Source organism: Oryx dammah, unplaced genomic scaffold (assembly GCF_014754425.2).
Source record: "Oryx dammah isolate SB20612 unplaced genomic scaffold, SCBI_Odam_1.1 HiC_scaffold_1, whole genome shotgun sequence".
NCBI classification, from domain to species: Eukaryota; Metazoa; Chordata; class Mammalia; order Artiodactyla; family Bovidae; genus Oryx; species Oryx dammah.
This window is the reverse complement of record NW_024070185.1, coordinates 30,847,377-30,919,465: the sequence shown is the minus strand read 5'-3', so window position 1 is coordinate 30,919,465 and position 72,089 is coordinate 30,847,377. Positions and strand designations below refer to the sequence as shown.

General features: G+C 38.1%; 1 protein-coding gene across 1 annotated transcript; it reads left to right on the top strand.

Annotated features, from left to right (window-relative positions):
- Window positions 1–17,088: 17,088 nt before the first annotated feature.
- On the top strand, window positions 17,089–64,777 carry LOC120863835 (leucine rich adaptor protein 1-like). Its single transcript, XM_040240413.1, has 2 exons — window positions 17,089–18,091; window positions 64,030–64,777. Exons 1-2 carry the CDS (start codon window positions 17,786–17,788, stop codon window positions 64,402–64,404), a joined length of 681 nt encoding a protein of 226 aa, XP_040096347.1. The 5' UTR covers window positions 17,089–17,785; the 3' UTR covers window positions 64,405–64,777.
- Window positions 64,778–72,089: the final 7,312 nt, after the last annotated feature.

The window sequence follows — 72,089 nt, the reverse complement described above, 5'->3', positions numbered from 1 at the left end:
TCCTAAACCAAATGGTTAAGTAGGAGATGTGTCTTGCATTGCCTGCTGCACTCTATCTCTGCTTGCAGTTCTTTTTGTTCCCTTAGCACTTAGCTCAAGCTAGTTAACTGGCCAAAATTCCCAGGCTTGTCTGCCCTCTTGTATAAGATGGGAAATTATTAGATAAATGAAATCATACTGAACTGCTCAAATCACACTCCTTCAGAGAGTATTTGCATTTTAAATGAGCTTGTTAAGACATGTTACTCACTTAATTCTGGATTTTCTAGCATGCTGACACCTGAAATGGCAGGTTAATGTGAGGCAGAGATGACCCTAATTTTTAAAAATCCTTCTGCTAATACAAAGGGTTAAAAATGAGGTGAGTGTTTTGTTTAGTTTGACTGGAGAGGGGAGGTGTCTGTATAAGTTTATGAGGAGGATAATTTTTTCAATTCATTGTCCATAATATTCTAAATTTCAAAATACTTATAAGATCAGATGTAGAAATGAGTGACAGAAATGTATTAACTTCCCTTAAAATTCATCTCTTGATTCTCCTACTCAAACTGAATGCAAAACAAACAACTTCACAAGCTATATGTGGTGATAATAAAGATCTGCAATAATTTGCAAAAATTCTTCAATCATATTAATAGGCTCATAAGTACAGAGAAAAGATCTAGTTCACTCACAAATAGTTATTTTATTATAGTTGACAACATATGTGTGTTATATATTTCTACTTAGACTGTAGAAATCTAACAATTTTGGCCAAACTTTTCCTAAATTGATTAGACTACCGAACTCTTCTCTTCATGTGACACTCATTAACATTGTGAGCCAGTGTACTGCATAGCACACTATGGGGAACATTCCGGTGGATTCTTGGCATTTCATAGGGATATATTCTGCAGGTTTTATAAATCCCCAAAGTCATACATTCTAAAGGAGATCAGCCCTGGGATTTCTTTGGAAGGAATGACGCTAAAGCTAAAACTCTAGTACTTTGGCCACCTCATGCGAAGAGTTGACTCATTGGAAAAGACTCTGATGCTGGGAGGGATTGGGGGCAGGAGGAGAAGGGGACGACAGAGGGTGAGATGGCTGGATGGCATCACCGACTCGATGGACGTGAGTCTGAGTGAACTCCAGGAGTTGGTGATGGACAGGGAGGCCTGGAGTGCTGCAATTCATGGGGTCGTGAAGAGTCAGACACAACTTAGCGACTGAACTGAACTGAACTGAAAGTCATGAAAAACTCTGTGGTATATAATTTCCACCATAAATTAAATTAAAATTTATTCTTATTTAAACTGTTGAATTGTTTTTCCTGTCCCTGTGAGGGGTACGCAGTTGATTTAATAATGTCTTCAATTCCACTGATTTGGCATTTATCTCTACACTGATATGAAGTTTCTTTGGTTAAAACACCACTTTTTAAAAATTCCAACATAAGGATTAGCACAAGATAACTTGGGGAACAATTTTTGTCTCTTACTCTGCTTCCTGTCTCCATGCACACGTATGCGTGTGTGCTAAGTCACTTCAGTTGTGCCCAACTCTGTGCAACCCCATGGACTGCAGCCCGCCAGGCTCCTCTGTTCATGGGATTCTCCATGCAAGAATACTGGAGTGGGTTGCTATGCCCTTCTCCAGGGGATCTTCCTGACCCAAGGAACAAATTTTCATCTCTTATGTCTCCTGCATTGGCAGGCAGGTTCTTAACCACTAATGCCAAATGTACAGACACAATTTTCATGCTTTTGTTTTTTTTAGGCAATGCCATGTGGCATGTGGGATTGTAGTTGCGTGACCATGGGTCAAATCCATGCCCCCTGCAGTGACAGCACAGATTCTTAGCCACTGGACCAGCAGGGAAGTCCTTCATGCTTTTGTTTTATTTGTACTCTGTGGAGAGGTGGTGATGGCTTGGTCACTAATTTGGGTCCAACTCTGTAAACCTATGGACTCTAGCCCACCAGGCTCCTCCATCCATGGGATTCCCCAGGCAAGAATATTGGAGTGGGTTGCCATGCCTTCCTCCAGGGGATCTTCCCAACCCAGGGATCAAACCCATGTCTGCCGCATTGAGGCAGATGCTTTACCACTGAGCCATTAAGGATTCCCATTCTATGGAGTAGTAAAAAGTAATTGTGACCTAAGCTCACAAGGTACTATGTTAAATAAGCAGAAAAAAATACATAAGCAAGTATATATAATCAACCTTATCCCTTAACCCATAATGACCTACTCATAATACAGGAATTTGGGGGGAATGTTGGTATTACATTTGAGATGGTTTTGGAGTCAAACAGAACAGGGTGGATTCCAGATACCTTGAGTAAGTTACTTTATGGGATGTGCTATCTTCATTTGTTAAGTGAGATTGTAATAGTTATTTGAAGACTAACTAACATAAGATAGAAATACACGGCACCCAGTAAGTCTTCCAAATGCAGTAGTAATTATGTAAGGAATAGTCTCATGGCTGACAAGTCATTAAAATCTAAGTCTTTAAAGGTTACATGTGTGCCCATGTGTACAGCAATCAAAGCTAAGAGAGCCTTGATTTTCTCAACACCTTTTGCAAACTAATTCAGATTTATGCCATGTTAAAATTCAATAAGCATCTATTTCGACACTACACAGAGAAAGCAATATTATTTGACCCAAATTCTGGGAGCAGACAACCTTCCTGTACCACTTTTCTTTCTGAGTAGAGACTAATAGGACATTAATTTTACATACATCACCATATGTTTTATTTCTTCAGGATTTAGTCTTTCTCTTTGAATAGATGCTGGAACAACAACTTTCTTCTTACTTCTATGTAGGTCAACACTCTTATTTTTTTAGTAAAGAAAATGAATATTAGATAAAATTATGAAGAGTGGGTATTTACAGCAATGGCCAACGTGGAAAGAAAAATAAAATCACACCCATATATCCATTTTCCAAAATACAAGTTTTTTTTTTAATTTTCATATCATTTTTTCACCTCTCAAATACTCTTTATATGACCTAAAACAAAAAAATGTATGACTAAAACATAAAGTAGAAAACCTTCACATTTACTCTTCTTTTATTCAACTTCGTAGCAATGAAATGGCACAAAAATCTCTTCTTTTATTCAACTTCTCTTTGTAGCAATGAAATGGAACAAAAATCTCTCATCGCATCAGAAACAGTGGCAGAAACACAATACTCAGTGCATTATCATCTCTCTCTGACACACACAAGCACACACACAGACACACAGACACACAGACACACACACACGGAAACCCATAGCACAGTAGATGGTGTTTTCTGTGAGGAAAATTAAAACACAGTGGCTGGATTACTATGACGACAGAGTACATGTCATGGTTTCTGGGAACATTTGGGACAGCTGTTTTTCATTTTGAGTGTTTGCTCCAGTACTTTCTATCATATTAACAGCTCTGTCGACCTTAGAAATTTCACTCATTCTGTGTGCTTCTGCTGCTGCTGCTGCTAAGTCACTTCAGTCGTGTCCGACTCTGTGCGACCCCATAGACGGCAGCCCACCAGGCTCCCCCATCCCTGGGATTCTCCAGGCAAGAACACTGGAGTGGGTTACCATTTCCTTCTCCAGTGCATGAAAGTGAAAAGTGAAAGTGAAGTCGTTCAGTCGTGTGTGACCCTCAGCGACCCCATGGACTGCAGCCTACCAGGCTCCTCCATCCATGAGATTTTCCAGGCAAGAGTACTGGAGTGGGGTGCCATTGCCTTCTACGTCTGTGTGCTTCTAAGCATACAGAAATAAGGCCACAAGTGAGTCATGCTCAAGTCTGAACCACTTCAGAAGACACACTCCAAGAGAACCCAGAGTTCCCCTCATTCTCCCATAGGCTATGGAGAAACTACAGTAGCTAAGTTTGGACTGGCCAACCTTTTTAAAATTACCACATAATTCTTAATTTCAGCCCATGTGAGTTTTAAGCACTATCATCTTTTCTTCCATGGAGAAAAATATTCTGATATGAAATAAGAAGTCATCTTTTTAAAACAAGACTGTTAGATAAAATTAATTTAACCATCCAAAGAATTCTGTGCTTTAAGTATTATCAGGTTTATTTTATGAACAATAAAAGTTGAATTTAGAGGGGTAAATCAATTTGCACCAAACCCACAGTCTGAAAATAGAAAATCCTAGATTAAAACAGTTACTCTAAAGCCCTGTTTGATTCTTCCTAATTTGGACTTTTCTATGTCTTGTACTGCATTCATGAGCATGGCTCAGGAAATAATGTTTTGGGAACACCTTTGTCTAAGAAATATTTAACGAGGACAAACAGTACAACTAACAATAGTGTTTATTGTCATCAGTCTTCATTAGGTGTGTACATATGAGAAAGTAAAAAAAAAAAAATCAGTGAACACTTTTGAAAGTCAATAGATGCATTTTAAAAGCAAATAATAATCTTCTCTCATAAATAACTCCTAAGAATTTTAGTGGAAAATGGGAAGATGTGACTGTTTTAATCCCAGGTCACATTGAGGGTTTTTCTACTACTGGATAGATTGTTTAATCCTTTTATGTATGGGTTTTACCAGCTATAAAATAAAAATTATACAACCTGGGTGAGTTGTAAAACAATGAATAACTAGATGGTGGTAAACTTAAATTCACAATATTATGGCCTGTATAATTTAATGCTTATACACAATCAACGGATGGTCCTTTATTGCCCACATCAGATCTAGATGCTCTAGGAGACAAAAATAAACATATGAAAACACATGGTCTCCTGGAGAAGCCTAGCAGGTAGTTAGGGAGATAGAATTCCAGACATAAAAGGATCAATATGCACTAGAAGACAATATATTAATAGAATCAAATGGTATGAAACATGTTGCCCATCTAGTGACTATTGTTAGTCATATTTTTCCCCCAAAACAACTAAAGCTCCATTTACTTTGGGAAGTCTTTCCCAAATTTTCTGATTCATAGATTCCTTCCTTGATCACTTTTTATTTGAGCCACATTTTAATCAACTTTTGTCAATTATCACACATATCTGTGAATTTGTTAATATACAACCTGCTTTCTCCACTAGATCTTAAGTCTCTTGATCAAAAGCCACTTATGATCCTTTATTATATCTTCAAAACCAGATATCTTGTTTTGCACACTGGATGTACTCCTGATTCTTTTTCCTGATTACCATGAAAACAATGATAATTGCTAGTGAGAAGTACAAATTCACAGAATGGAGTCACCGCAGGAACAACGCTTACATGAATGAGGTTATGTTACAAACACATTGGATTCACTTGATCTCGATTTTCCTAAGCACAAGGATTAGGTCTTTTTCACACATGTCCTTTATTTTCATCCTACTCTGACATAGTAGAAATGGTAATGTTTGACAAAGGAAGGAAAGTAAGAAGGGGAGAAGAACTGGAAGAAGAGAAGAATAAGTCTGTTTACCGAAGAATGGACTCATGAAGAAAGGTAGGAAATCCTAGACAAAAAGGACATTATCGGGAAAGGCAAAGTGGTTTAAATTGGCAGTGTGTGAGTGTGTACATGTATGTGAAACTATGTGGAAGGCATTCCAGCTGGAACAGGCAATTTTCTTTGTGAGGACATGTGACATTGTGTTGAATAGGTAAGATATTTTTCATGCTGTAGAGGTCATACTGTGAAAGTTAGAATGAATAATTTAGAACCGGGACCAGAGGCAATGGAGCCATCACAGGTTCTTAAGATGATGAAAAGCCTTTTTAGGAAAACTACTTAAAACAGCAGCATGCAAGCAGATGAGAGGAAACATTAAAGGTGGAAAATCCATTTAGATCCAATTGTGATCATGTAATCATGGGGTGATGAACCTGAAACTATAGCAGAGTCACCAAAATAGAAAATCTTTTATTAAAAAATATCAGTAGAGTTTGATGATTAACTGAATATAAGAGTAAAAGAGATAAAGGCATAGTAAATATTCTCAAACTTGTAAATGATGGAAGAGGTTGAGTTCACAAACTGTGGTTCAATGGGCTTCCCTGGTGGCTCAGACAGTAAAGAATCTGCCTGCAGCATGGGAGACCTGGGTTTGATCCCTGGGTCGGGAAGATGCCCTGGAGGAGCATGGCAACCCACTCTAGTGTTCTTGCCTGGAGAATCCCCATGGACAGAGAAGCCTATCGGGCTACAGTCTATAGGATCACAAGGAGTTGGACACAACAGAGCGACAGTACAACACAGCACAAATTAAAATACGGAAGTACAGAACTAGCTAGCTTGAAGAATATGACAAATTTGAGACATGATGATTCTATGTAGCACGAAGTAGTGGAAAAAACATCATAGTTGAGATAAAATAAGCAAAGACTCCGGCTCTGTGCAGAGCATGAAGAAGATACTTGTTGAATCATCATTTTCATTAGGTCATTTAACATCTCTGGGTATTTAAGTTTCCTGAAATATTTTTAAAAGCACATACATTCCTGTTATAATTACAATGCTGTTAGGATAAAATAGATGGTGATAGTTTGATTTCTTGGTTATTGTCAAATCTTATGTAAGTTATAAATTCAAGATCTAAGGCAGAGGTATACATTTTTGCCTGATTCACATAGAAGTGGTTTATCTGCTCTTTCTAGGGTCTTACAGAGGTTGTTACTCACCCGTATCTACTTTCAAAGAGATGGAAGATAAAACTGCAGTGAACATAGGAGTAATTTTCTAAAAAAAAAAAAAAAAAAAACATATCTTAGGATAGACTTAATTTTCCCTTGTCAACCAAGCACCTACCCCTATTTTCCTAACTATAAATTAAGAACAAGACACCCCAACTCATTTAACTGATTTGTTCTACAAGTTTCAGCAAACACAAGGACAGGTACATTGGGAGGGTAGAAGAGGGAAAAAGTAGTTATGAGTGACAGGGGTACACGAGTTATACCAGTCTACAAGGAGATAGCATCAGTTAGAAATAAGGACTTGATCACAGGCCTTTGATGAAAAGGGAAAGCATTCAATAATGATTAAGTTAAGTTCATGGACTCTGGAATCAGAAGAGCATTTATCTTGAGATAAAACACAGCTCCTAGCTGTGTGGCCACAGGAAAACTGCTGAAGTTAACTGAGCCACACCCTGTAACATGGGCACCATAAGAATACCCATCTCCTAGAGTTGTGAAGATAAGATGAAATATAAGCAAGTACTCAATAAACACTAAATAGCATTATTAAAAGGAAACAGTGTTAGATCAGCCCGAATCAGCATGAGACACCACTAATTGTTTTCAGTCTTTAAATCTAAGGATTAAAAACAGAAAAGAAAGGAGAGCAAGAGGGAGAGAGAGAAGGGCTAGCAACCAGGATAGGTTGAGAAATGAGAAATAGGTTGAGAAAGGAAAAATGAGATAAAAATGAGGAAGAATGGGGAAAAAGTGACAGGGAAGAACTGAAAAGAGCTCTGGGGAAAGGGGACAAGGCAAGGAATCTTATTTACATATTTTAACAAATTAATTTTACTGGAGTGTATTTGCTTTATAATGTTGTGTTAGTTTCTACTGTACAGTAAGGTGAATAATCTATACATATACATATATCCTCTCTCTTTTGGATTTCAGAAGGAGTCATAGTTGACATTTCCACATATCATTCCTTTGTCATTGAAATAGAAGTAGAACACAATAAAAGTATGAACGAAACTGGAAAAAAAAATTAATGGCAAAGGAAAGCTTAGTTGGAGAGCAAAAACATAAGGGAGGAAAAAAAAAACCTTAGTGTTGTACAAATGGGAATTGATTAAAAGAAGAATATAATTTCATCTAATTATTTTCTGTTCTTTTTCATATTTCTATAGCTACATAAACATGCTTGTTTAAATAATGTGCACTGCAAGCCTTCTTAGTCGAATATGGTTTGGCCCTATACACTCTTTTAAATGAAGTACACATATAATTAGGAAAGGTACCATAATACAAAGCGAAGATATAACATTACACCAGGAAACTTAACTTCTATAAAAGGGAGTCTACATTCTGGCCAACTAGCAAATTTTTTTTTTATAATCCCTACTCATACACAATTCAGAATGATGTAATGCCAGGTTATATGTCAACTAAGCCATTCTTTCAATGAATCTCTGACCCAAATGCCTAGCAGTCTGTCTGGAGTTGATGGCATGTTGAAGAAATGAATAAACTCCATGGTATAACTATATATTATGGATTACTCCAGTTCTCACACAAGAACCAAAAATAATTCAATTTACAATGCTCATATTATGCTAAGGAAATGAAGATGAATTAGTGATACAAGTTTATTGAGATAAAACATGCAGTTTTCTTGTGAGTTGAGAAATCATTCATATAAACAGAATTACAGATTTGATGGCCAAGAGACTTTAATATGTAAGGCATGTACATTCCTGGATGACCACAGGGAAAACTGTAGCATCAGCACTTGTATCTGATGACCCATCTCCTCTCAACTCTCTTTTCCTCCTGTATATCCAGATACATGTATCCAGACACTCATCTATGTCTCCTCCAAACACAGGACTCCAAACTAAGTCCCTATACTCCATTTATGGCTTTGGACCCTTCCCATAATATTATCCCATCTCTTAAGTACCCCTACCAAGTTATTTGTTACCCAGCATGGCAAAAACTAACCAGGCTAAAGGGTTCCTGAGCATTCATAGGTGAATTCCTTTCTAGTTAACATATTTGAATGGGGATGTGAAAAAGAAAATAGTTCAGTGCTCATACTGTGGGAAGATAACTTTGCTAGATCGTTTACTAAAAATATAGAGCACCCATTATTTTATGTCACACATAGTCTGCTTTTAACTATGGCATTCTAGGTTATATCAGGCAATAATCCTAATCAAAATTTGTCTTTTCAGAATCCTATTATCTCCTTTAATCATTTGCAGCACAAAACCAAAACTGAGAGGATGAGAATGAAATGAAAGGTGCTTCTGCTCCCCGTTTCTCCACAGCTGTCAGATGAAACTGGTTGCTGTTGCAAGAGTGATCTTCACTGTCTGCGTGGAATTGCCCGATGTGCACCTGTCAGAAGCGCTATTCCTCTCCCCCAATTTCCACTACCCATCCTTTTTTCCCCCTTCCTTCTTTCCCTCCTTCTCTCTTTCTGAGACCACATCATGTCCTACAGCACCTTGGCTATTTAGGATCGCATCATTTCCACTGACTCCTAAGGAACAGCACTGATGCAAACTCAATTCAAACATGAAGCATTTCTGGTACAGCATACTGAAATTTACATAGAATTGAGCAATGTTCTTAAATCAAACCAGGGCATATTTGAAGCACCAAAGCATAACCTCAAGCAATAAGCCAAAGGTTATGGAAAGGAGGATCAGCTACTGCAAAATCAGCTACACCACGGGGGTTGGGTATGTAATGGTGCAAGAAGAAGAGACTGAGCCACGCCATCTCAGTTGCCTTTCATCTTCTGGAATGGCTGGGGGCCTTGGGCTTTTTCTAACCCCATGAATTTGCATTGCCCTAGGCAGTTGTCACATCACTCTGGAAAAGAGCAGACTCCCTGGACAAAAGGTCATAAACCCTTCTGCACAGCGCTGACTATTGCACAAGCTTTCAGACAGCACCTTTTTATGACCTCTCTGCTAGCCCATCTCTATCATTTCTTATAGGGCCATCACTTTGTGAACCAAATTATTAACTCCCACATTTATTCAAATCTGGGCTCCATGAAGTGCCAGATTCAGCCTCAAACTCCAGCTCCATGCTAGAGGAGGGAGTAATAATTCATTTGAAATCAAAGGTGGAGAATGGGAACAGCATTCTAGAACACCCTAATGCTCCCTAATGATGCACTGTAAATGAATCTCCCATGAATGCACTTTTATTTTTTCTAATCTATTTTACTTTTTAACTCTACCTCATTTGGAATATGAGTTTCTCTAAGAACACAGGAAGCACTAATTCAATGTTGGTTTCTTAAAAAATACGTGTGTAGAAGTGGAACCCATAACAGTTCTGAAAGAGGGCTAATGCCTATCTTCAAAAAATAAAAGATGGAAGCAATAGGAGTTTGGGAGTCAGTATGAAAGTGAAAGTGAAAGTTGCTCAGTCGTGTCTGGTTCTGTGACCCCATGGAACAGTCCATGGAGTTCTACAGGACAGAATACTGGAGTGGGTAGCTGTTCCCTTTTCCAGGGGATCCTGCCAACCCAGGGATCGAACTCAGGTCTCCCACATTGCAGGTGGATTCCTTACCAGGGAAGCCCTGGGAGTCAGTACAGCTGAGGGCAAATCCCGGCTTTCTCACTTATGCTCTTGAACATTAAGTGAGTGGTTTCACCTCTTGGAGCTTCAAATGAATCTTTTGAGATCAGGGTTAATAACATTTGCTTCTCTGGGTTGTTTTGAGGATTAAACGATACAAAACATGTAAAGAATCTCACAAAATAATGTCTAACATATAACACTTATTCCTTTAGCCAGTTCTTTTTCAGAGTTTCCTCTTTATCTTTAAATTATTTTTGATTACTTTATTGGGATATAATTGCTTTACAATGTTGTGTTAGTTTCTGCTGTAGATGCAGACATATAGAACAGATACATTCTCCACTTTGTCACTGTGATTTGTGCTGCTCTGATTTAAAAGTGCTTTTTAAAACTCCAAGAAGGTTCTTGCCTGATTCATTAAATGGGTGTTATAACCAGTAACTTTCAGCCTTAATATTTAAAGATGTAATTACAGTATTATCTCTTATATAAGATGCATATGCTCAATATGTCTCATTATGGTCACATAAGTATTCTCATTGAATCATCAGACTTCTGAAAGAAAATTATATTCTCTCTCCCTGACTCTCCATGCAACAAGGTTTTCATTTCAACTGTTGAGGAATGCTCTTAAGTCCTAAGACTAAGATCTATAACTCTACTATGAGAAGTTCTTGAGTTTTCACTGGCAAATAATACTAACTCACTTTATGTGTATCTTTATATAGAATTGTTATGATCTTTTTGAAATTAAAAATGCATAAAACTTGTTTTCCTCATTCTCTTCCTCCCATGCTTTTGAAAGGCATTTTTGCTTTTCTGTCGGTACCTGTAACCCTAAGAATAAGGAGAAACTAGAAGCCTAAAATACAGATAGATATTGAGATATTCATAGGACATTGCCAGAAATGGGCATTGATCCTGAAGCTGTGCATCCAGGTTCAAATTCTATGGCATGAGCCACATCAACAGGTCGAAATCTTTGTGTAAAAGCATAGCTCTCTGTAAACTTCCTGGACATTTCCTCTCTGTGAGCATTCACCATTGCTTTTTTCTACTGTGATTGAGGTTCTAGTTCAATATGCTTAGCTTCCGTGTTCTATAAAAGCAATACTTCAAATAAAATTTGTCAAATCATTTTCAAATCAAATTTATAAGTTTGCCTCCAAGCTAGGACATAGAAAGATGATATTTCTTTAGGCCTTTTATGTTTTGCTGGTGCTAAGTTGCTTAGTTGTATCCCACCCTTTGCGACTCCAAGGACTGTAGCCTACCAGACTCCTCTGTCCATGGGATTCTTCAGGCAAGAATACAGGAGTCGGTTGCCAATTCATTCTCCAGGAGATCTTCCTGACCCAGGGATCTAACCCCGTATCTTAAGTCTCCTGCATTGGCAAGTGGGTTCTTTACCACTAGTGCCACCTTTATGTTTTAGTGTTATAAGGCAATGGCAAGCCACTCCAGTCCTCTTGCCTAGAAAATCCCATAGACGGAGGAGCCTGGTAGGCTGCAGTCCATGGGGTCGCCAGCAGTCAGACACAACTAAGCAACTTCACTTTCAATTTTCACTTTTATGCATTGGAGAAGGAAATGGCAACCCACTCCAGTATTTTTTGCCTGGAGAATCCCAGGGATGGGGGAGCCTGGTGGGCTGCCGTCTATGAGGTCACACAGAGTCGGACAGGGCTGAAGCGACTTAGCAGCAGCAGCATACACTATTAGAGCCCACCTCAAATTCAATTTCAGAAATTGTCAAGGTATTGGATGAAAGATATCAAAAGTGGATTATATGAATTATATCAAAGACTATGCCATTTCAAGATCAGGATGTTTCAGTGATCAAAGTTTCCTAGTCTATAAAAGCTAATAGCTGTTATTATCTAACTCATAAGTGATTATTAATAGAAGGGAAAGAGTCCTTTGACTATTTCCTTTCTGTGGCTTTCCGCCTTTAAGGTGACCTCTATACATCACTACCAAAAATAAAAAAGTACCAAATAAAAATAAATTTCCAATTCTTTCATATGATTCACAGCCTCATGCCTGAAGCAAATCTGTAAGACCAGACATTATTTCACAGTGTTATGGGTTGAATTGTGTCGCTGGAAAAGCTATGTTGAAATCCTAGCCCTATCACACTCCTGGCCACGTAGTCATGTTCAACTCTTTGCAACCCCATGGACTGCAGCACACCAGGCTCCCCTGTCCTTCAGTATCTCTGGGAGTTGGAACAATCATCCCTCAGAATGTGACTTTATTTGGGGATACAGTTGTTACTGTTTTATTTTGCTAAGTGAAGATATACTTGAGTATGATGGGTCCTTAACCCAAAATGAATGACCTCCTACAAGCAGAGAGAAATTGAGATACAGACACAGAAGGAAGATAGCCACGTGATGACTGAGGCAGAGATTGGAGTTATGCTATCCAAGGAATGTGCAGGGCTACCAGAAGCTGGAAGAGGCGAGGAAGGATCATTTCCTAAACTCTCCAGAGGCCTTTTGGCTCTGTCAACCTTGATTTTGGACTTCTTATTCTCAGAACTGTAAGACAATTTTGTTTCAAGCCTCTCCATTTGTGTTGTTAAGCAGCTCCAGGAAACCAACACAGTTTTATGAGTCCTCTAAACTTTTGGCTCCAACTTCAGGACTCACTTTCCCATTACCACTTTACCTAGCCCTTAGATTTAAAGCTGCACTGCTTTCTCTGGTTTTAGTTTTTATCTTTTAACTATAATTAATGATCATTCCCCAAGATTTTATGAGACACAGGCACACTGGAGCCAGCCCATACCAGTTTATAGCAACCAATTGGAATTTTTTTAGCCAATTGCTAAACACAGCCATAATTTTTAAAATTACATTGTATAAGCTTTAAATTAGGTGAATTATACTAAGACAAAGGTAATGAATATCAAAACTCATCACTTCCTAATTATTTGACTACATTTTACTACAATCCGTGCTCTTGACACTACTTATATCAATTTATCTGTTCAATGGAAACAGTAGGGAAAAAAATGTACTACTGCCCATTTTTTTCCAACTCACACTGGAAGCTTGAAATCAGCTATGGTGGAAATATTTACACCATGAAAACTGTCAAAAGCTACAAGTCAGCTATTTCTATATTTTCAAACAGCTAATTATAAACATTTACCAGCACTCCACTGAAACAACCTTTAAGCCCATTCAAACTGGGATGGCTACAGAAGAAAAGAGCAAATTAGGTTTATTAAAGATATCTATTTTCTGGGCCCTGCTATGTACCATTCAGTAGAAATTCAGAGTTTAGGACATGAAGTTAAAGGAAATAAAAGACTCTCTTACAAACAATGAAGGCAGAGAGATTTGACAGGGATTATGAAGAGGGGATAAGACAGACTTAAATGCTGGTGACCTACTTTAGCATTGTCTAGTGAACCTCTCAGTAAAGTGTTTAGCTCTGGTTATAAATATTAATTAGATTTCAATCAGAGTACTATTTAAAGGATCTGTGCTTCTTAGGAAGAAATTTCAGAAATATATTAGATGGATATATAGAGCATACACATGCTGTTCAAGTTCGTAACAAACCAGATGATTTTACTTGATAAACAGACCCAACTCAGCTACAAAATTATACACAAATTGAATGACAATAAACAGGCAGGGAAAAATCTTTGCAGCTTTAGCAGATATGTTATGAATAAGATCAACAGTCTTCAGTTTTGCTGACACCTTCCTTGTTAAACACATAATCAGCTGAACAACAACAACAAAAAAGAGGAACAACACCTCTACACATTTAAAACAAAGATTTAAAGAACCCCACACCCATTAAATATAAAAGATACTTCCTAAAATTATTAAAGGTAACCTGAGCCTGTTAACTGCTTGATATTCCTCTGAACTGTGGGGAGTAGAATCTCAGGTTAGAGACTTTGTCCTAATCATTGAACTCTGTGCCAGCAGAGCTGGGAAAGCTGAAAACTTCCAATCAGTGACAGAGAGAAGGTAGAAGGCCTTTTTTTTTTTTTTCCCCCTTTCACCACAAGGCCAGCAGCAGATTAAAGAGTGACATTACTCACAACATACACAGTCTTAGAGAGTGTACTTTTGCTCTAAACACTGTCTCATACCAGGAAGTGTTCTAAGGGTGGAATGTGTGAAGCTTACATCACATCACTCTGTTTTTGTGACTGAGGCATTCTTTTAAAACTTGTCATCTGAGTTCAACAATGTTCCCACGTCATTAGCTACTGGATTTTTTAAAATGATAATAAATAAGAGGCTCTCTTTCTTTCTCTGTGAACATAATCCAACTAGGGAAGAAACCTAGTCTCTTAAAGTTCCCCATAGTTTAATGACCGTTCTTAGACTCCTAGCTAGTTGCTCAGTAGTGTCTGACTCTTTGCAACTCCATGGACAGTAGCCTACCAGACTCCTCTGTCCATGAAATTCTTCAGGCCAGAATACCTAGTGTTTCACTATTCCCTTCTCCAGGGGATCTTCCCTACCCAGAGATCAAACTCAGGTCTCCTGAATTGCAGGTGGATTATTTACCATCTGAACCACCAGGGAAGTCCTAGATTCCTGAGGCATTTAAATGGACAAAGGGCAAATACAGCTCATATATAATGCAGTCAGATAAAGGATGCATATAATAAAGTAGTCTGAGTCTAGAAAATTATATTACAAATTATATTACAGTAATCCTAACTTTTAGGATTTTACTTTTCAATATATTAGGCTTGGGGAAACATCCTGAATTTAGGTTGTTGCTGGAAGATACAATCAATTATAGAAAAAAGAGGAGGTTGGAGATGGATGAGAAAAGCAGGGGTAGGAAGTCAGCACTGCTAAGACTGAGGGCTTAGCGAAATACAGGAAAAAAAATTGCTCTCGAGTTTTTCCCTCCTATTTTTTTTTCTCTTTACTCCCCATGTGCCCTCTTCTTGTTGATGACCTTACTTCCTCCTCAGCCCGCATCCTAGACCCAGTACTGCAGTTCTTGTCAACTAATCTCCCAAATCAATGTGTGATATAGGGCTAACAGCAATTAGTTAAAGCTCTAACACATTTTTTTCATCATAGAAAAAACTTTAAAACAAAATATTCTCAAGACCCCAAAGTAAAAAAGACCCTTATTTTTGAACATTTTGGATAAGGAATGTCCTCAGATCAAACCAAATAAAGCAGTAGTCACAGCGTTCATACAATCTATTAATAGCCTACTAAGACTACTGTGATTCTAACACGTTTTGAAAAAGATCATTTTGTCATTCAAAACATCTCCATTTTAAACTAAAATGTCATAAAGCATTAATGAGAAATTTTAAAGGTGTAACATAATTAAACTTTTCCTAAAAAGTTTATGTTTGTTTTATATTGCCCTGGCACAAAGTATTAATTTACATATAGATCATATTTTTACTTTTGGAGATGCTTTCTCTGCAGAAATCTAAAACAGAAAAAAAACATTTTCTATTTTTTAATTACCTTCAGTATCAAACACACGTTTTACTGTCTTTGACTCACAGCAAAGAGGTGTTCCTCTTTTGTACAATTACATCGAAGATAATTTAAAAATAAACTATTTTTATGGACCAAGTTCAAGTTAGATACTGTGTTTGTATGCTACTTTTCTCAACCAGCCCTATGCTGAACTTTGTAAGGGCTTTATGACAAAAAAAATTAAAAAAGAAAAAAAACCTCTTCATTATAATTACTACCCAATGATCTTGTGGTTTTCCAAATATAGGACAAAGCATGAAGTTTTATCAGTGAGTTGAGATTTAGTTTTTTTCCCCTTTGATTGAGTCACTTAATTTACAGCTTTTTATTTAATTTCTTTCTAAGAGAAGAAATAACCTATAATTTCTGACATGCTGACAAGAGAACTTTAGCAACTTTCTCCCCCATATGAAATATTTTACTGAGAAGGCCTATTTTCTATCCTTAGGCTTCTTGGATATGGCTCTGCTAAAAACATACTCTGAGATGTACCTGCCCATGTTCTCATAAGTGTAAAACCTGAGTGATATCTCTGGGAAAGACCAAGAACACAAGTACTTATTTGTCCCAGAAAGAGAGGGGTCCCTATTTTGAAAAATCCTAATGGAATCCCAAATATTAGTTTAGTAGACTGAAAAACAGTACCCTCTGCTTGAAGATTCTTAACACAAATTCAGTGTTAAATCAAAACTATAATCCACAGAGTTCATAATAACTTATTTGGTAGAAGTGTCTCAGATCCATAGATGGCATGCTTTGAGTTTCTTTTAAATAGCTGGAAAAAAAAAAGGTAAATTACCAATGACAACTTTTTACTAGTTAGATTCAATATTCTTCCTCCATAATTAAGGTAAAAGTATATCAGCAACTTTCCCCTTTTAAAATCTACCACTCAGTAATCATATAGATTATTCTGGCTATTTAATTTTTCACATCTGCTTGTGCTGCCATAGTGTAACGTTTGATAAGACAATTAACTTTGTACACTCAATGAACTTTTGGTGGAATTATTATACCTTACATTAGTACAAAATTATTAGGAAAGGCTTCTCTGAAGCAAAATTTTTGCCATATAGGAAGAGGAGGGATGGGGAATGATACTACAGTTAAAGACATTTTTCTGCCTCTAATATTTGTTACCACTTCTAGATGTTGTAGTTACCTGGCAATTTTGAAAAACGGAACCTTTAAGTCTAATCAAAGTGTAGGTGCTTTCAACTAAGACAGGACGTTGAAACTACAGGGAGCAGCAGGGGTCGGAAATTTTCTGTTGCTCTTCTTGCCTATGCTTTACGGTACAAGGGTTGGCCCTGGTTTGGTCCACCTGCCAGCAGAGTTTAAAGTTTCCGAGGCTTGGAGGAACACAATGACTTGGATCTAACAGCCTAAATGGGGAGATGGGAATTTCTGCAGCATTGAGGAAGCCGTTAAACTGTTAAGCAAACTTTTTTTTTTTTAATGTGTCTGGGCACACGACAGACCTCCTCTCTCATGGACCAGAAATTATTTCTGATTATCCAGAATATACCTAAAGCTTGAAGACATATGGCTGGGAAATGAAACAACCCTGGAGTGTGGCCACATCATTATTTTGTGTCGCATGTTACCAGATGGGCAGTCGGTGAATGGCGCTGGGATGTGAATGGACAGTTTTATAACGTGAATTTTTCCCCCAATAGAGCTGAAACAGACATTTCCCTCTCGTCTTTTGGTCTCTAGCACTCGGAATTTCCCCCTCTGCAATATCAATTAACTCAACTTTGCAGTGGGGTGGCCAAAAAGGAAGAGGATGAAGAGGGCTTTATAATCTTGTAAGTGCTGGGCGAGTCACAGCGCCCCGGGAACTGCGGCTGCGACCCGCCGCGTCCTGTGCGGATTTCAGGACTTAAACCGCGCGCAGGCGGCTATGGAGTGGACAGTGCATTTGAACCACGGAGGATAAACACCCGGGCTCGGGAGCGGTGTGCCGATCTCCAGGCAGCCTTGGAGGCCGCTGCTGACTCTCATCGGTGGTATTTTATTATCATTTTCATCGTTCCTGAAAAGTCATGGAAGACGGCCCGCTGCCCGACCTCAGAGACATCGAGCTGAAGCTGGGACGCAAAGTGCCCGAGAGCCTAGTGCGCTCGCTCCGTGGGGAGGAGCCGGTTCCCCCGGAGAGGGACAGAGACCCCGGAGGGGGGAGCGGGGGCGGCGGCAGCGGTTGCAGCAGCAGCAGCAGCTGCTGCAGTTTCCCTCTCTCCTTGTCGTCCTCCTCTTCATCCTCCCCAACCTCTGGCTCCCCACGACCCAGCCACTCCAGTAGCACCCTGGAGAGGCTGGAAACCAAGCTTCACCTCCTCAGGCAAGAGATGGTGAGTGTGGTGCGCCGGCTGTGGGAGTGGGAACCCCGGCAGCAAGACCCGGGAGGTGGAGCAGGGGAGAGAGGACGACTGGGGCGGCCGAGCAGAGGGCTGGGTGCATGGGAAACACTGGTGAGAGGGACGCGCAGCGGGCGCGCATATGGATGCAGCTGCAGGAAGCTTGTTTACGGGAGACTTTGCTGAGTCGCAGTTCGCTAAGACGGGAAAGCCTGCCCTGCTCTGTGTACTTTCTGAAGCCAACTCGCTGCTACCGGCTCTGACCATTCACGTGCCGGTCCACAGCCTCCCAGGCGTAAACCCGCCCGAGGGTCTGCAGTTACTGCACCCATCTGGGGCCCGCTGTCTGCCGTTTACACTTTCATTTCCAAACGTGGGTCGGTCCGTCGCGCTTATTGCAAAAACACTTCCTGGTTTGCCGAAAGGTGGCGCGGCGGGGTCCCTGCAGCCCTTCTTCCTGGCTCACTCCTCTTAGACCACTACTGCTCCCGCCCTTTGGTGCAACTGTGGAGCTGATTCTCCACTGCTGGTTCTGAAAACAATGGCTCAGTCGTCCTCGATGTCCTTATGAATAGCTTATTTCATGGTTGATCCGAAAGAGCAGGTGATCCCCAGGCCCAGAGATTTGCTAATAACCACTTCCTACCCTTCCCCCTCAATCCTCAATCTGCAATTGTTTTCTGTGCTGTTTGCAAACGTTAGCCTAAGAATAGGACAATGGGGCTAACAAGGGTCCTAGAATACTTGTTATTCCGGATGTACTGAGAGAGAGACACTTTATTTACTTGCCGTGAACTCGGGCAAATTACTTAACCTTTCTGGACCTCGGTTTATTTTTTACAATGAACTGGTTGGAGGAAATGATTCCTTCCCAAATCCTTTTAAGATGACCACACCACAAAACCGCATTCCCCACCAGCTTGGAAATGAAAGCAACAACAGGAGCCTCAGCCACTTCTACAGACATCCTATCTATAGGGGCTTTGCATGAAAAAGAAGTAACTGGTAGTGTTTCCCTAGCTCCTCTCTTTTTGCAGTTGGAACTCTGGGAGGGAATAAATTCCACAGCATAAAGTAATCTTGGCAAACATATTTGTACAAAAAGCCATTCTTCAGAGATCATGTCCTACATTCAGAATTTTTACCACACTATCAACAAAAAGGGCTCCAAAAACCTCTCAAGATCTCTTAAACTGGTCTACTTAAGAACTTTACTTTTTATGCCTCAAGTATCCATTTTCTTCCCAGCTGGAATGCACCAGATGTTGAAAGCAAACATGTAGAGATTCATACACGCATAGTTCTATGTATGCATGTATATATATGTAATGCAAAGATATCATGACTCTATTCACTCTTACTATATTTCACTAAATATATACACACACCACAGGTTATACATATTACTCAATAATTATTCAGTAAGCACATTTACTATATCTGGTAATTAACCAGGTGCTCAAAACACACAACATAAAAGTTCAAGGAGCCTATTTGCTTCTCCTGTTGCTGCTAAGTCACTTCAGTTGTGTCTGACTGTGCAGACCCCATAGATGGCAGCCCACTGGGCTCCCCCATCCCTGGGATTCTCCAGGCAAGAACACTGGAGTGGGTTGCCATTTAGGGCTCTCAAATCTCTTGCACTCACCATTTATTATTTATATTAATTGTATATCAAGCCAAGTGTACTGAAGAATTTTGTAAGATTTTTAGAAAATTATTATTTTTCAATGAAAGGTATTTTCTAGCCTTGTTTATTTTTCTCCATGGAAATGTCATAGAAATCTGTTTTCCCAAGCCAGATCTTGCTATATATGATTATGTTACATAAGTAAATACATTAAAAAATAACAGAAACAGCAACAGCAGGAGCAGATTATTAAATTGACTATATTTTCTATGTGAAGCATAGTTATCTATGCATCTGGGAAGATTTATGCCAGAGCAGATGTTTTTGTCTTCAACTTTGTCCTCTAATAAAGGTCTCCACTGAGCAAATGATGATACTGACACTGGCCATGGGAGTTTAGTGGGAAGGAATCAAAAACAGGTATATTCCCCTGCCAGTGAGATAATTTTCCCCCATTTTATGTAACTCTTGTGGGTGCTAAAACCTCCAGTTTCAGCATAATTGCAAAGCAACATATTTGTTTTTATGTAGACTTGGCACTTTTGTTATAAATGTGGAACAGATGTAGTTGTACAGTTCTTTCTGTCTCCTAGCATCCTCCTGGAGAGAAGTTGGGGTGAGTCCTCTGTGAGTTGTATGTTCTTTTCTGCCCTCTCCTGTGAGCACTGAGTCAGCCTGTTTGGACTTATGCCTGACCCACATTTTATGCTCATTACTTTGTGTTCACAGATTTTTCTTCTGGATGATCTGGAACTATCAGGCTTGGGTCTTGCCCTCAGAACTCCTTCCTATGAAACACCTTAGCCTCGTACAAGACTTTCTGGACACTTGCAGGAATTAAGACTTCCTTCTTTTCCTATTAAAATGTATGTGCTAACCATTGACCAAAGGCACCGTAGACTTTTCTAAGATAGAATCTCAACACACTTTTAAGTTCTTTACACACACCTGGTTTTCTCATTGTCTCTCATCTCCTTTTATGGTTTTGTGAATCATTACCTTAACTCTTATCTGTAAATATTACAATCAAAGCTCTTAGAGGTCTGTGAGACTCAGGTGTAAAGGAAGGAAGATGAAAGAGATTGAAGTGGGGAGGAGGTGTTTCTGTGGCCAAACTTCTTAACCTTGAAACTCTTGTTAGCAACATGAATAGCATATGTTCACGTGGGAAGGAAAATATTGGAAAAGGAAATTTTCAGGCATATATTTGATTGCTGCTGTTTTTGTTTTAGTCGCTAAGTCATATCTGGCTCTTCTGTGACCCCATAGACTGTAGCCCACGAGGTTCTCCTGTCCATGGGATCTCCCAGGCAAGAATACCAGAGCGCGTTGCCATTTCCTTCTCCAGAGGATCTTCCTGACGCAGGGATGGAACCCATGTCTCTTGCATTGGCAGGTGGATTCTTTACCACTGAGCCACCAGGGAAGCCCATATATATTTGATACAGTAGGGCAACTGAAAGTAACCATCAGGATATTTTTGAGAGGGAGCACATTTTCCCAATAGGTAAAATATTTTTCAATTTAGAGATAAGGAAATTTGACAATACAATAAGCAAATGCAGGGATATATATAGGAGATTTATAACAAAGTTGGAAATAGATGTCTGATGTCTTGTGCAAAGTCTGCCCAGTAATATTTGTTCACTGCTCTTCAGTTCACAGAGTGTTTTACTATTTGTCATATTATTTGAGTCTCAGGTCATAACTGAGAAAGAAGTATCTTCACATTTTGCGAATGAGATCATTGTGGCTTAGAGGTGGTTGAGAAAACAGGCTAGGGTCACACAGCTATTTAGTAAACAGAATCACAATTTGAACGCATATCATCTGACTCCATGTACTATGCTTTTCCCCCATTCTAGTCTGCATCCCAATAAATTCTCTTCAAAATATAGAATAATTTTTATAAATCTGTGATAAGTCACAACCCCTACAATACTTAAAGGACCAACAAAAAGAAGTCATCATGATGTCATGTCATGGGTAGTTTCAGATATTGGTTCATTAAATAACCAACAGATATTTATTAACTGCCAACAATGTACCAGGCCTGCCTTGAGACACTGGGGATTTGGCACAAAGTGCTTACTTTAAAAAGTCAGTCTTTGGAGGCTCTGTCCTATATTTGGACTTTTCATTCTACTATCTATGCAGACTCTACTTGCAAAGGTTTCTTAAGAATAAGACTTTAAATATTGCTTATCAAATACTGTCCTAAGTTTTAGAACATCACATAATATCTGAAATATTTTTCTAATAAATGTAGATAATCTCTGTCAAAATCTGTGTTTACCAGTTAGTAGTAAATTTTATACTGCAGTTTTCTTTAACAAGATGCTCCAGGGATTTTAGTGTTATCTCAGTAACATCTGTACCATACCTCTAGTTTAAGACTGAGCATTACGTGTGTTGGTTTACTCTGGAAAAATTTTGAAATGTATAAGGTTATAATGATAATCACTCAACAATCAGAGTCTGGAGTTAGAAGGGATCTAATGGACCCACTCAAGTTTGCTTTCCTAGATAATTACTGTTCAGAACAACAAAGTACGCTGAATGAAGTATATACTACCTATTTATGCCACATTCCAGATTTTTGGAATTTTAGTCAATTCTGTGTCATGCTGGAATGGTTAATGCTGTGCCATTAAGAATGACTAATCTGAAAATATTGTTTCCTCATCCCATATTTTAGCAACTACTTTTGCAGCTGTGTAATAGTGAGGAATAAACAATTTCAAGTTATTTATTTGTCTTACTATTAAAGCATTCAAATACCCCACTTAATTCTTCAACTCTTGCTTTAATAAAGTTTTCTAGATAATACCCAGGGCTAGACACAAACACACATAAATACAAGGCACATAATAATACTAGAACATAAATTGAAAATTTTTGAAAAGGATAGAATTGTATTTGGTTTTTATCAATACTTTCTCTTGTCTATCTTTTCCATGCCCCTTCTCATAACAAATCGTTTGTCTATTTTGTAATAAAAAATAAAGTTACTTTATATTTCCTCAAAAAGTAATAATTTCATTAAATTAATTTCACAATTGCTTTGGACATGTTTCAAATTAGGCTAGGAGATTTCTATCACTTGTTCCATAATACTGTTTCAGTAGTATTGTTACTGTTTTATCATGTAGTTGTTTTTTTTTTTTTTCAATTGGACAAAACTTTATGTAAAACTCTTGGGTATATACTTGAGAAGTCATAACATGGAAGGCATTTTCCTTGATGAGTTCACAAAACAGCTGAAAAGATGAGATGGGGATATAATTTTGCCAGGGAAAGATTACAAACCAATATGTCAGCATGCCATAATAGAAATCGGACATAACTGCTGAGATTAAAAGATAAAGCTCAGGAGATTTCTCCTGACAAATGTGTCTTGTACAAGGAATTAAAAGTGCTGATAACCATGCAAATTAAGGGCTAAATATTAGCGATAAAGACATCAAAGAGATGAGAAAATCTGCTTCTTAAACAGTAGCTTCTTCTGTTATTTTGCACATGGAATGTTGTTATACTTAATCTAATAAATTATGTTGGTATGTGTTTCCTTACACAGTGACTTAAAACTGACAGCAGTGTAGGCAAAGGTAGTAATTATTCTACACATAGAATTTAGAGGATTTATGAAAAACTTTTAAAAAAGTAACATATCAAAGAACCGATGAGCCCTGCCCTGTCCCCAGGAATGTACACCAAATGGAAAGAATTACCTTCCATTCAAGTTGTACAACCATGCTGCTTCAGTCTTGAGAGACCACAAACTTTATGAGGATTTTTTAACTTCTCATAAAAGATTATGTTTACTTCCTTGGTAGCATAAAAACATTGTTTACCTTCCATTTTATGGTAATGAATCATAATTAAAACACTTTCTCACATAAGACTTTAGTTTTTGAAGATACTACTCCTGAAACCGTGATTCATGGCTGGAATCTCTGGGATTCCTGACAAGTTGTTATTTTTGTTTCTTTTGGGGGGGTGGGGCAGGGACAGTTTCTTTGAAGAACATTCCTTTTTGATTATCTTTTAAAGCTGTTCAGTCATTACTCAAGCGGTGAACCTCTGGTTCGGTAGAACCTTCATAAACTTGGGAATCGGACAAGCTGGGATTCCCAGTCAAGCCTAGAGCAAGTCAGAGTGCAGACAAACCACAGGGCCTACCAGCCTGCCAAGGCCCTGAACTCTGTTCTTGCAGAGACTTTTAGTCCATCTTCCCTGGTGGGAGGGCCTGCCCAGTTCTCAGCAACCCTCATTCTAATCTTGGCTCTTTCGCTCACTGCTATGTGGCATCTGCGAGTTATGTAACTACTCTAGGACTCTGCTTTCTGTTAACATAGTGATTAAAGCATCTCTCATAAGGCGTTGTAAGAATCCAATGAAATATAAAAGAAATCAGCTATTATTGATGCATCCAAAAGCAGTAAGAATGATGACAATAATAGGTCTTCTGTCAATTACATGGCTGTTCTGCTGATCGTACAAGGAGAGTCCTTGATGGGACTGATGAAAGTGCGGGCACCTCTTCTATCAGACTGACCATCATAGCACTTCTCATGCATCAGATCTTCCATAGAGACTGCCTTTCCATAAAAAGCAAAAAAGAAACCTGTGAAGCCTTTCCCCAGCTTTAGTGCAAGCAAATTATAGTAGCATAAAGAATTGCAGAACTTAATTTCTTTAGGAAATCTGAGGAATTGAGACTAGTATTTGGTTACTCATCGTGAGACTTTTCTATGTAGAAGGCACTCTGTTAGTTTAACAATTGTATGTACTATCCCATTCTTAATAATAATCACAACTAAATATATTATTCACAAATATTTTTTATAGATAAAGCATTGAAGCTTGCTGTTAATGCTCAAAACTACTGAGAGAGTGGGGATAAGCTAGGTTGGGGTCAGAATCTGAGCTTTAAGCCTGAGTTGCTACATTTCACCCTTTAGAGAACCCTGTTGCCCATATTGACACTCAGGTTTAAGTGTACATGTGTGATTGTCTCCTAGAATTTACAAATAAGTTAAACTGTGTGGTTATTTACCATAAACCCTCCAAGGAGGAAGAAAAACTAAAGACATCTATCTTAGGAACAACCAAGATTTGGACGAACGTGTTTAAAATCAGCTTGTTTCCAGTACTTGTACCCTTTCTTTTTGCCACCATCACCAACATTCCCATAAATACTTTTGTACAAAAGCTGCTGGTGAATTAATGCCCTGCCTTGACTAGCTCAAGGCTCAGAGTTCAATGCTGGAGCTCAATTGTGTTCATGACTTGGAATTTTAAAAACTTACCACTGGTAGCATTTTAGTTCCCTGAGACATTCTCTGAAGTTAAGCTTGGATCTTAGATAACTCACTAGAAAGTAGTAGAAATGAGAAATCCTTACACCTGCCAGGACTTTACAGATATGTGCTCAAAACACCTTGATCCAAACTGTGCTCAGTGTAAACTAGTCATAGAATTTCATAAGGAAAAATTATATTTTCAAACATACATTTCAAAAGTCTCAGTTTTTAAAATAAAACCCAAGTAACTCTCCTTTTAAAAAAGGGAATAAATACTGTGCTCAATATTTATTATGTTAATTTTACAGATAAGGAAACTGTGGCTCACGGGTTAATAATTTGACTAGGTCACCATAAGTGGTTTCCCAGCCATTCATTCAAACAAGAACCACTGGGTATCTTCTGGATCCAAATTATTCCCAAGCAGTGCTATATCTCAGCACCATGAAGTGTGCATTTATTGTGAATGGACATTTTTGGAATAATTTCATCACACAACTACCAGTGGATATTTTGGTATCCCTTTAAAATATTATTGTTTCCTATTGAATTTAAATATATGCTCTCTTATTATAAAACTTTTAGTAATATTATATAAAGGAAAACAAAAGTCCCTTTTCACCTATCCTTAACACATCTTCCCTGTTACTCCTTACCCAAAGGAAACCACTGCTGGCAATTTGGTGTGAATCCTCTTGGGTGTTTCTCTATGTCTTTGCCTGCATATATAGGCATATATATACTTACAGAATTTAACATGTGTGGATTTCATTTTTCTTATTTTGCACAATAATATTTTATTATGTCACCTGGCATTTATTGGATTAGTACAATGTACCAGTTGGAACTGTAAATAGGTTTCATGAATTGTGCCATTTCATTCTCACTCATAACCCACTTGTGAGGTAAGACCTGTGGGGTGTTAGGTAATATAAACAGATTACTGATAAGAGTTTAAGAAATATTTATCTAGTCAATTTGCATCTTATTCTGTCAATTGACTTATATGAATCTCAACTAGTCACTCATTAAAATGAAAAAGCCATTAGTTTGCTTTTAATAATAAATGATTATCCAAATATTCAGTAGTTCTTTTAGAATCAAATTCTACCCATAGAAATCTGACTTAATCAGACCACTTCATCACTCTTTTGAAGAAAGTAACCAAGTCTTCAAACTGGAATGTACTTCTCATCAGTCACTTGCCATTTAACATAATCTGTGTTGAGTTTTTTTAATAATAATATCAACAAAACTTTTTAAAGTTGGGTCAGAATGGCACAAGATGATTCATGCCACATCCAGGAACTAGAATGGCCATCCTTAAAACTAAAGTGCCTCTGTGGTCGTGTCTCAAAACCATCTTAGATTTGTTCAGACTTTGGAAGGCTCATGAGGACAAAACAGATTCTACTCGTAGAGGTCAGACATAATCATAACACTGGATTCTTTACTTGAAGAAATAACTAATATCCTTCAAGCCTATTCTTACATGAAAGTGATGTATAAAAGTAGAACTATACTACTGACCAATTTGCCCTCTCCATGAAGGCACATCTTATGGAGAGTTGGAAGATTGCAAAGCAAAGAATCGGAAGAGTGAGATAATTAAAGGGCTTCCCAGGTGTCACGAGTGGTAAAGAGACTGCCTGCCAAGGCAGGAGACATAAGAGATGCAGGTTCAATCCCTGGGTCAGGAAGATCCTCTGGAGGAGGGCATGGCAACCCACTCCAGTATTCTTGCCTAGAAAATCCCATGGACAGACAAGCCTGGAGGGCTACAGTCCATGAGGTCACAAAGAGTCAGACATGACTGAAGCAACTTAGCATGCACACACACAAAACAACTTCTTGTCCTGCATGAACTATATCCAGGTTGCTAAATAGGCCTGGAACATACTTTCACAAAAGCAACATCTGAAATTATTATTGCCCAAGTAGGAAATGATTATTTCAACACTGACAAGTCCTTTCTATTGAGTAAGGTGAATTACAAATCAATTGACTCCTTAGGATCTTAGTTGCAATGGCTGATGGTAATCGTGGACAAGACCACCACAAGGAAGGTAATGGACTGGATGACTACTTTGAGAACATTTACCAGCATTCCACAGTTTCCTCCTATGAGCCCATGCCTCCTGCCAGATATAGATGGGTAGAAAATATTGACTATGATAGATTTTACATAGGATTTTAGTGAGAAAAGCAGTCATTTGCTCAGAATGCAGAAAAGGACAAAAGTAACTGATTATAGATAGACTAAGCCCTTTATAGGATTTCATGGGTAAGCATCTGAAACCATACTGTAGCCTCTTACCATCTTACAAAGGAAAGGAAATGAAAGTGAAGTCGTTCAGTCACATCCGACTCTGCGACCCCATGGACTGTAGCCTGCCAGGCTCCTCCTCCGTGGGATGTTCCAGGCAAGAGTACTGGAGTGGGTTGCCATTTCCTGACCCAGGGGATCTTCCTGACCCAGGGATCTAAGCTGGGTCTCCTGCATTGCAGGCAGATTCTTTACCAGCTGAGCCACCAGGGAAGCCACTTACCATCTTACAAGATGATGATAAAATAGTGGTGCCAGAAGGCCACCAGTTTCATCACTTAAATCAGTGATTTTATAACCACACTATAAAACTTAATGATTTAATGGTATTTGAAATATTGTTCATTGACACAATTTTTCTGCAGAAAAAGCACATGATTCTTTAAGATATATTTATAAATCTCTGGTGCTAAAGAGTTCCATAATGTAAAAGTCTGATAAAATCCTATGTTCAGTTCAGTTCAGTTGCTCAGTTGTGTCCGACTCTTTGCGACCCCATGAACCATAGCATGCCAGGCCTCCCTGTCCATCACCAACTCCTGGAATTTACCCAAACTCATGTCCACTGAGTCGGTGATGCCATCCAACCATCTCATCCTCTGTTGTCCCCTTCTCCTCCCACCCTCAATCTTTCCCAGCATCAGGGTCTTTTCCAATGAGTCAGCCCTTCACATCAGGTGGCCAAAGTATTGGAGTTCCAGCTTCAACATCAGTCCTTCCAGTGAATACCCAGGACTGATCTCCTTTAGGATGGACTGGTTGGATCTTCTTGCAGTCAGGAGTCTTCTCCAACACCACAGTTCAAAAGCATCAATTCTTCAGTGCTCAGCTTTCATTATAGTCCAATTCTCACATCCTTACATGACTACTGGAAAAACCATAGCCTTGACTAGATGGATCTTTGTTGACAAAGTGATGTCTCTGCTTTTTAATATGCTGTCTAGGTTGGTCATAATTTTCCTTCCAAGGAGTAAGCGTCTTTTAATTTCATGGCTGCAATCACCATCTGCAGTGATTTTGGAGCCCAAAAAAATAAAGTCAGCCACTGTGTCCACTGTTTCCCCATCTATATGTACATGACTTCATTTGTCACTTTGTATTTGGGCCAAATTTTGGCTGTATATTTCAGTTTGGTTAAGAAAACTACTGTCTTTTTCTCCCTCTCTATAATAATCCTGAGGGCAGAAGCTATGATTAAGCACTTCTGTTTCCCTAACGCCCAAGCAATCATTTAAGACTCAGCATTTGTTTAATGTGTAAATCAAAGTACATCTTAGTCCTGGTTCTAATTTTTGGCTTTGGAAGGCGTTAACAACATTGCCTTTTGGGACTTGAACATAGAACCCCAATCCCTCCAGTGCTTCCCACCAGCCATGCCCAGTCACCTGGAACTTAAGTTCTTAGTTAAGAAAGACAGACATTTTTCTTCCTATTATCCATTACTGTGACACTTGACTTAAGAGAGAGAAACAGGAGGGAGGGTGGGGAGAAGAGAGAGGAAGTGGGGGAAGGAGGTTGAAGAAAAGGAGGAAGGAAAAGAAAAGAACCTTTTTTTCTCTGTGAAGTGATGCAGAAGAATTTTTATTGGTTTCAGGACCTATTCTATTCTCACATATGGTCAATTTCAGAATGTGTTACTCTCAGGGATACTGGCCACATAGGAATGAAAGGATGTTTTTCATCTCCATTAGGTGCACAAAGAAATGCACATTTTAGTTTCTGCCATCTTCTTTTCCTATTCTGGAATGAGGTTCTGAAGTCCCAGAGTTAAAAAAAAAAAAAGGAACTTAAAGAGAGACATCATTTATATTATATACAATACATATTGATATATAACACAGTTTATGTGGTTTTGGTTGAAAATGATAATTTATTTTGCAGTCCACCTTGGTACTCAGAGAGCACTGATTTCTTGGGCATACTCCTCTGCCTCTCCTTGGCATATCCTTAATACAGACTTGGGAACACTGTGTCTGAGGTATTTAAGGCACTCTGCAAACTTGCAGTGAACATCATTAGCAATGTCCAGATGGGTAAATTAGATTGACGGAATGAGAAAAGTTAGGTTTCTTCAGTATTTATTATAAGATTCTAGAACTGGAGACTGTTTCAAAGAATGAACCAAGTTTTCAGTTTTTAATTTGTAACTAGATTTCAAAGATGAAAAATGGCTATCAGATATGTTCAGTTCAGTTCAGTCGCTCAGTCGTGTCCCACTCTTTGCGACCCCATGAATCACAGAACACCAGGCCTCCCTGTCCATCACCAACTCCCGGAGTTCACTCAGACTCACGTCCATCAAGTCGGTGATGCCATCCAGCCATCTCATCCTCTGTCGTCCCCTTCTCCTCCTGCCCCCAATCCCTCCCAGGATCAGATAAGTTAGTATCACTACTAACCTAGCAACTGCATGGGTTTCCTTCAGAATTTTTTTGTCCCTATGTGAACTTTTAAATACTACTCACTTTCCCAAAGTGGTTTTGGTTTTATCCCCTTGGTTTTATCCTCCTCCAAGAAGCTACACTGCATGGTCTTTTGCTGCTTTTAATCTTCCTACTTCTTGTTTACATTACCAACAGGAAAAATTTACAAATATGTGGGGAATTTTTTTAAAACTGTATTTTAAAATAATTTTGGACTTTACATAAAAGCTACAAAAACAGTCCTGCAATCATGGAGAAGGCAATGGCACCCTACTCCAGTACTCTTGCCAGGAAAATCCCATGGATGGAGGAGACTGGTAGGCTGCAGTCCATGGGGTCACTAAGAGTCGGACACGACTGAGCAAATTCACTCTCACTTTTCACTTTCATGCATTGGAGAAGGAAATGGCAACCCACTCCAGTGTTCTTGCCTGGAAAATCCCAGGGACAGGGGAGCCTGGTGGGTTGCCGTCTATGGGGTCACGCAGAGTCAGACACGACTGAAGCGACTTAGCAGCAGCAGGCTCTCCCACTTGTTACCTTTACCTTTGCATTCCTTCCCTCTCCCCTTTCTCTTTCTCTCCCTCCTACACACATATCCACATACACATACAAAAATACAACTTTTCCTTAAACATTCTTCAACTTAAAAGTTTCTCTCTAGATACTTCAGTGAAAGTTTCAGCACAAGAAATTATAAATATTGCCCATCCTCCCTCCTATGTATAGTATATTCATAATTAATGACTGACATCACTTTCTCCTGCTGAATTTAGACCTGTCCTAAGAATATTTTTCAACAGAGCGCTACAGGTGGCCACCTCACATCAATCAAAAGCATACCTCAGGCCAGCACTCAGTTAAATTGTACAAGTGTGTCTACCTGAAGCATATTTGGGGCAATTGGAAGAATATGCTCTCAATTTCCTACCTTCCTATTGACTTAATGCCAGAAACCCTGTTCTTACAAAATCATCTTTTCAGACAGAGTTTGGGCTCCATATGAAAAAATGAAAGGGTAACTGGAAGATTTTGGACCCTAGGTGGTATTCAGTAAATACGTTTTGAATGTTAGACACTTTCTACTACTGATATTTAAGCTGTATAGGGGCAAGGATGCTGGAAGCTAGTTTTGTTAAGTGAGGAAGAGCAGAGAAGACTATGTGGGAAAAGTAAATAATCTTTTAGCATTTTTTTTTTTTTTTTGTCTAACAAAATATTTCTCCTTGGAGTTGTTAATTTGCACTGTACACCATAGTTTACAAAGCATTTTCACATATGCTATCTTCCTTTCTCAGTCACGGGGTTATGAGGTTACAACAACTAGACGGTGAATGTAACATTTGCAGCATATGCTATTTTACAGTGTTTATAGCATTCATTTGTTAAAGTATAGTATCTGCCTAGTAAGTGTGGCTAATAATAATAGCCTTCTGCCTGATATTATACTCACTTGGCTAAAGAAGTAATAAATCAAGCTTTGCTATGACCATCATCGTGTTATATTAAATTTAGCATTTAAAATTCAGACAAACCCCTTTTGGGGATTATGCTGTTGCTAAGTCGCTTCAGTCATGTCCGACTCTGTGCGACCCCATAGACGGCAGCCCACCAGGCTCCCCCGTCCCTGGGATTCTCCAGGCAAGAACACTGGAATGGGTTGCCATTATATTTAATAGTAAAATCCATATATTGAAGTAAGTCTTGAAAAATACCCACTTGTTTTTCCTTTACTCTGGTGATGTTAAGAGTTTGCCAAGAACTACGGCTCTGACAAGCTTAATGAAAGAGAATTTTAACTTTTACATTCTGTTTGTTAATTTTTAGTTTACTACTTCAGTTTTAAAATTTCTGTTTCCTTTATAAAGTAATACTTGTTCCAGTTATTCCTTATTTGGAAGTTTTTAAAAGTTAGTTTGGAAAAGCCAGAATAAATATGTGAGAAGAAAGTCAGGATAACGAAGAGTTGAGATTTATAGTTTTCTATGTATATTTTTGTCAGTGGAAAAAAATGAACTAGAATATGACAAGGATTATTTTGGTAGACATTGGACCCATGAGGATGAACCCACAAGTTTTCATGGGGACCAAACTTACATAAGGACTTAGAAATGGATTTTGAAATTTCCTCCACTCTGTCCAGTTCCCTCCCTCTAACCACCATCCTTCAGCCTATGAAATTATACAGAAATTAAACTGCCATCTCTACCATCATGTGTCCCGCTTCAAGATAATCTGGTACCACAGGGAAATGACATTTGAATTTTCCATATCAGTATGCTTATGCATAATGAAACTATTTTCTTAGATGTCTGTATTGGTATAATTTATTTGGGTTATTATTTGAGTTGATTTTTATCAGCATAGTATTGTCCATTGCCTTGATCTGTACTTCAAAGTGGAGTCTGATGAATATCCTGTGGGTCCTGGTAAGCATTTTTTAAACTTGTTCAGTTGCTCACTGGCAGTAATTTTTAATGGCCCTCCTTTCTAACCAAGTTATGACTTAAACATTTATAAGTGAGATTAAAAAACACCAATTTCACAGAAGATGGGAAATTTATTCAGTGAAGCAATTGACTACTTCTATTCTGTTGCAGTTAAAATGTCATCTGGATTCATACATGATAAGAAGTGTTAGTCACTCAGTTGTGTTTGACTCTTTGCAACACCAAGGACTATAGCCCACCAGACTCTTCTGTTCATAGAATTCTCCAGGCAAGAATGCTGGAGTGAGTAGCCCTTCCTTTCTCCAGAGGATGTCCCTGACCCAGAGATCAAACCCTGGTCTCCTGCATTTGCAGGCATGATGAGATTAAGAATTTTGGAGGAATTTTTAAGATCAAGAGATCTTAATGGTTGTCATGTATTGTATTAATGTAGTATTGTTGTTTAGTCGTTAGGTTGTATCCAACTGTTCTGTGATCCCATGGACTGTAGCATGTCAAGCTATCTGTTCATGGGATTTTCCAGGCAAGAATACTGGAGTGGGTTGCCATTTCCTTCTCCAATATTAACATATACTATAGCTTTAAAGGGAATTTAAGAAGACAGTGAAAGAATTTCTTTAAACAGTATTCCTTCCAGTCACAATACAAAGCAATCTTTTTAGTGAGCCATAACTTTACTTGGCAATAGACAAGGAAAATCAACAGGCTTTGGAGGGTGGTGCCAGCACAAAATGGAATTGCCCAAACATTTTGATTTAATTAATAAACAATATGAGTTCAGAATATTGTCATTAGCAGTCAATAAATTAAAAAAACAAGGCTAAACTCACCAAAGTATACTACTTTCTGTGTTGGATACTTTTAAATAATCCCAGCACAACTATCTTACCTTATTGGCATTAACAAGCAGGTGGGTTATCTGTAACACTTTTACTTAAAGCCATGAACCACTAACTAAGCTTCTTAGGAGCGCGATCAAAGGCTCACATTGCTGAATCGGAAATGGAGATATAGAGACAGAGCAATTTACGGTAGACTGAGACCAGGCCAGACTTCCCACTTTCCAAACTGGTTGTTCCGGATACTGTGGAGCAGCCAACATAAACAGAGGAGATGCATTTCCATTTATATGTTAATTCCCAAAGTCCAGATATCATTATGGGAATGCCCAGTAATTTCTTAATACTAACTGTTGTGTTATGTTTATTTGCTTTCAGTCTCACGACAAACTGATTCTGTTTGGATTTCACCCAGTATTCCTTAAGGAGAGATACACGGTGCCTTTTTAGTTTTTTTTTACCTCTTTGAGTTGATTTTTTTGTCAGTAGGATCAAATAACTTGAGAAATTTATCTACATGAAACCCAGTGCCTTTTTGTAAGCAGAATTCTGTGCTACTCAAGGACACTAACTCCTCTGAGAACAAATAAAATAAGTGTATACTAAGAATGTCAAGTTGATTCTTGTTAGACTCATTTCCAAGTGTGTGAATCTATTTTCTCTCTCTTGACCTTATACATGAAATTAACTTTGCCCCAGCCAGAAATTTTAGTTGTTCTAATATCTATAGTAAATATACATCTTTCCAAATCCTCACTCTTTGTTGGCCCTTAAAGACAGATGGAAACTCTCAATTGCAAATCATTTAACTATGTAAATGTCCACCCTGGACACTGTTCCCCAACTCTGCTTCTAGAAATGTTTTCTAGAATAGAGATTAAGTAAATAAAACACATTCTAAACATCATCTTTATTCCACTACCATATAAACAGCAGGAAAAATACAAATGAATTTCAGACAAGAATTTCAGGTAACTTGCAAATCAATCAGATAAGGCATGAGGTTGTTACTAAAACAATAGCAATATTTAACCTCCACATTATTGAAAATTCTGGTCTAATGCCAAAAGGTTCTGACCCATAATAAAATGTAATTTTTATTGGAAACAAATTCTAACTATCTGTACTGTCCATACACACTTATCTTTTACATCTTAACATATCATCCCACCTCAACTTCTTCAGAGTCCTCTGTGTATACTCTTGTCTCGACATTTGTACATGCCATTCCTTTTGTCTGCATCTTTTTTCTTTCCCATCCTCATCCTTCCCACTTCCTGTTAACTCTGATTTTTTATTGTTCCAGTCATATCAGGGATAATACTGTTTTTTTTTTATATCCCTCATAAGATTATAAGTTCTCTCAAAGCCAGAATCTCATTCAGTTACTTCATTTCTAGAATTCAGCAAAGTTTAAGAGCTCAGTATTGGAGGAATAAATGAATAAAGCTGTCTAGAAAGTAATTAGGAGAATAACTGTCAGTAGAAATATCAGCTTGAGTAAATTTAGGATAGTATCTGACTGCTTGTTCAACTGTAATGAGAATGATTGAGGTGGATGAGAAGATTATGCTGGAGTCAATGAAAAGAATATTGGAAAGGTAAAACTACCCAAATGAATAGAAAATACTAATCTAAGAAGTTTGAATATGATTTGACTGGCACTAAGGACCAATAGTGGCTACCCACTCCAGTATTCTTGTCTAGAGAATTTCATGGGCAGAGGAGCCTTGTGGACTATATATAATCCATAGAGTTACAAGAGTTGGACACAACCAAGCAACTAACACTTTCACTTTTTTCACTAAAGACCATGTAACAAAAGCTGTGTTATATTTTTTAATATATTATTTTTCTCTTAAGTTCTCTTCTTGAGAACTAAATGGTTTCCATGTGTTTTATATTACGGGATCCTTAAAGTATGCTGTCTTTTTGAAATATTCATAAACAAGAAAGCATGCTATTTATTACTGAGCAATGAAAGTATGTAGCAGAATAACAAAATGACAAAAATATTTTTGGAACAAGGAAAGAGAAAAGATTATACTTATTCAAAATATAAATATGTCAAAATTTTTGTTTTCTTCCTACTAGGTATAATTTCATAATTATAGATTATATGATTACAATATATGCCCTCAATAAATTTAAGTTGCCTTTATTAGTATGTTGATATTTTCTAAGCAAAAAAATTATGTTTTAATTATCCAAATGACATTTATCTGTGAACTAATTATATAATTCTGACTGTTTGCTTTATTTTGAAATTAAAGTAGTTTTCTGATTAAAATGTAATATACATTCCTGATGCATATTTTAGAAAGTACATAAAATACAAGGAAAAGATGGAGGGACCAAAAAATTATTACATTACCCTGAGGCCGCTAGTGTAACATTTTTGTCTTAAAGTATTTTTCTCTTGTAATTTTTCCTTTTCATTGTTGAAGTTACACCTTATATTTTACTTTTTGTAGCTCTTTTTTTTTTTTTTTTTTTTTGCTGGACATTGTATTATAAGCCTTTTCCTATACGATCTTTCTAAACTTAATTTTTATTGCCTGAAAAATACTGTTTTCTGTGCATTTCTCTAATACTGGATAGTTAACTTGTTTCTTATATTTTTGTTGTAATGATGTAATATTTCCTTAATAATTCCTAGGCAGGCAGAATAATTGCCATTCCTCTTGCAACATGATTTTCCAACTCTTCATTCCTTTTTCTTTTGTCAGACTGAATATTTGAGTAGTTTGTTTTTCTTTAAAGGGTGCATGAATACTGTTTTCTGATCTCTTGCAGAGGAGAAAAGAGCAGGTAAGCATCTGCGTGACCACATGTTATAGATCTCAGACTGAATCCCAGCTCCATCAGTTTCCAATTGTATGAAGCTGGCAAGTTACAGATCCTCTTTGAGTTGCAATTTGAAGATGATGATATCCATTAAAGTTTTTGTGAAAATTAGGTGAAATACATAGACACACACACATGATGAACTAGTGCTTCACTAAAAACTAGCCATTATTTTGTATGCAATATGATTATTGTTAGAATTCTTTGTTGTCACTTTGGAAGTTATTTTGAACTTATTAAAACTTATTAAACTTATTAAATTTTCTAAGTGGGATAATATAAACAATATAACAAAAATTCAAACTGTGAATACTTTTATCAAAATAAAACCTCCACTACATTTAAAAAGCACTGCTACCAGGATTCCTCCTATTTCTGACATCGGTCACAGGGCTTTAATTATGGTACCTATGCTTATTTCCCAGAATTCGATACATAATCTCCAGCTCCTCTTTATCTGAGCAGTGAATTCTGACATTGTATAACCAGCCTAGAAAGATGCTATTACTGAAGAATGGTAATGGGAATCACTCTGATAAGTTTAGAGAAGCCATATATACAGACTGTTAGGTGGGACCAATGTCAAGTTTTAGCTGATTGCAAGAATAACATCTCTGGATCAGAAGATGGACAATGGGAAAAGAAAAAAAAAATTTCCCTAGTTTTAGAGGAACCTAGATGGAGGAGCCTGGTAGGCTGCAGTCCATGGGGTCACTAAGAGTCGGGCACGACTGAGCAACTTCACTTTCCCTTTTCACTTTCATGCATTGGAGAAGGAAATGGCAACCCACTCCAATATTCTTGCCTGGAGAATCCCAGGGACAGAGGAGCCTAGTGGGCTGCCTTCTATGGGGTCACACAGAGTTGGACACAACTGAAGCGACTTAGCAGCAGCAGCAGGCACAACATTGGTTATGTTTTAAATTGCATCCAACAAAATTTTAACTTCTAGACAATAAATATAAATTCTAGTGATATTTGACTGTAAGTCTGAACTTTCATTATAGTAGTTTTGCTTTTATTCTGTATTAAAATATGGGATGGGGACTTCCCTCATAGCTCAGTTGGTAAAGAATCTACTTGTGATGCAGGAGACCCAGGTTCAATCCCTGGGTCAGGAAGATCCCCTGGAGAAGGAAATGGCAACCAAATCCAGTATTCTTGCCTGGAGAATCACATGGACAGAGGAGCCTGGCAGGCTATAGTTCATGGGGTCTCAAGAATCAACATGACTTAGTGACTAAACCACCACCAGCACAATATGGGATGGGGCTCCACCAGCACAATATGGGATGGGGCTTCCCTGATTGTTGTGAAGGACAGGGAAGCCTGGCATGCTGTGGTTCATGGGGTCACAAAGAGTTGGACATGACTTAGCAACTCAACAACAACAATATAGAATGGGGCTTTCCTGATGGCTCAGCGGTAAAGAATCCACTTGCCAATGCAGGAGACTCAGGTTCTATCCCTGGGTCAGAAAGATCCCCTTGAGAAGGAAATGGCATGTTCTTGCTTGGGAAATCACATGGACAGAGGAGGTTGGTGGAGTACACACAGTCCATGGGGTTGCAAAAGAGCCAGATAGACGTAACAACTAAACAACAACAACAATAATAGGATAAGCTGTTGACTTTTAACTTCAGAAAATTCTTTAAGGATTTTATTTCAGTTGCAATTATGTATTTTCTTTAATAGACAGATATCAATAGATATTAATAGACAGCTTTATTAAGAAGATTGATACCCAAAGGAAAAGAAATGATTTGGCATCATCTTTGCTAATTCTGTGGCACACAGTTATATAAAATCCAGCTATTATGTAGTATAACATGAAAAATGAAAGTGACGTCGCTTAGTCGTGTCCAACTTTTTGCAACTCCATGGACTATAGCCTACCAGGCTCCTCCATCCATGGGATTTCCCAGGCAAGAGTACTGGAGTAGGTTGCCATTTCCTTCTCCAGCTGATCTTCCCAACCCAGGGATCAAACCCGGGTCTTCCACATTGCTGGCAGGCTACTGTCCGAGCTACCAGGGAAGCCAATATAACATGTGTGAATGCAAATATTTTGTTTCTTTTTTATCACCTGAATTTATAGTTGTATTTATAGAACCAAATCCAAATAGATCATTGACTATTTCTTGAAAATGAACAGTAGTTTAGAGGCTAGTATATTAGGTAAGCATCATCGCATCTTAGGGTATCTCTGTAGTGGTTTATGGGTATTAAGTAAGTTTTATCATAGGCATCATTCTTATTTCAAATTTATAAAAAAGGGCATATATATTTATAAAACTGTAATTGCTTCATAGATGAAATTTTCAGTGTAATATTAGGATAAGGCATCATCTGAGTAAAAATAGTAACACTTCATATTATTATGAATCTGGGTGTCTAGACATGTCCTGATGAATTCATCATGTGCCATCTGTTCAATAAATCTTGCTACCAGCAGACTTATTTTTTGCCAATAGGTATTGTAGGTTTCTATCCATATTTGTTTGACTCTTTCTATTACTGATTTTTCTACATGGTTACGGACAACATTATGATGTAAAACACAGGGGCAAACTAAGTCCTGTATTTTAAAAACACATTTTAAAACTATAGGAGAATTGGACCCAGTTATGCCTGCATTGCCTTGACTGTTTTCTTTTCCATCCTTTTCACCTTATGTGATAAGAATTAAGTAAAATGAACCATCCTGTTCCCAGTAGCTCTTTTTAAATGTGGTGACCCATCTGTTGCCATATGCCAGGCATCTGTTTTTATCACCCTCATTTGTGATCTTTCAAAGTTAGAAGTGATGAATTAACATTGAATTTATGCTAATTTTTCTACTGTAAGAGAACAGCTATTTGCAAACCATTTAATTTGGCCTCAGTGATTTTTCAGGTGGAACAGAATATGCAAGGATAAGAATAGAAATCAACAATATATTTTTATTCTCAGTTACCTTTTTGAATAGGTGTGTAAGTTTTAGTTAATTATAATACTTCCATGGCTCCAATTTTTCAACAGCAAAATGTGAGATGGGATTCTTGGTTCTAAAATACATATTAAATTTAGATCAAAGAAATATAACATTAAATATAATAGTATCAAATAGTTCATGAATCCTTATTCAGATCAGCGCCTGTTTAATCCAAGTAGATTTCTTTAAAAAAAACAGATTCATTTTTATCCAATCTTAAACCATCATCAAAAGGTGTGGGTGGTCTGTTAAAGGCTAATACTACAGACCAGACCATAATTTAACATATCTCAGCTTTTTAGTGTTGTGGAAATATCAATGAATTGAAACTAGAAGATAGAGGTTTCAGTACTATTTTTGCCACTAAGTGGTGATACAGTGTGGAGCAAGTCATCAATCTTAAGTTGACATACAGGTCTCATAGAATGTGGTAGCGTGATTTAATTATTAACTGTGGTTTCTTTTACCACTAGCAATCTGAGATTCTTATTCCTGTCTTTAAGGTATATACTTTTTGGTTTCATGGAATTAATCATGCATGTATTCATCAATTCATTTAATTTTTCATTGTGTACATGTAATTCTGAAGTATAATAGGTAACAATGATATTAGATATTTTGATTGAAATATCAATGACTTTAAAAATGAAAATAAAAATGACAACTCACGTGTATCGTGCAGATTTTCTATCCTGAAACCACAGTATAATCTTTTGAGCAAGGGAACAACCAGATTTTTATTGGAAACAAATTGAGTCATTTTCATTGACCTGCTAAATTATCTTGAATTTCAGCATCCTCAAATGTGGTAGACTTTTTAGAAACAATTCAGAATGTCAAAGTTTTTCAAATGCTTTTTCTGCATCAGTTGAGATGACCATGTGGCTTTTGTCCTTCAGTCTGCTACTGTGGTATATTTAATTGATTTTCCTATGTTTGAATCATCTTGGCATTCCAGGAATAAATCCTACTTGGTCATAGGCCCTTTTAATTTGTATTTTAATTCTATTTGCTAGCATTTTGTTGTGGATTTTTGTATTAGTGTTAATCAGGGCTATTAGGGCTATAGTTTTCATATTATATAGTGTCTTTGATTTTGGTATCAGGGTAATGCTGCCTCATAAAATGACTAAGGAAGTACTTCCTCCTTTTCAAGTTTTTTGGAAGAGTTTGAGAAGGATTGTACTTAATTCTTTAAATGTTTGGTAGAATTCTCCAGTAAAGCTGTCTGGTTCTGGTCTTTTCTTGTAAGGTTTTTGACTGATAATTCAACTTTCTTACTAATTTATAAGAGAGAAAAAAATTTCCTGTCCCTCTTAGGTGCTCTAACTGGGTCTGAAAATTAAACTGACAAAGACAAATTAACAGGAGGAAAGCATGCAGATTTATTTAATATAAAGTTTATATAACACAGGAGTCTGCATAAGGAAATAAACATCTGAAGAAAAGATTAAAACTGACTATTTTATGTTGGGTTAGCTGAAGAATAGACACTCATGTAGAAATAACATAGGCTGAAGACTATGAGCTCAGTATAGTGAACTGGAGGAAATTTAACAAGGCCTATTTGTTCAGATTCTTTTTAGCATACCCTTGGGTTTTAAAGGCAGGGATTCGTCTTTCCTCTAAAGAAAGGGAAGGTACTTCTCACCTGAGAGTTTTAGCATATGTTTCGGAAGAATGTGGGAAGGTGGTCAGAGTGAACTTCCTGCTTCTGCTATCTTCTCAAACTCTTTCAGCTTGAAATATTCAGTATACCAAAGTGCCTTTTTCTTAGAGGTAGCCTGTCATGAATAGGTCTTTTTAGGTTGCCTTATTTATTTATGATTCAGTCTTGGTAGGTTTTTTAGAAATGTAGCCATTTCCACTAGGTATCCAATTTGTTGGTGTATAATTGTCTATAGTAGTCTCAAAATCTTTTTGTTTCTGTGGCTTCTCCTCTTTCATTTCTAATTTTTCTTATTTAAGTTTTCTCTCTTTTTTCCTTAGTCTAGCTAAGGGTTGTCAATTTTTTTAATCTTTTAGAAGAGGGACTCAGCTTCATTGATTTCTTTTTTTTTTTTTATCATTTTTGCTATTCTCTTTTCTATTTATTTCTGTTCTTTTTTTTTTTTAAATTTCCTTCATTTTGCTAGTTTTCAGTTTAGTTTGTTCTTTCTATAGTTCCTTGAGGTGTATAACATCAGGTTGTTGATTTGAGACTTTTTTTTCTTTTCCAAGTCAGTGTTTACTGCTGCAAACTTCAGGGGTTAATTACACTTTGTTGAGCATCATTGGGCCAGGCTCTGTGTTATGTGTATATATTATTTCATGCAGTTCTTCCAGCCATACTAATACAGTAATCTAGTGGGTAACATATACCATTTTATGGATTAAAATTTTGGTGCAGAGAAAATATTAAATAGCATGTCTCACTGACAAATCCTAAGAGCTAATTAATGGAATAACTGGATTTTATACCTGAACTTTGAAGATCCAAACTCTACTTCTTTCTGGGATACCAAACTGCCTGGGATACCATTTTCCTACCTGTCTGAGACTGGAACTTCATAAAGAAAAGAAATGCCCAAATATACTAAGTCAAAAAGGAAAAGACAAAATAAAGCAAAAATGTCTACTTCTCTTAGTTTATTTAGAGGAAAGAGGTAAAATCTTTGTGTAAAATGGTATTGCCAATGTGTGAGCAAGAATCTATTAAGATCATTTGAATGTCTGGAGCTTTGTAATTTTAACATTGAAAAAGAAATTATTTCTGAACAGCAGTCTCTCTTGAGAAGCTCAAACAGAAACTGATACATCTTAATTTGGACTAATCATAAAATTAAGGTGTAAAAGCAACTGAATCTATTTAGGTCTTTTATTAATACACAGAGATAAGGATCAGATTCTTACCCTTGGTATGAAAAATTTCCCCAGTGAGTTGCATAAGCTGAGAATGTGATTTCTTAATTATGATAATCACATTGCTATTCCACACAGCATCTTTTTTCCAAAACCATCTAACAACTCTACCAGCTAGCAGAGTCCCTAAGGTAGCCTCAGGATATTATTTTGAAAGTGGTTAAATATATAAATGATAGCTAAAGCTATCAAGAAACTGGCTCACAATGAAATGAACCAGGTGTCACTGTGTATCTGAGGAATCTATATCCTTGTTTATAGGATGGAGTATCAGACATTTCTTCTTCTAAAGGGAAACAGAAATTCTCAATTATCACTCCTTTTAAGAAATATTTACTGCATTAACTTCATTAAACTGCTGTAAGGATGCAATTTCAAAATGAAATCTTGCTTGTTCTCTTGAGAACACTTTAAATGCACTCATTTAAAACATAAAGTTTGTTTAGCAATTTAAAACATAGTTTGTTTAGTAATTAAGTTAGAAACAACGTTATTGCATTTGAAAGGCATGTAACAAACTTCCTTTGTAGTCACACACAAAAAGGCAGCATAAACATAGACTTCAGAGAAATTTAAATATGTCCCTAAATAGGGAGAACAAGTCAAAACTCAAGAGGAAATGCATATTTCTTATGAGAATTTTAAGAACAGTAAGACTGGGTTTATGGGGAGGAAATCAGAGATCAGAATAAGAATTTGGAGTCAAGACCTCTGGGCCTTTCTCTGTCACTTCACCCACATCTTTGCTTCTGATTGAAAAACAGAAAACAGCCTTGCTTCACATGTACAAACAGACTTTTATTTATTTATTTTTTTAATGCTCAGCCCAGTTCCTTCTAAACATGAATCTATCATTTTGCATTCAGGAGCATGAACTAGTAGGTTATTTAGTTTGGCAAATCAGTCATAGAAGGAGTTTGCATCCATCCAGAAAAAGAAAATGAAATGCAAGTTTGCAAAATGGTTGTCTGAAGAGGCCTTACAAATAGCTGAGAAAAAAGAGGTGAAAGGCAAAGGAGAAAAGGAAAGATTACCTATCTGAATGCAGAGTTCCAAAGAATACATAAAAAGCCCTCCTAAGTGAACAAAGCAAGAGAGTTTCATCTATTTCTGCTTTATTGACTATGCCAAAGCCTTTGACTGTGTGGATCACAATAAACTGTGGAAAATTCTGAAAGAGATGGGAATACCAGACCACCTGACCTGCCTCTTGAGAAATCTGTATGCAGGTCAGGAAGCAACAGTTAGAACTGGACATGGAACAACAGACTGGTTCCAAATAGGAAAAGGAGTACGTCAAGGCTGTATATTGTCACCCTGCTTATTTAACTTATATGCAGAGTACATCATGAGACACACTGGGCTGGAAGAAGCACAAGCTGAATCAAGATGGCCAGGAGAAATATCAATTACCTCAGATACGCAGATGACACCACCGTTATGGCAGAAAGTGAAGAGCAACTAAAAAGCTTCTTGATGAAAGTGAAAGAGGAGAGTGGAAAAGTTGGCTTAAAGCTCAACATTCAAAAAATGAAGATCATGGCATCTGGTCCCATCACTTCATGGGAAATTGATGGGGAAACAGTGGAAACAGTGTCAGACTTTATTTTGGGGGGCTCCAAAATCACTGCAGATGGTGACTGCAGCCATGAAATTAAAAGATGCTTACTCCTTGGAAGGAAAATTATGACCAACCTAGACAGCATATTGAAAAGCAGAGACGTTCCTTTTCCAACAAAGGTCCGTCTAGTCAAGGCTATGGCTTTTCCAGTAGTCATGGATGTGAGAGTTGGACTGTGAAGAAAGCTGAGCACTGAAGAATTGATGCTTTTGAACTGTGGTGTTGGAGAAGACTCTTGAGAGTCTCATGGACTGCAAGGAGATCCAACCAGTCCATTCTGAAGGAGCTCAGCCCTGAGATTTCTTTGGAAGGAATGATGCTGAAGCTGAAACTCCAGTACTTTGGCCATCTCATGCAAAGAGTTGACTCATTGGAAAAGACTCTGATGCTGGGAGGGATTGAGGGCAGGAGGAAAAGGGGATGGCAGAGGATAAGATGGCTGGATGGCATCACTGACTCGATGGACGTGAGTTTGAGTGAACTCCAGGAGTTGGTGATGGACAGGGAGGCCTGGTGCGCTGCAATTCATAGGGTCGCAAAGAGTCGGACACAACTGAGCAACTGAACTGAACTGAACAATACAAAGAAATATAGGAAAACAATAGTATCAGAAAGACTAGAGATCCCTTCAAGAAAAAATTAGAGACACCAAAGGAACATTTCATGCGAAGATGGGTGCAATAAAGGACAGAAATTGTATCTACCAAACAGAATCCGAAGATATTAAGAAGAAGTGGCAAGAATACACAGAACTATACAAAACAGATCTTAATGACCCAGATAACCATGATGGCGTGATCACTCACGTAGAGCCAGATATCCCGAAGTGCAAAGTCAAGTGGGACCTAGGAACCATCACAATGAACAAAGCTAGTGAAGGTGATGGAATTCCAGCTGAGCTGTTTCAAGATGATGCTGTGAAAGTGCTGTACTCAGTATGCCAGCAAATTTGGAAAGCTCAACAATGGTGACAGGACTGGAAGAGGTCAGTTTTCATTCCAATTCCAAAGAAAGGCAATGCCAAATATTGTTTAAACTACCATACAATTGTACTCATCTCACACGCTAGCAAAGTAATGCTCAAAATTCTCCAAGCTAGGTTTCAACATTATATGAACTGTGAACATCCAGATGTTCAAGCTGGATTTAGAAAAGGCAGAGGAACCAGAAATGAAATTGTCAATATCTGCTGGATTGTCGAAAAAGCAAGAGTTCCATAAAAACATCTACTTCTGCTTCATTGACTATGCTAAAACCTTTGACTGTGTGGATCACAACAAAGGGTGGAAAGTTCTTAAAGAGGTGGGAATACCAGACCACCTCACTTGGCTCCCGAGAAACCTGTATGCAGGTCAAGAAGCAATAGCTAGAACTGGACATGGAACAAAGGACTAGTTCAAAATTGGGAAAGGAGTACATCAAGGCTGTATATTATCCCCCTTCTTATTTAACTTCTGTACAGAATACATCATATGAAATGCCAGGCTGGATGAAGCTCAAGCTGGAATCAAGATTGCCAGGAGAGATATCAATAACCTCAGATATGCAGATGACAATCACCCTTATGGCAGAAAGTAAAGAGGAACTAAAGAGCCTCTTGATGAAAGTGAAAGAGGAGAGAGAAAAAGCTGGCTTAAAACTCAATGTTCAAAAAATGAAGATCATGGCCTCAAGCTGGAATCAAGATTGCCAGGAGAAATATCAATAACCTCAGATACGCAGATGACACCACCGTTATGGCAGAAAGTGAAGAGCAACTAAAAAGCTTCTTGATGAAAGTGAAAGAGGAGAGAGAAAAAGCTGGCTTAAAACTCAACGTTCAAAAAATGAAGATCATGGCCTCTGATCCCATCACTTCATGGCAAATAGGGAAACAATGGCAACAGTGACAGACTTGATTTTGGGGGGCTCCAAAATCACTGCAGATGGTGACTGCAGCCATGAAATTAAAAGATGTGTGCTCCTTGGAAGAAAAGCTATGACCAACCTAGATAGCATATTCAGAGAAGGCAATGGCAACCCACTACAATACTCTTGCCTGGAAAATCCTATAGACGGAGGAGCCTGGTAGGCTGCAGTCCATGGGGTCGCTAAGAGTCAGACACAACTGAATGACTTCACTTTCACGCATTGGAGAAGGAAATGGCAACCCACTCCAGTGTTCTTGCTTGGAGAGTCCCAGGGATGGGGGAGCCTGGTGGGCTTCCATCTATGGGGTCGCACAGAGTCAAACATGACTGAAGTGACTTAGCAGACAGCATATTAAAAAGCAGAGACATTACTTTGCCAACAAAGGTCTGTATAGGCAAAGCTATTGTTTTTCCAGTAGTCATGTATAGATGTGAGAGTTGGACCATAAAGAAGGGTGAGCACCAAAGAACTAGTGCTTTCAAACTGTGGTGTTAAAGAAGACTCTTAAGAGTCCCTTGGACTGTAAGGAGATCAAACCAGTCAATCCTAAATGAAATCAGTCCTGAATATTCATTGGAAGAACTGACGCTTAAGTTGAAACTCCAATATTTTGGCCATCTGATGCAAAGAGCCAACTCATTAGAAAAGACCTTGATTCTAGGAAAGATGGAAGGCAGGAGGAAAAGGGGATGACAGAGGATCAGATGGTTGGATGGCATCACCGACTCAATGGACAAGAGTTTGAGCAAGATCTGAGAAATGGTGAAGAACAAGGGAAACCTAGCATGCTGTAGCCCATGGGGTCGCAAGGAATTGGACATGACTGAGCAACTGAACAAGAAGAAAAGATGCACACAATAAAGCTTTCTGATGTCACTTTAAGCTCTAGTCCTAGCTGATGGCGCTACATGGCCAAATTGTTTTCTGTAATATCTTTTGTTGCTGCAACTAGTAAAATTTTGCCTGTACTAAAAATAGGCCTGAGATACTAATGAAGCCTTCTGAAGCTCTCTTGATGGCAGCTAGATTTAGTAACCCACAGCACAGCAGTGAGGCGAGACTCTGATTGAGAGCTTCTGTTTAAGAGAATGTGGTGAACTCCTCTAAGGCATGGACTATCACAGCATCTTATCCTTGCCCAGCACTCCAGACTCCCTTCATGATATGCTTTCAAACTACATTCCACCTCCAACCACATTCTTGATCCTCAGGTCCTCTAGTTGGCTTTCCCCTGCCTGAGCAGGAAGTGAACTTACACATTTCTAGACCTTTGCCTATTTTCCTCATTACAGGCTCCAATTATAATGTCCTTCCTGACTGGCCACCCGTACCCATCTCTCTATCCAAATCCATCTTGTTTTTCATTAGGCAACTGAAATACGTCCTCTTTTCCCAAAGAAAACTAATACATACTTATTCTCTGCTACATTATCATATACATATGGACCTGTTTTTTCTATTCTCACTCATTTCTTCATTCAACATACCTTTATAGATTTGGCATGTACTAATAATCCCAGTAAGAAACTAGGATGAATGGACAGGACAGACCCACTGCCCTGGAGGAGGCCCTGATATCTGCTTCCTTGTCATTTGTCTCTATATTCGATTGTTACCACTAAGTTTGTTGCTGCCATGTCGAAAAATTCTGTATCTTGAAAGATCCCCTTGTTCCTGCATAAACTCTTTCTACTGATGTAGTCGTCTACCAGAATCTAACTCTGGGATCATCCCGACAGTGTTCTATTGGACAAATGGAGGAACTTCCAATTTCCTTTGCAAAGTGTATACTGGTCATTTACTATTAACATGTTACATTCGAGAATCAAGACAATTTAGGGCTGAAAGGAATCTAATAGGGAAATGGAGGCATGGGAAGATTAGGTGACTTGTTACAAGTTAAGTTACTAATGGAACCAAGACTAGACTCAAAGTTTTAGGTTTTCTTGCTATCCTCACTGAACTCCACCATCAATGGGTAATTGAATCACAGGACATCGCTAGTATCAATAAGTAACAACTCAGCCATCACCTCTGTTTTAAAAGCATTGTATGTTATTTCTTCCAGAAATAGATCAGTGTAGATATAAACATGACAAACTACATCACTGTTCAAAGAAGAACAAATTCTTATACATCCAGGTGAAATCATCTAATTAGAGTAAAATTCTAGAAGAGTACTAAATTGGGAAAATGAATATAGCATTTCAGGCAATGTTAAAGAGCTAACAAATTTCATTTAAAATAAAGCAAACACAATAGTTTTTCAAAATAATATCATGCAAAGGGGCAGTTTAAACATTTGAGTTTCTAAAACACTAAAGATAGAAGCATATAAATTTAGTTACTGATAATCTTTGGGGACAGAGATATCATTAAGCTATTTATGGAAAATGTAAAGCACTCAGTAAAATGAAGAGCACTGGATCATCACAATACTAGATATATGCTGAGTCACAGATAATCAGAGAGAGAGGAAGCCAGCCAAAATGAAGAGCTAATCCATTCCTTCCTCTGGAATTCACCTTGACCCACCCAGAAGAAACAAAGCTTATGGAGTATTACTTAAAGTATTAAATTCAGAGTATGCATGTTCTTTTATACAATAAAGGCAACTTTTATGGAATAAATTGGAGATTAAAAGTGATTAAAGATAAAAAGGAGTTAAAGACTTAGTGATACATACTTAACAGAACCTTTTGTCACAGCAAAGTCTCATTTTTCAGTTCCTTCACATACATCATCTGTGCTGCATATATTTTCCTGGACCCATCTGCATTTATGCCTTTTCTAAGTAGATTTCTGGCGGTGGCTCTGTTTGAGTCTACCAAAGCACATTATTCCAAAAAAAAAAAAGTAAAATAAAGGGAAAAAAAATGACTCATACAAACCTAAAGCAAGCATATGCTAAGGTGTCTTTAGCCCTTTAATGAGGGGAAACTATAAGGATGGAAAAGGTGGATAAAGGAAGAATAGGGGCACAGAGGTCAAATAAGTCCCTGAAAAAAAATATACTGAGTTAAATTCATTAGGATGTGGTGGGGTGTTTTTTTTTTTTTTTGGTTTGTTTTAATACCTGTAAGACTAGGACCCTGGCAGCCACTGCCTAAATCCAGTTCACATGTTTTTGTAAATACTTTTATTGGAATACACGCTTGTTCAGTCATTTGCTGTGCCTGCTATCTAGCAAATGGGGACCTTTGCAAAGCCCATAAAGAACAGCTTGGGCGTAAAAGATATTTTAAAAATTTCCCCCTAAATTTAGGGTCTTACCTTGGGAAGGTAAAATTAAATGGGTTAAAGTATTATTAGCATATATTTAGTTGTTTGATTAAAACACTAGCATTATATGCTTGGAAATAATGAATGGTCATTGTTTGGCATTAAGAATGCAACACAATTTTAAGTAATTCTTTAAGTAACTTGTTTTTTTTTTTTCAAGGACAAGCCAAAATCAGCACAAAGAATGGAAAATTTTCAGGTTAGATAAGGCATCTCTACTATCTGGGCAGATAACAGAAGAATAACATACATTTTACTATCTCTTACTAAGAGCAAACTAAATTCTACACCAATTTTTCATTCCAACAGAAGAGGGCCAAAAAGCAACTTTGAGCTTTGCATTGGTAATGTAGTATTTTATCCATAAACTCCTTTAAAAATTTGTTTCCTAACATATTGACTAAATGTCTTTGATAACTAAACTGTTTAACATTTAATGAAATTTGTTGTTATTCATTATTTTAAACCTATTTTTCTTTTAATAAAGATTTAGATTTAAAAATTTTATCTCCTAATAAAGCCATCAAAACTGAGCAAATTTTACCAACATTTTTACACATTACATTACTTTTTTCCCATATAATTCTTTGTATGCTATTCTCTCAGTCATTTCTGGCTCTTTGCAACCCCATAGGCTATATATGCCCGCCAGGCTCCTCTGTCCCTGGAATTCTCCAGGCAAGAATGCTGGAGTGCTAGCCATTTCCTTCTCCAGGGGATCTTCCCGACTCAGGGACCAAACCTGGGTCTCCTGCATTGCAGGCAGATTCTTTACTATCTGAACCACCAGGGAAGCCTTTGTAGATATGATATTTAAAGGCAAATAATTTTGGAATTTTTGGTATAATCAGTTTTCAATTTCAATTCAAGCTCTATTCTTTACGATCTCCTTCCACATTCTGGAACAAACCACTTTTATTGAGAACAAAAATACTCTTCTTTTTTGACAAGCAAAAGTATATTTTAGTTATAGTTCTTTGCCCTGATTATTTCTAGTCTAGTCTGAACCACCTATATAAGCCATAAGTTTTAATCAAACTTACTAACCTTTCAGAGAAAAACTGGAGAGTAACCACTATCATATACAAGCATTAAGGAGACCAGCAAAGCTTACACAACTACTTTATAAGATCTTCACAGCCAAGTGTACACCTTTAAAACTTTTGTGGATGCAAAAATATGTTTATTAAAATGACCCAAAGATTCAGCCACTCTGTAAATAAAAAGCAATGATATATGTAACAACTGGTGACACATCTGAAAATTCTATTTTCCTTAGAAATTATTTATAGCCATAAATTTTTATTAACTTGATTTATATTAGTTTAAGTTCTATAATTAATATCCTCCAAATCATGTTTGAACTGACAGAACAGAACACAATTACAGTTGAATAAAAAAGATTAAGAATTATAACTTAATATTGTTTTTGTTCAGTTGCTAAGTTGTTTCCAACTCTGCAACCACAAGGATTGTAGCTCACCAGGCTTCTCTATCCAGCACTATCTCCCTGAGTTTGCTCAAACTCATGTCCATCAAGTCGGTGATGCCATCCAACCATCTCATCCTCTATCACCTCCTCCTCCTCTTGTTCTCAGTTTTTCCCAGCGTCAGGGTCTTTTCCAGTGAGTCAGCTCTTTGCATCAGGGGACAAAGTATTGGAGCTTCAGCTTCAGAATCAGCCCTTCCAATGAACAGTCAGGATTGATTTCCTTTAGGATTGACTGATTTGACATCCTTTCTGTTCAAGCGACTCTCAAGAGACTTCTCCCGAACCACAGTTCCAAAGCCTCAATCCTTCAGCGCTCAGCCTTCTTCATGGTCCAGCTCTCACATCCATACATGACTTCTGGAAAACCCATAGCTTTGACTATATGGACCTTTGTCAGCAAAGTGATGTCTCTGCTTTTTAGTATACTATCTAGGTTTGTCGCAGCTATTCTTCCAAGAAGCAAGCACCTTTTAATTTCATGGCTGCAGTCACCATCCTCATTGATTTTGGAGCCCAAGAAAATATAGTTGAATACATAATTGCATATTTTCTTAATCTCAATATATGGAAGAAACCTTAGCTTATTTCAACAGTAAACCAGTTAAAGGAATTCAGGAAGTTAGCATTAACTAGTCTCTTCATTAGAAAATAAATCCAAATCTTAAACAAGAAAAATTAAATTACATGTTTAGTCTCCATATTGAAAAAAGCAAGGAAAAAACATTTAGTTATTTATAACCTAAATTTACCAAACCAATTCATGTCTAAAAATTCACTTTGATGTTTCTAAGCTAACATTGTGAAGGATGTTTTTTTCCTTAAAAATGTCAGTACATTCAAAATATTAAAGTTCAATTTACATTCTTGAAATTCTGAGAATATTAAAATTTCCAAGTATTTATTAGTATCTCTAATGAGAAAATTCTCTTTTTTCCAAAGACACTATAAATTAATTTATTCTAGAAGTAGGGAAATATTTCATTTTCTTATCTATGAGCAGTAAAAGGTTTTTGTCAAATACACAGCCACCAACAGGACTTAAAACTTCAGTTCTACCACCCTAGGCACAGGATGGTAGAAAATACAAAACACACATTCTCAAAGTGCTTTTCTCCTATTCAGCGGAAATAATATTTTCTACGTGGATTTGAGCACAACAAAAGACAAACAATATAGACCAACTGACCAAACTCTGTGTCATCTCTTGCCCAACAGAGAAGAGATTCCCATCATCCTATAGAGATCCCGAGGGAATACATCATGAAACCAGACTGCCAGTTAGTGCTACCCCAAACAGGAAATCATTTATAGATTATGGGACCTTGACCGTCCTGTTGGTTCAGTGCACGAGTTCCTGGAATTGGCTGGTTTTGCATAGTTTTTTTTTTTTTTTTAATACAGGAGGGTTCAGTACCCAGTTGAGAAAATGGACATTACCTAAACATTGAGTTAACCAAAACTGGTAACTATTAGCTAAGGATCCAAAACAATATTAATGAAGCAAGCAAACCAGAATAAAAGGCACCAAATCAGAAGAAAATGGAGAGTCAGAGTTTTACTCCAGAGGCCACTTCTTTGGAACTGTTTCACCAGTTCCAGCAGGCAGGCATACTATGAATTTTGATGGCAACCTCCAACCCTATCAAAGTGTAATTTTTAAATAGTTGAAAACATGGTTTTCATACAAACATAGAGGGAGCACTTGCTGAAGATTTATTTAGCTTATTTAATGAAAAAAGCAGCAAGATGATACAGCTGGCCCAAAAGAGAATTAGAGTTTATGTAATTTCTCAGGAAAGACATATGAAATAATCTGTTTAGAGACAAAGTCGTTTAACATCAAACAGGACAATGAAACCATAACTTTGAGATGTTTTTCTTTCCACTGGGCCAAAATCATTTTCAGGCCTTCAAAACACAAATCTACACGTCAACTTACAAATTCATAAGTCTGAGCCAAATTAGTAGTAAATTACAGGTCGTACAAGCGTATCTCTCCATTGGTAATTAAATTATGCTTTGGTAAGCCTCTTAGGCTATGCTTCAAAACATTGCTGAAGAGATTGTTAAGCTCTTTGAGCTCATGAATCCTTTCCTTAGCTGTGTCCAGTCTACTGATACATTCATCAAAAGCATTCATCATTTATATTGCAGTGTTTCTGACTTACAGCATTTCCTTTTGATTGTTTGTCCAAATGTTATCTCTCTGCTCACATGACACACCTATTCTTGCATGTTGTCTACTTTCTATATTAGATTCCTTATCAAACTAATCATACTTACTTAAAATTCCCAGTCTAATAATATCAAAATCTGTACCATATCTGAGTCTGGTTCTGATGCATGACTTGTCTCTTCAGACTTTTTTGCTTTTCAGAATGTCCTGTAATTTTTTGTTGCAAGCTGTCGTATGATATAAAAGGACCTGAGAGAGACCCAAGATGTGAGGTTTTATATTTATCTAAATAGGAGTTAAATTGTGTTTACTGTTAGCTGTAGGTGTCAGAGACTAATATTTCCTCTAGTATCTTTTCTTTTTTGGTCTTTTTTTTTTTTGTCTTTGGGTTTTCCTAGAGTCTCCTTAAATAGAGTCTGAGGCCTGTGGGACTTCCAGCTGCAGCCCCTGTTATTTTCAGGAGCCCTATTGACACGGTGTATGGTGTAGGGACGAGAGGCAGTCTAGAGTCCATGGTTTGGTCTCAGTCTTTTTGTGAGCCTGAGATGGGCATTTCTCTTCACCCCTAGTTGGTCCTCTGGTGGCTCAGTAAAGAATCCACCTGCCAATGCAGGAGATGCTGGAGGTGAGGGTTTGATCCCTGGGTCAGGAAGATCCCCTGGAGAAGGAAACAGCAACCCACCCCTGTGTTCTTGCCTGGGAAATCCCATGGACAGAGAAGCCTGGCAGGCTACAGTCCATGAAGTCGCAAAAGAACTGGATATGACTTAGTGACTAAACAACAACAAAAAAGGTTGGTTAGGCTTTGGGAACACCCCAGTCCGTGAGGCTCGGGTAAATAGTTTGCCTTGACAGCAGGCCCTGAGAAAGAGAACAGAGAGCTTTGGGCATATTTTAGAATGGTTACTTTGCTCCTGCCCCTATCAGAGCATCAGGGAAAGTTGGGGCCTGGTGGGGCTGCTGGAGGTAAAACTCATGAAACTGTGGGGCTTCCCCTGAACTTTTTAACGTGGAGTTTTTAACTCTCCAGCTAGTCTACAGTGAATCCCCAGCAATTCAATTACAGTTTTAAGTCTTCCTACTAACTCCAGCCAGGGCCTTCTGCTTCTGGGCATCTGTTCTTGGTAAGCAAAGATTCTGTTTCCACTTCTTTGTCCCCTAGGGGCAGCAGTTTACCCTGTGACCTTAAGTCTCTGGTGGATGTAAGAAGAGTTGTTGATCTTCAGTTTATTCCATTTTTTTCTAGATGGGGAAACAGGAGTGATAACTTTCAACCCCTTTATATGTCAGACTGGAACCACAGTGAGAATGATAATCAGCTTTACAGATTTATTATGATAATGACATTAAATATATTAGATAAGTTAATATTTAAGACATGATATATAGGAAGCAACTAATAAATGGAAGATATGTTTATTAATATTCCTAAAGATTTTTTTAATCAGACAAAATCACTAAATAAGAAAGTCAGTGTGTTATCAGTGAGTTGTTTCTCACTGGCCACACTTCATAGAGTGAGATCACTGCTGTGCTGCAACTCATGTTCTGGAGAGCCCCGCCCAAATTTTCCCAAATGTCAATATTTAGTTGGTGTTTAGGCATCATATGAAAAATAAAATGAATCTTCATCATAAAAGGAAGCATTCCAAATATTATAAAATTATCAACATTAGCTAAAAAATGAATGGTTCTAACAAAAGGTTTGTGTCTCAGTTATATTCCCTATGCACAAGGACCACTCTACAGAGGCCCTTTCTAAAAAAATGGGTTAAGATGTGAAACACAGAGTCTGGTTCATAGGAGACAATAAACACATTCGTTGCTTTTCTTATCTCCTCCTTTCTTTCCCCTAGTGAGGACACATTAAAGTGAATCCTTCAAATTAAATGAATTCAGAAAAGCAGGGTTAAAATTTAGTCAACTTGTCAGTATTGAAAACTCAAAGATGTCACTAGTCTTAGTGTATTCTAAGTTCTTAAGCTATCTGAATGTTAACATCTAAGTTTATTATCTTATCATTGCATACCCTACTTTTTGTGGCCCTCAAATTATAGGAGTATTATTTATAAGTGATCTCTATTTAAAGCATCATCTGTGTCACTAAATAGCAGAGATATCATTTGTCATTTTGCCTTCAGGATAATAAACCATGCATTTGTCCTGTGGGTGATGCAGATGGCCCCTCAAAGAAGACCATGACTTCTTTCTAACATTTCTTATCTCCACCAATGTATATTTCACTATTTACTCAATTTTTTACTTTTTTCAAGCTATAAAACAATATGCCAGTAGAGTAGCATTCCACAGACATGGTGGTCCAGCATCTATCACCCCAAATTATCCACAAATAGAAAAGATATATAGGTCCTTGCTACTCAAAGTGTAGCCCATATACCAATGGCATTGATGTATGTTTATCCATGCTGTGTAACAAATACTCCAAAATTTAGCAAGGCAAACAACAGATGTGTTATCTCAGTTTCTGTGAGTCAGAAGTCTGGCACAGGTAAACTGAGTGTCTCTGGCTTGAGTCTCTTTAAAGTCTGCAATTAGCACATCAGATGGAGCTGCAGTCATTTCACAGCCCCCTCACTGCTTCATGCTCGCTCACATAGGCAGTAGTAGTGGGCAGGCCTCAATTCAGTTCAGTAACTCAGTCATGTCTGACTCTTTGCGACCCCATGAATCGCAGCACACCAGGCCTCCCTGTCCATCACCAACTCCTGGAGTTCACTCAAACTCACGTCCATCAAGTCGGTGATGCCATCCAGCCATCTCATCCTCTGTCATCCCCTTTTCCTCCTGTCTCCAGTCCCTCCCAGCATCAGAGTCTTTTCCAGTGAGTCAACTCTTCGCATGAGGTGGCCAAAGTACTGGAGTTTCAGCTTCAGCATCATTCCCTCCAAAGAAATCCCAGAGCTGATCTCCTTCAGAATGGACTGTTTGGATCTCCTTGCAGTCCAAGGGACTCCCAAGAGTCTTCTCCGAGTTCAAAAGCATCAATTCTTTGGCACATAGCACCACAGTTCAAAAGCATCAATTCTTCGGCATCTAGCCCCTTGCTAACTATTGTCCAGAGATATCAGTTCCTTATCATGGAGATCTCACAATAGTACACCTCACAGCTTGGCAGATGCGTCTCCTCTCAGCAAGTAGAAGAATGTACCCAAGACAGAAAACAGTCTTTTTGTAATCTGTTCTCAGGACTGACATCCCATCATTTTTGCCATATTGTATTCCTAAGAAACGAGTCGAAAGGTCCAGTCTACAGTCAGGCAGGGAATTACACAAGGATATAGATACCAGGAAAGAGGGGGTTTTATTGGGAGGCATCTTAGAAGCTGCCTACCTGTACTGGCATCTGCTGAGGACTTGTTAGAAATTCAGGATCACAGAATTAGTGAAGAGAATCTGAATTTTAACAAGACTCCAAGGTAATGTGTATGTCAAGAAACACTGCTCCAGGGAGCAAGGCCCACATACTTTACTCTTTGCAGAGGCTGCTTCTTCACCTAATTTTACTCACTGCTTAAAGTCACTTTCTAAGAATTGAAAAGGTTAATTTTCCTTGCAACTCAGTTCTCTCATACTCAACAAATAGGAAAATTATAGTTACTGAAGTGTTACTGAAGTACTGCTGGGCTGCAGATAGCAGATTAGAAAGAACTGAGGGACTGAGGAAGAAAAAGCAGCATAAGAACTATGGCAGACAGATCTAATACCAATATCTAGTAGTTACTGAAGGAGAAAATTGAGCACTTTTATAAGAAGGGACCATATGAAAAAAGGACTAACAAGCTATTACCTCAGTAACCCCTAAGTGCATTGGTGAATAATGCTGAATTAGAAAAACTCTGATCATGGTGGTGGCCTCTTACTACTATTTGATTCTGTTTGGTTCTACTACTTTGTTCTAGTTACAGAGATGGAGAAGTGCATAGCATATTTTGGAAATAAATCCATGAAAAATTATAATATAGAAATATAAATACTAAGTGGGTTCTAAGTATCTTGATTATTCCCTTTCCAAATAGATTTTATATCTCAATGATGCTTAAAGAATAATCTGTATTCAGTATTGGAAACCTTTCCATAAAAGACCACTAATAACTTTGGTGTAAATATTTTACATCTCCCTCAAATTCTACTTAGGGGAAAAGATAAAATTCCATTCCATACCAACTGTATGTTTAGTGACATCATGTTGGCAGCTGGACACTGGCCATTGTAGGAGTATTTACGGCATAGAAACTGCAAAACTTCATAAATCAGAACTTGACTTAACTTTGTTGATTATCTTAAGACAATGACCTTAAGGGGAAAATGATCTCATGGGGAAAATATTGATACTACAGATTCAACTTAAAACTGTGTCATGTCCTTAGCTGTTACATTATCCGTAGCACAAAAAAAATTCTGGGAAATGCTCTCTATGCAGTCAAAAACTCACCCAGCTCAGCCAAATTGCTCCCATCACTGACAAATCCATAAAGCTCAGGTGTAACTCATGCTGATGCTGAAACAGTTTTCAAGTTAATGAATATAATTTGCACTAGGGTGGAAAATGGTTAAACAACAGATCACATATCAGACTTAAGGAAGAAAAATTATTTAGAAAAGAGTTAGTGGACTGAGATCAATTCTATTTGTTCAGTTATGGTTGGACTGAAACTATAAGTTGCTGTACGTACAATAATTCAACAAAAATAAACAAAAGGAGTCTCTGAGAATCAGTTACAGTTCATGAAATTTACAATGAAAGGTACTGTGTATTTTATTTTATAAAATATTTTATATAAATTATATGTATTTTATAAAAATATTTTAGTATTATTTATATCAGCACAGTTTCTATTACATGCATGTATGCGTGTTTGTGTGTGTGTAGCTTTCCAGGGAGCCAACCGTTCAACATTTCCCAGTAAACCACCCTGCCTCCTGCTTCCCTCCCATTGGAGACACAGCCACTACAAATCACAGGGGGGTACACTACCAAATCCGACCCTTCCGTGTAAAAATCGCACTTTAAATTCTAAATTAGAAAAATGAACATGCAGAAAGAACATTTATTATAAGTTAGCAGAAACTCTTCTGGTCTGTGTTCTGTGTGGGAGCTCTTCTATTACAAATATGGGGAGTCCATGTTTCAGTGACATCATTCCAAATGAATTTCAGCTCAGGTGATTTATAGTCTCATACATTAGCCAGAATTATACTTTGCATATACATATTGAAATCTCTCAAAAAAACTTTCACTGTATTAGGTTATGGTAAAGGAGTTTTCATCACAGGCACCTAGGTATCAACTGGAGCTAAAACCTGACCGAATAAGGCTGTAGAGTTCTCTGTCTTACTTTGGTAATCAGAGGACTCACCAGCAGACACTATACAGATCTCATGAGCAGGCTTGATGGCAGGAATTTGTGTTCAAGATTCAGGAGAGTCACATGTGCCCCTTTCAGATAAACCAGATGCAGCTATCTGATTTATCAAAACAATATCAATTGGTCAGCTGTGCTGATGATAGTGTTTTTATGTATGTAATTTAGTCTTTGGGGAAATTACCCCTCTATGAGGTTTTGGGAAAACAGTGAACTGTTTTAGTTATTGTTCAGTTCCACATAAAAACAATTCAAATGGAGGAAGACAAAGCTGACTGATGAAAAATGGAATCCTCTGTTTCCCAATTCAAAACAAATTCTGTTGTAAATTTTGAACTGGCTACGAAAGCAGAGGAAAACTGGCAGACTAGCTCTGACTTGCAAATGCTGCATGCTCATCTCCTAAAGCATTCTAAACCCGAAGCATTGGATGCAAGTATCGTACCGTGTCTTCTCAGACTGCAGTAAGATGGTGCCATCCTTAAGGGTCCTCTGGACAAAATAGGAGTGCTTTAGAAATACAGCTATTAATAAAACTGCTGGAAATTTTAAGGATGAGTAGACAGGAAATCTGTATTCTTCAAATTGAGGATGTGGTGAATTTGAGGAAGGAGTACATTTAGATAAGAGGAGGTTATACAAAGGGAACATGCAGATAAACTGGGATAAACTATTGGAGAAATAATATTCTAAGTATCTTTACAACAGCTTTTTAATTTAGTACATTAGATGCTTCTGCTTTTTTTTTAGATATTTAGAAATAAATACAGCTAGAAAAAAGGCCTTCCACCATTAGAAATTTGAAAAAAAAAATGCTGATTGGTTTTTTTCAGCTTAGACACTAGGATTAGGGCATCACATTAAAAGGCAAATCTAATTTATTCTCCTTCCTTCATATTCATGATCATGAACTTGCTTGCAAAGTAGTCTTCTTCCTATAACAGCTTGCTGGACATTTGGGATTTGGGTCATGGATACTGTGGATTTTACAGTAGGTTGCATAACTGGGAGATGGCCTGCTTTTATCTGATTAGTCAATTCCCATAAATAAAAAGATAAGAATGGTACAGGAGAGCTTTGTGAGAGATATGAACACTGGTGCTATGCAAGCCTGCAGGATGACAAGAAGGAGTGAGCAATGTCCCTATTTGACAGATATATTCAGCAGCTCATGTGCACATTTCAGTTAATATATAGACCCATTAAACATGGTATGTATGTTTATCTTGGCACAGAACACAAATATTACTTTTAGTGAAACCCAAATGGCAAGAGCTAAAATTACTATCGCCACAGAATTTCTGATAAGGTGATTAAAATTCACATAGAGCTCAAACTCTAGCCATGAGCTTTTACTAGCTAAGTAATTTGCCAGAAATGGAGCAGTAAATTAATTGCTCTGTCTCCTGTATAGCTTGAATGATTCTCTCATAGCAGAAACAATTTAGTAATCAAACGGCCACAGGAATGACAATCAGAGACTGTTAGAATGAAGGGAAATCCTGAGATGATCTGATCTACAGAATCTTCTTATAACATTTTCAATGAAACCTCAATACAGAGAGCAGAGAAAAGTGATATGTGGATTTCTCTACTGAATTACATTTTAAATATTGGGCAGAAATTAGACTTTGTTCACAGACTGCTTTACTATGTCTATTGAGTCCAGGAGCTCACCAGAGCTCAAAATTAATCCCCAGGATTCTGCTTCTTATATAAGAAGATTGTATATGCCAAGCCACCTTGCCCAAAGGTAGACTGTAACAATGACAGGCCAGAGTTCTGTCCTGGGTTCCTTACACACCACACCAAAGAAGTCAGTTTATTTGGCAACTTCGTGATGAAGTGAAAGCATGACTGTATTCTCTCTTTCTTGGATTCCAGTGAGACAATTCATAACCTTTGTATTAGTAAAATGATACATTGGACAAAAACATAGATCTGGAAAAGTTTATTATTAAGAATATTTGCTTTTCAAGACCCCCCCACTAAGTTCTTCTATATACCAGTTCACTGATCATAATTGACATGCAACTTCAGTCTTCATTCTGTCTAGAGTTGAGAGACCTATTATGCTACAATTTTGAAGCATGAGAGGCTTATTAATTATGAAGATGGGCTGCACTGCAATAACTAAGGGCCAGAGGTGACAAGTGAAGAGGAAAAGAGGAAAGGACATTGACATCTCTTTGGATCAATTAATGCAAACCTTACAAAAAATATTTTTTTGGTAGCATCCTATTTGTTTGTTCCCTTTGTTTAATTTCTTTCACTAAGTGTTTACAGAATAATGCTTGGAGTGTGATTTACATCGTGAAGTCCACTTCCTTTCAGAGATACTATCTTGTAACCTGTACATTTAAGCTGGGAATAACCTTGACCTAGTTACTCAGTGTTTGAACTCTGTGAATCGGTGAGAGTGGGATTTCATGCTTGGAATGCTGTAATACTGCAGAGCTCTTTCTTGCTACCTTGTTCTTTCCCCTAAAGCACTGTATCACTAGCAAGTGTTAGTTGGTCAACAGACTCCTCTGCCATGGGATTCTCCAGGCAAGAACACTGGAGTGGGTTGCCATTCCCTTCTCCAGGGGATCTTCCCAACCCAGGGATTGAACCTGGATCTCCTATATTGCAGGCAGATTCTTAACCATCTAAGCCACTAGGGAAGCCCTATGATATTACTGACTTATAGCAAAACTCAAGGGAGGGGCATTCTTGACAGATAGTTCAACTTATGGCAATCATTCCGGCCTTGGACAAATAAGACTTGTACATCCACTATGCGTTAAGCACTCTTAGAGGTCTTGGGCACAGTGGTGAACAGGACAGACCAAGTCCCCTGCCCTCTGTGATGGCTTACATGCTCATATGGGAGACAGAAAATAAAAAGTAAACAAGTAGTAAGTAGGATAATTTCCATTAGTCATAAGTATTATGAAGGGAATATAAAAATATAGAAATGCTGTGTACAACTAAGCAAAGGAATTAGATACTATGATTGATCAGGAAGGAGCTCTCCAAGGAGGGGTCACTTAAACTCAGACCACGAGGAAGTCTTCCCAACAACCACTGTCCTCAGAGAAACATGCTGGGATCTTGTAAGACCTCAAGTGAGAAAACCACAAAGGTTCCTGCCCACTGGGCAAGACTGCTGTCTTCTGAGTGGATGGGCAGACTTCCTAAGGACTGATGTGCGTGACAGTGAGGGAAGGCAGGGCAGCTGCTGGAGACAGCAGCCACATGGTGATTTAGTCCTGGTGGTGGATCCTTCCTATTTTGAAGGTTCACCAGGAGGAGCATAACTGCACCTTAGTTCCAGGAGAAAGCACTATTAGGCCGAGTGCCAGGTGACAGGCAGACAGCCGTGTGAACCGAATGGCCCAGGGCTCCCACAGTGGGAAGCTGTTTACTCTCTCCCCAGGAGGACACAGGGTTAGATGCAGTTAAGTGTGTAATCATTATCAGCCGGACCAACACGTTCTTAGTGACTTGCTTTCGTCATATTTTCCCCTACAGTGGTTCAATGGCCTGTGAATGTTTGCTTTCAGAAGAAAAGAATTTTTTTATTTAAATAAATCATTTCATGGTCAAAGGAAGCTTTTGTTACTTCAGAGTCTACTCCCCTCTCATTCATGTTGCTCAACAAAAGTGAACACTTCTTATGTGATGCAGCCACTGTGTAGCTCAGACAAAAACTGCTGGAAAAAAGTATGTTTTAACCCTCCAGTGACACACTTGCTGGGACTGTGCATCATTATTGTCTTAAGGGCTGAACTTTCTCAGACCCTACAATTACGACTCTCTCTCCTCCGCAAAATCAATCCATCCTTAAAACGGACCATAAGAGATGCACAAAACGTAAGACATGGCTTTTTTAAGGCACTGCAAGCTTAGCTGAAGAAACAGCTAAAAGACACAATAATAGGTAGCAACATAAGTGTACACAATTAAGGTAGATTGTCAGATACAAACTACACAGTGGAGGGTAAACAGGCCAGCAGAAGAGATACTTCATGGAAGAATTAGGACTTCAAGAATGGGGAGGATTTGGAGGAGAAAACAGTCAAGTATTTCAAGTGAAGGGAGTAACAGGGAATACTCCAGATCTGCACAGCGCAGGAACATTCTGCCAGGGCAGGGTGGGGATGTGAACAGAGGCAGCTGTGAGTCATTTGGGGAGCTATTGGGAAATGGTCACACTTACATTGCACTGTGCCTACAATGGGCACAGCGTGTTTTATCGGCTACAGATGCTTAACTGAACAATTTTGTAAGACTTTGACTTCTATTGATTCTCCTGGCTCCTCTCTGTGGACGTAAGCAAATTGTTGATGATTTGTAAATATTTGTTGTATTACTTGTAATTTGAACAGTATTTTGATGACTCATAGGGTGTGGGGGTAAATTCAAATATAAAAAATTGCCACAAAACCTCCTTCCCCCACACAACCTTAAAGCAAGGTCACTGAGACAACACCACAAATAGAAAACCATCTCAAGACTTACTAAGCTCTGTTCATGAATGGCTCAGAGAAAATTGATTTTCCTTGCTGACTGCCTAAGAATTTTTGGTACATTTCTCAGAGAAGATAAGGTAGTCTCCTAAGTCACTTTCATTAATATCCTAGATAGATTAACAGTTTTTAAATTCTACTTCATACTTTCTACATACATACGTAAGCATTTGTGTACATATACACATGTAGTTGACCTGCAATCTTAAATCTCTGAAGTCATCCTGGGAATTTCATCTCTCCTAACGGCTGTCTGTCACATTCACTCAATCCAAAGTTCCCTTTCAGAGATGGATTGTTTCCTAGAAATACATTTACAATATAAATGCATATATAAGCTTCTTTCTCTCTTCTGACTTGAGTCACTCACAACTGAGTGCCTTGGATAATTCTAGAAACCCGCAAATCTGAATTATCTTGGGTGTTCAAGAGAAAATAAGCAAGGTCCAGTCTCCTGGGTTAAAAGATCTCAGGTGAAAAAAACCTGGAATTTCATTTAAACCCTGATGAACGTGACTAGGACCTCTGGTGGCTAAATCTGTCCTTGCTTCACAGTCCAGTCCACCGGAATCTCTGTAGGAGCCTTATCTCTTCAATTCCCACCAGAACAAGGGCTATCTTGCAGCGTCTCTCCCCCTACTTCCTTCAGAAACAGCCTTCATGTTAACAGATATTCCTGTTGAACTGAAGGGCCTACAGAGAAATTCTGCTTTGTAACTAAGAAGACAGATTTCTCTGAAGTAATTTAAAGCCATCAGAAAGACCACATACCTAGAAGTCATTTAAGGGAACTGTCCCAGTCTCATATCCGAGTTTTGATTGGAGCTGCTCTTGACACATCTGAAGGAAATAATGAAATCTACAGAAAATACTTGTACACTTCATTGTGTAAAGTAGATCAGCCTCATTTATCAGCCTTTTGGATTCAGGAAATATTGAAACAATTTGGTTCCTGCTAAACATGAAAGCATTATTCAGCACGACATATTTGTCAGTATAGTCATAAAAGGTGCAGACGTTTTCTGTACTCTTAATTTTTTATTTGCATATTTTAGTTTCTTCATCTATAAAAGAGGGATAAAAATAATAATACTTAAGGCACAGGGTTATTATTGAGTTGACCAAATGTTCGCTTGGGTTTTTCAGTAACATCAAAAAAAAAGCTTGTTGAGCTTTTATTAATGGGGTTTGTCACATAATCTCTCAAAAATAGGAGCTGCTACAATGATGATGATGATTCCTTAATTTCTACAGATTCCTATCCCCCCTTCTCTCAATATCCATACACATACTCTCAATTAACAAGGATAAACTATTAAATCTCAGCTTCCCTGGTGGCTCAGTGGTAAAGAATTCTGCCTGCCAATGCAGGAGACACAGGTTCAATCCCTGGGTTAGGGAGATCCCCTGGAGAAGGAAATGGCACCCCACTCTAGTATTGTTGCCTGGGAAGTCACATGGATAGAGGACTACAGTCCATGGGGTCAGAAAAGAGTCAGACACAGCTAAGCAACTAAAACAACAACAGCAGCAAACAATCTGGTCATAGAGAGAACAAGTCTCTTGACAGAATCTGTCATTCAATAGGATATTTCCAGGCAGCTCGGCGAGGGTCAGAGATGCAGAGTTTCCAGGCCCTTTCAGAGCCTGTTAGGGCTGGAAGGAAGTGAGTTCTTTGAGTCTGACTCCTACCCTTTGTAAGCAGTTTTCAAAAAGATCCTGTGCTCAAGTAAATTTGTATTTTATTCTCTGAATGTAAAATGATGGACTGCAGGAAGCAGAATTTAAATGACCCTGGGGTCTTTCAAGAACACAGAATAACTGGCAGGTCTCTCCGCTCTCCCTGCCCTCCACAGGTTAACCTCAGAGCCACAGACGGGAAGCTCATGCGCCAGTTGCTCCTCATCAATGAGAGCATCGAGTCCATCAAGTGGATGATTGAAGAGAAAGCCACCATCACCAGCCGAGGCAGCAGTCTGAGTGGCAGCCTGTGCAGCTTACTGGAGAGTCAGAGCACCTCCTTACATGGCAGCTGCAACAGCCTCCATGATGGCAGTGACGGGCTAGATGGCATCTCCGTTGGGAGCTACCTGGACACTTTGGCAGATGACGTCCCAGGCCACCACACCCCCTCAGACTTGGACCAGTTCAGTGACAGTTCAGTCATAGGGGACTCACATGCACTGTACAAGCGTCCCAAATTGGATTCTGAATACTACTGCTTTGGCTGATGCCCAAGTTTTATGCATGGGATTGGTGTGCAATTAACTTGTATTTATCCTCCTTCTCCGCTGCTATATTTTTGGTGTGAATTTTTTTTTTTTTTTTTAGTACGACAACCTTTTAAAAGGAAGCTTATTTTGAATGGCTTGATGGTATTTCTATTGCTCCTAGTATTTCTCATCTGGACTGATTTCTCTTTCTCTCTTAAGTCTATTTATTACGATGATTTTTTCCCCCTTCTTTCACAGTGGCACAAATAAAGTAGGGGGAAAAGAATAAGCAATAATTATATCTTTGCTTTTGTTTTCAGAGCAAGGGGTCAGGGATTACAAGATAAACTTCGCTAAATTTTACAATAAACCAAAGTCTGATAATAGCTGATTTTGTTGTCTGTATTCTTAAATGATTCAAAGGTTTGTTTTCCAGAAGACACTGAGGTTTATTACTGTTTTTATATTAGGTTGGACAACATGCTTGGGACTAAGCTAGGCATTATTTTGAGGCCACAAGTTCCTAGTGTGAAATCAATAATACCGTTAACCACACACTTCTCATGAGAACCATTAGGAAGCCCCAACTCTATGGAATCTATTTGGTTCAACTTTGTGTTCATACTGTAGATGATCATTTTGTCATCAGTGATTCTAACTCAAGCTGTAGACAAATTTGTGTAATTAAATATATGATTCTCCGAAATTTCAAAGAATAACTGAAATTAAGTAAGAAGGTGATTAGAGGTTAAGGTGTCCTAGATTTATTGTATTCGGAGATTTTGTTGATGTTTACTATAAGCATTTTACAATTATAGGATATATAAAAACATAGATTTATACAATGGATGGATGATGGATGAATGAAGTCAGAAGTAGTATCACTATTTACTTACAAAACCTAATAGATCCTTTCATTCTGAGAAGAATAAATAATTTCTTTGTTTTCTGGAATGACATCTGAAATATCATTCATGTAGTGAAAATTTCAATGTGATATTAATCTTCTACATTTCTTTTACCTTGATAATTCCTCATGAGTAAATATAATTGAGATTTCAAACTGTTCTCTGTAATGATATATGTTTCTGCATTAAACACTTCACAGTGTGAACCAAAAACTCTACTTGTAACTGAAAAATGGCCATATTCCAGAAATAATTTCCCCCAAATTTGCTTTGTTATTATACATATTACACACAGTCAAATTTATTATTTCCAAGTTATATATTATTCAATTTCCAATTAAGATCTACAGGGTCTATATTTCACACTGGTCCTTTTTTCATAAATTGTAGATAAAATCCTCATCAACAACAATCTCAAGATGTCAGGATTGTCTCCCTTCTGTGTTTGAGGAAAATGAAACACAAAGAAGGTAGGTAACTGGGTCAAATCTCCCAGTAAGTGTCAAAATTGGGATTTAAACTTAAGCCTGTCTAATTCTAACAATAAAACTTGGTAATAAAATTTGGTACCTAGGGAAGTTAAATAATAAAGTGGAGATGAGAAAGCAAACTTAACCCATGACAAAAAGTGACCTATCATTTTTCTTCTAAATTAGTAGCACCTACATGCTCAAATCCTGAGGTTTTTGAGTCCATTCCTGACATCACGTGTCCACAGTCAGTGTTGTTTTTATAGGTGAAACAGGGAGTTGGCCACGTGCCAGCTATCCCCCATTTTTTTACCCCCTTTCTACTTGCTTTCATTTTAAACTTTTAGTAAAGGCTGGTGGGTTGGCTATTTTGTTTGGTTTTAATGTGGAATTAAACTAAGCAACTTTTAGCACAGATTTTTTTTTTACCAGATTAAAATACAAGAACATGCATTATGATCTAGTAGGTAGAACTAAGATTAATGAGTTTCAAACAGAGAGCAATGGCATTTTTAACTATACGTCTACAGCACTGCAAGAACGTGTTCAACAAGAGGGAAATGAGGAGGCAGCAAAACTGTAAGAGGCCTCAAGGCTAAATTCTAACCTCTTCAAAATCTGAGATTTGTCTAGAATAAGCCAGGCTCAGGAAAGATGAGTTCTGTCCTCGGATCACTGTTTCACATTGTAAATTCAATCTGACCAATTTCTTTCCCATGCCCCTTTTTCCAATTGTGTTCCCCTGCTACCTGTCCATCCCAGGCCCTCTATAAATTTCATCTCTATAGAAAGGAAATGAAAAAGCCTGAATACAATATGAATGAAATGTGTAGAACTGTTTTCATTTATGCATCTTATTTTAAGGGATCTATAATGAACACTGGCAGAAAACTTGAGAATGTTTTGGCTATATAAGTTTCACTATTTTATGTACTTTACTGTAGTTCCTATTTTTTGTAGAAAATACCAAATATACAGTCTATGATTTAGACATGGAGTCACATATAAGCCAACAATGTTTTGATAGTTGATTTTACTAAGAAGAGGGGAATATGAAGCTAAACACTAATTATTGACATATTCATTGGTCTCAAGCGAATGGATGCATTTTCAAATAAATAATTCCCATAACCAATGTATGAGCTGGAATACTTGATACTTTATCTCTGTCAGCACCATGAATAAATGAGGTAAAAAGTTAAAGTGCCTTCAAACTATTCTGCCTGCATTGAGTTGTGTTCTCCCAGAAAAATGGAATTTTCCTTAGTTACAGTAGCCTCTACATTTTATGGATTTGTCCGTCTTATACTGGTAAGTATACTGGTGGTATACTGTCTTATACTGGTAAGGAATTTAGGCAGTTTAAAGCTAGTACATATTTGGAGTTCTGCAAATAAAGAAACTCAAGATAATCAACCTAGAAGTCTTAATTTCAAAGAAACTCCAGTATTTATAGTAGGTCAGCCCCAAACTGCATACACAGCATCAATTAGTTCTAGGTATTTACCAACCATTAGAAATGCAATGTGGGCTTTTCCGATGTCTCAGTGGTAAAGAATCTGCCTGCTAAGGCAGGAGACTTGAGTTTGATGCCTGAGTTAGGAAGATATCCTGAAGAAGGAAATGGCAACCCACTCCAGTATTATTGCCTAGAGAATTCCATGGACCAAGAAGCCTAGTGGGCTACAGTCAGTGGGGTTGCTAAAGAGTCAGACATGACTTAGCAACTGAACAACAACAAGAAATGCAATATGATTCTTTGTCACTGAGTGAATTGTAAAGGTACTTGGGACTCCACGATTAATGTCATCAATATGTATTATTCCTGAGTCCATCAAACCACCATTGACTCTGTGATACCAAAATGAATGGTTATTTTGATGTTCTCATATCATTGACATCTCAGTAAAAACTGACAAATTTGATCACTCCTTCCTTGAAAGACTGTCTTCACCTGACATCTAGAACATCCCAGTCTCATGCGTTCCCTCATTGCTGCTGCCTGCTTGTTGGAATACTCTGTTGCTAGATTTTCTTCATTCTCCTGACCTCCACACACAAGAGTGTCTCTTGGCTCAGTTCTGGCAACATTTATTTTCTGAAATTGTTCCCATGGGGATTTCATCCATTTTTATAGCTTTAAATGTCATCTACATGCTGAGATTCCTCCAAGTCTATCTCTAGCCCCAGTCTCCCTTCTGAACTCCAGTCTCCCACATCCATCTGATTCCACAGCATCTCTACTTGGTCTATGATAAAAATCTCAGTCAAAACATAACCAACATTGAAATTGTGCTCTTGTTCTGTAATCTTCCCCAGTTCAGTAAATGCTTCCTCTTATTACCAAATGTTCAGCCCACATCCTTGAAACCATATCTTAAAGTGCTCTCTTTCACACCACATCTACCACATGCAATCTGTCATGTAAATCATAAAAGAACCACCTTAGAAATACATCCAAAATGAGCTATAGATTTTTAAAAAATTTTACCGAGGACAGTTATTTTACCATGTTGTGTTAGTTTCTGTTGTACAGCAAAGTAAGTCAGCTATGTGTATACATATATCCCTTCATTTTAGGTAGAATTTGCAGGTTGCTCAGTGGTGAAGACCTGCCAAGCAGGAGACATGGGTTTGATCGCTGGGTCAGAAAGATTCCTTGGATAAGAAAACGGCAACCCACTTCAGTATTCTTGCCTCAGGAATTATATGAACTGAGGAGCCTGGCAGACTAAAGTCCATGGGGTCACAAAGAACTGGACATGACTTAGTGTCTAAACAACTACAAATCCCTTTCTTTTTATGGATTTCCTTCCCATTTAGGTCGCCACAGACCATTGACTAGAGTTTTCTGTGGTATAGAGTAGGTCTCATTGGTTATCTAGTTTATACAAAGGAGTGTAAACATGTCAATGCCAATCTCCCAGTTTACCGCACTCCCTCTTCACCCTGGTGTCCGTATGTTTGTTCCCTACCTCTGTGTCCCTTACCCCTGTTTTGAGTCTAATCAAGTCAGTGTCACTTATCCCTGGGACTATTTAAATAGCCCTGTCTTGTCTTAAACTGCTTCTACCTTTACCTCCCCACAGTTAATTTTCATCACAGCAACAAGAGTAATCTATTAAGAAACAAGTTGGATTTTTGCCAGCCTCTCTCCACTAGACCATTCAAGTATGCCCTAAATCAAATCCCTTATGATTATACAGTGGAAGTGAGAAATAGATTTAGGGGCCTAGATCTGATAGATAGAGTGCCTGATGAACTATGGAATGAGGTTCATGACATTGTACAGGAGACAGGGATCAAGACCATCCCCATGGAAAAGAAATTGCAAAACAGCAAAAGGGCTATCTGGGGAGGCCTTACAAATAGCTGTGAAAAGAAGAGAAGCGAAAAGCAAAGGAGAAAAGGAAAGATATAAGCATCTGAATGCAGAGTTCCAAAGAATAGCAAGGAGAAATAAGAAAGCCTTCCTAAGCAATCAATGCAAAGAAATAGAGGAAAATGACAGAATGGGAAAGACTGGAGATCTCCTCAAGAAAATTAGAGATACCAAGGGAACATTTCATTCAAAGATGGGCTCGATAAAGGACAGAAATGGTATGGACCTAACAGAAGCAGAAGATATTAAGAAGAGGTGGCAAGAATACACAGAAGAACTGTACAAAAAGATCTTCACGACCCAGATAATCATGATGATGTGATCACTCACCTAAAGCCAGACATCCTGGAATGTGAAGTCAAGTAGGCCTCAGAAAGCATCACTACAAACAAAGCTAGTGGAGGTGATGGAATTCCAGTTGAGCTCTTTCAAATCCTGAAAGATGATGCAGTGAAAATGCTGCACTCAATATGCCAGCAAATTTGGAAAACTCAGCAGTGGCCACAGGACTGGAAGAGGTCAGTTTTCATTCCAATCCCAAAGAAAGGCAATGCCAAAGAATGCTCAAGCTACTACACAATTGCACTCATCTCACATGCTAGGAATGCTCAAAATTCTCCAAGCCAGGCTTCAGCAATTCATGAACCATGAACTCCCTGATGTTCCAGCTGGTTTTAGAAAAGGCAGAGGAACCAGAGATCAAATTGCCAACATCTGCTGGATCATGGTAAAAGCAAGAGAGTTCCAGAAAAACATCTATTTCTGCTTTATTGACTATGTCAAAGCCTTTGACTGTATGGATCACAGCAAACTGTGGAAAATTCTGAAAGAGATGGGAATCCCAGACCACCTGACTTGACTCTTGATAAACCTATATGTAGGTCAGCAAGCAACAGTTAGAACTGGACATGGAACAAAAGACCGGTTCCATATAGGAAAAGGAGTACGTCAAGGTTGTATATTGTCACCCTGCTTATTTAACTTATATGCAGAGTACATCATGAGAAACACTGGGCTGGAAGAAGCACAAGCTGGAATCAAGATTGCCAGGAGAAATATCAATAACCTCAGATATGCAGATAACATCACCCTTATGGCAGAAAGTGAAAAGGAACTAAAAAGCCTCTTGATGAAAGTGAAAGAGGAGAGTGAAAAAGTTGGCTTAAATCTCAACATTCAGAAAACGAAGATCATGGCATCTGGTCCCATCACTTCATGGGAAATAGATGGAGAAACATTGGAAACAGTGTCAGACTTTATTTTGGGGGGCTCCAGAATCACCGCAGATGGTGACTGCAGCCATGAAATTAAAAGACGCTTACTCCTTGGAAGGAAAGTTATGACCAACTTAGATAGCATATTCAAAAGCAGAGACATTACTTTGCCAACAAATGTCCATCTAGTCAGGCTATGGTTTTTCCTGTGGTCATGTATGGATGTGAGAGTTGGACTACAAAAGCTGAGCGCCGAAGAATTGATGCTTTTGAACTGTGGTGTTGCAGAAAACTTGAAAGTCCCTTGGACTGCAAGGAGATCCAACCAGTCCATTCTAAAGGAGATCAGTCCTGGGTGTTCTTTGGAACTGATGCTAAAGCTGAAACTCCAATACTTTGGCCACCTCACGTGAAGAGTTGACTCATTGGAAAAGACCCTGATGCTGGGAGGGATTGGGGGAAGGACGAGAAGGGCACGACAGAGGATGAGATGGCTGGATTGCATCACCGACTCGATTAACATGGGTTTGGGTGGGCTCCAGGAGTTAGTGATGGACCGGGAGGCCTGGCAACCTGCAGTTCATGGGGTCACAAAGATCAGACACAACTGAGTGACTGAACTGTACTGAACTGATTCCTTTTGAACTGTAGTGTTGGAGAAGACCCTTGAGAGTCCCTTGGATAGCATGGAGATCCAACCAGTCCATCCTAAAGGAAATCAGTCCTGAATATTTATTGGAAGGACTGATGCTGAAGCTGAAACTCCAATACTTTGGCCACCTGATGTGAAGAACTGACTCTTTGGAAAAGACCGTGATGCTGGGAAAGATTAAAGGTGGAAGGAGAAGGGGACGACAGAGGATGAGATGGTTGGATGGCATTACTGACTCAATGGACATAAGTTTGAGTAAACTCCAGGAGTTGGTGATGGACAGGGAGGCCTGGCGTGCTGCAGTTCATGGGGTCACAAGGAGTTGGACATGACTGAGAGACTGAATTGAATTCCAATGCTGTAACGTTTTTATACTTCATATCTGTGTATAAGTCAACTCTTTACCATAGACTACAAAATCCTATGCAGTCTTTCACCTTTCTAGTGTCTGAACTCACCTTATACCATTCTCCACCCTCTCTCATTGTAAGCCTTATTTGCATCCTTACAATTCTTTAAAAATTTCAAAATCTACACAAGTTCCTACATTAGAATCTTTGCACTTCTTATATCCTCTTTCTGAAATGTTCTTCTGCCGAATATTCATAAGTCTTGATTACCCAGTTCTTTCCAATCTCCAACCAAATGGCAAGGGATTTCTTACAAAGCACACCTAGAACATTTTGTTCTTACCCTGGTTTATTTTTCTTCATATTATCATCTGATACGTATTTTGTGTGTATATTTTGTGCTTTCTCACACTAAAATATAAGTTCTAGGAAAACAAGAACTATGTTTCATCTATCGCTGTATCTCCCATCAGCTAGAAAATCTGTGTCTTACAATAGATACCAAATACATTCTTATTTTTACTGAAACAATTATTAATTTGCTGAGTGCCTTCTAAGTAACAGGCAATGACTGTTCTAGGGATTTGTGATGCAAAAAGGAATGTACAAACCCTGATCTCAAGAAACTCTTTTGTGTAGTATGTTTTCATGGTAGGAAATAATAATACTCACTCCCATCACCCAAAGATGTCATGTCATAATCCCTGGAACCTGTGAATGCCTTACA

What these genes read in the sequence shown, in the direction of transcription:
- LOC120863835 (XM_040240413.1), top strand. Translation starts at nt 17,786, where the DNA reads ATGGAAGACGGCCCGCTGCCCGACCTCAGAGACATCGAGCTGAAGCTG. An exon ending in ACCTCCTCAGGCAAGAGATG is followed by an intron (nt 18,092 to 64,029) that starts GTGAGTGTGGTG and finishes TGCCCTCCACAG; the next exon opens with GTTAACCTCAGAGCCACAGA.